This window comes from Dermacentor silvarum, chromosome 10 (genome assembly GCF_013339745.2).
Source record: "Dermacentor silvarum isolate Dsil-2018 chromosome 10, BIME_Dsil_1.4, whole genome shotgun sequence".
Lineage (NCBI taxonomy): Eukaryota > Metazoa > Arthropoda > Arachnida > Ixodida > Ixodidae > Dermacentor > Dermacentor silvarum.
Genome location: NC_051163.1, coordinates 68,241,532 through 68,308,784, shown reverse-complemented (window position 1 = coordinate 68,308,784; position 67,253 = coordinate 68,241,532). Strand labels below are relative to the sequence as shown.

General features: G+C 46.9%; 2 protein-coding genes and 1 long non-coding RNA gene across 4 annotated transcripts; 2 read left to right on the top strand and 1 right to left on the bottom strand.

Moving 5' to 3' along the window:
• Positions 1 to 10,267: 10,267 nt before the first annotated feature.
• On the top strand, positions 10,268 to 12,460 carry LOC119465966 (uncharacterized). Its single transcript, XR_005194966.2, has 3 exons — positions 10,268 to 10,396; positions 11,303 to 11,474; positions 12,271 to 12,460. It is a non-coding gene; the product is annotated as an uncharacterized LOC119465966 (long non-coding RNA).
• A 26,153-nt stretch (positions 12,461 to 38,613) lies between these two features.
• LOC119431048 (keratin-associated protein 19-2-like) lies at positions 38,614 to 43,849 on the top strand. The gene is made up of 2 exons (XM_037698513.2): positions 38,614 to 38,699; positions 43,499 to 43,849. Exons 1-2 carry the CDS (start codon positions 38,685 to 38,687, stop codon positions 43,847 to 43,849), a joined length of 366 nt encoding a protein of 121 aa, XP_037554441.1. The 5' UTR covers positions 38,614 to 38,684.
• A 5,223-nt stretch (positions 43,850 to 49,072) lies between these two features.
• On the bottom strand, positions 49,073 to 67,014 carry LOC119465964 (putative RNA-binding protein Luc7-like 2). Of its 2 annotated transcripts, XM_049656858.1 has the most exons (4): positions 66,574 to 67,014; positions 63,555 to 63,793; positions 53,238 to 55,227; positions 49,073 to 50,102 (listed from the first exon to the last, which is right to left on the bottom strand). In XM_049656858.1, the coding sequence occupies exons 1-3, from the start codon at positions 66,859 to 66,861 to the stop codon at positions 54,345 to 54,347; spliced, it is 1,410 nt and encodes a 469-aa protein (XP_049512815.1). In that variant the 5' UTR covers positions 66,862 to 67,014; the 3' UTR covers positions 49,073 to 50,102; positions 53,238 to 54,344. The 2 variants fall into 2 exon arrangements, with proteins under 2 accessions (XP_049512815.1, XP_037582379.2); XM_037726451.2 differs by lacking the exons at positions 63,555 to 63,793; positions 66,574 to 67,014 and having other exon boundaries at positions 53,238 to 54,330.
• Between the last annotated feature and the right edge of the window lie 239 nt (positions 67,015 to 67,253).

Genomic DNA, 67,253 nt, shown 5'->3' with positions numbered 1-67,253 from the left:
ACACTCAATGCCATAAGGCGTTAGAGAGAGGAGTGGGAGTGTGAACAAAAGCAAGGTAATGAGCAGGTACGCTTCGTTACAATAATTCTTCAATTGGAGACTTGAAGGATGCAGGCGCTGCGAGGGAGACGAGGGAGGTAGCAGGTGTTTGCAGTCGACGCTGGTATTTGGGGCAAAGGATTCAGCACGCCAACATTGAAATGATGGTTAAAGCTCAATGATACGTAATGAAGGACGGAGAAAAGAGAGTGAAGTTTGCATTGAAGTAATGAATTTTCTGAAATCCGCACAGTTGGGCTAAGCGGCATCGCGCAGAAAGTTCAGGAAGGTCCAAAGTTCTTTTTTTTTTCATTTGCGAAACGCTGGATTGGTGCGATAAATTAGATAGAATGAAGTGTACAGAACAATTTTGAAGTGATTCCAGGGACGTGATAAGGGATCTGGTTTACGGATCCCACACAGACGAGGCATATTCTACTGTGGATCGGACTAAGGTCTTGTATAGACGCAGTCTCAGGGTTACTGGGGCTTGTGAAAAGTTGTGGCGCAGTAAAGAAGCCAAGCATGCGATTGGCGCTGCTAATAATGTATTCGACATGCAAATTCCAGGAAAGATCATTAGTGATGTGAATGCCTGTACGAAGTCACCGAAGTTAGAAGGGAACCATTACTAATATAGGAACTCTTGCAGCAGGCGCCGCCATATTAGACAACTTCATTGCGACGCACACATCGTCCTTGTCCGCTACATAATTGCCTGTTGTGACACCCCCCCCCCCCCCCCCCCCCACCCCAAAAAAAAAATGCAAAAGAAGTTCGCAGTTTCGCCCGAAAGGCGAAACATTGATTGCGATAGCATATTAGCAGAGAGCCATACGAAGTAATGACAGTACTTTTATCGGCCGTATTGACTTGTACGCATTCGCTTGCTAACTAAATTAACAAGCATAGTGTCAGCGCGCACAGAAAACATGAACACATCACACTGCAGACACTCGCTGTCAAAACGCCGGCGTGAGGAAACATGGCGGCAGCTGCGGCACCAGCGAGTGAAGTGACCTTCGTGCTGTTGGTATCACTGCAACGCAAACTAAGCGCCGAGAACACACAGCACGCACAAAACTACGAGTCGCCGACGCACCTATAGACTCTGCCCCCAACGCAGATCGCTCTCAAGATACGGCCGCGCGACCGCGCACCATTGCGCGCAGCCGTCACATATGTAGTGGCAGCCGGAGTAAAATGTCCCCCCCCCCAAAAAAAAAAAAAAAAAAAAAACCTCCCCTCCCCCCGATGCCTTTTAACGTTGGGTGCCTCGCGTGCGACGAAAGACAGCGCACTTCCGGCCTGCTTTCTTCACTTTCGTGCGGACGAGATTGAGCCGCTCTCGTCGGCTCCCCTCGCACGCATTCAATCGCACCTTCAGTGTAAGGCGCGCGGTGACGGTGTTATACGGAACCTCACGACGACGGCGACGGCAGAATTTTGCCTAGAAAGTCCATATAATTGCTATCGCAATAAAATACATGCACAGACACCGCCGTTCTCAGAGTCTGAGTGGCGCGCAAACCCCCACTGGAAATACCGAGATCCAAATCAGCGCGACAGCGCGTCTCTGGCCAGTTCCCTTCACGTGCGATATGCATGTGGTATGTGAGGGGAATTAGTCAAAGTCACGCTCTACATGACGCATGAAATATGCATGTGGCAGTGAGGGGAACTAGCCAAAGCCACTCTTGACATGTCACATGCAATATGCATGTGGCATGGGGGGGGGGGGGGGGGGGAACCGACCGAGTTCACTCTCTGCATGCCACATGCAATGTGCGGCATGTACAAAAAGAAGAACATACAGCGCGGCTAGAAGAGATGGCGAAGTCCGCGAGTAATCGTTGCAGTTTTACCTATAATTAAAGTGGCCTGCACAGTTTTCACACTTTCTGCTGTTTGTGCATCGCGACAGAATGACGAGGGTAAAGCTGATAGCGAGGAGACAGCCTCACGGCAACGACGACGCAATAAACTATAATGGCTTCACTATTACCACGATGGTCGTCGTCATAACGAAAATGACGGAAAGACTGACGCACGAGACGACGGTGCGCGTGGAGCTGATGGGGCCCTAGCACCCGAGACGCGCTTCGTCGTTTCCCCATTGCCCAGTGTTTTAGGACGACGAAAGAACGAGCAAATGAGCGATCGAACGAACAAATTAACGCGCAAGCGAGAGGGGGAATGAAAGAACGAACGCTTTCTGTGACCGAGCGCTCCACTACGGCATCTAAACCTTTAGACACATCGAAGCTCACGCCCAAGAGCAGGCGCCGCCGGAATACAATGCCGCCAGGGCAAAACTTGACGCTCGCTTTCCGCCGCGTATCAAAGCCGCGCGTCGACACCGCTCACAATCAACACGCTTGGCTAAAACCCCTATATATAAAAAGTAGCGCCATCCACTTCCCTCCTCCTCCGTTCCACTATCGCGCTCGGCGCGACCAGCGCGATCGAGGCGCGATATCGACAGTGGCGCCGCCTGCGTCGGGCCTGCCGTGGCAGACGACAGCTAACGCGCTACCAGAGGAAATCCGAGCAAAACTTCGATCGCGCCCTGCGGAGAAGTTTTTGAGGCGCGATTTTGCTTCGTCAGTCAGCAACTGGTCTTAATAATGCCGTTTTGGAAGTAGCAACGCGACGATGCGAGACGGCGCAAATATCAAGTGCGCAGCAAGCGTTTGCGCACGCCGGATGGTAAACAAAAAAAGCCTTTTGCCCTCGCCTTGTCGGTTGCGGCAACTTAAGGCGCAGCAGCATGCCATCACAACGAAGTTCTTGTCCGTAACACGTTTGATCCGTTTGTGCGTACAGCACTTTCGTCGCACAGGCCCGAGAATGGCAGTCGGAGCGCGCTGGAAAGAAAAAAATATTGACCCTTTTCGCGGAGCAGTTTGCTCTAGCGGAACGAGATGACGCTATCGGCGGCGCGCCATACGTTGCCTCAGCGAATGCGCCCGAATACGAAACCACTACTGCTTCTGCCCTGCTACTATGCGATCAGCTGTCGGAAATGCAAGTGGGTGTTCGCTCATGCACTGTGCCCAATTCATGCTGCAAAATGTGCAACGATAAAGGGAAGAAGTGTGCGGTAGTTAGCTGCAAAAATAGTGATTCGCATATTAAGGAATGGAATCAACCTGTGTCGTCGCTGCTACATAAGGACTGCCTGTGTTGTCGGCCCTTCGCGATGCACGGCTTTCCTTGAGGATAAAAAAGGATAATTCATCCGCCAGCGCTGTATAGCTAACCTCCAAAGAAAGGACTTCAACTCCACAACGTCAGCACTTAAGAGTTAGTACCGCTCGTTACAAAAGGAAGTAACGCCACTTACTGGCATAGTAAGTTTCTCGCACGTTATTTACACACATCTACCCCTACTCGCACGCAAACTTACACGCACCCTATCGCCAACGTATCAATAATAAGTGAATGTGCGCACACTTGAATCAATGTGCTGAAGCGTGAGTGACGGCGACTACACCAAGACACGAATGTTGGAAGCTGAACGTTTCGTGACGGTCCACAGAGTAAGCGATGGACTAGCGATAATACGTCTTTGCTACAAGCTACCACAAAGTACAGAACATTTACATTCCAAGATTTGTGCGCAGCAAGAACAAATCTATCGCAGCAGAGCACACCCGCGAGCGATTCGGCTGAAAATAAACAATGAGATGGCCGCACCGAGGAACTTTACTGAGTCAGAAACATGACAAGCCACTGCTTCAAAATGTTTGCCAAATAAAGAACGAAGAGCACACAGATCCCGATTTAATTCATAAGCGGAAAGTTTGGGCAGCTTGGAATACATTTCTGGCCCCGCTTTTAATACAAGCGCTGTATATGCTGCTAGCGCCGTTTGGACAAGTCGTAATGAGCTCTGAAAGCACTTACATGTCCCCTCAAGCTGTGGTCAAAGCGTCATGTCGTGCGCAAAGCCACCGTCGAAGATATGCGTCGAAACAGAGGTTTGCTGCGCTGCACCGGCATCGCGCGCTTGCATTGTAAACGCGGAGGCAACGGCGGCAGCTGAGGCAAGCAATGGACGCATCACCACGTGATCAAACATGGCAGCGCCCACGGGAGTGCCGGGAAAAGGGTCAATACAAAAGCGCAACGCGTGCTTCCACGTGACACGGATTGGCCAATGGGGAAGCGGAGGAAGCTGGGGCGACAGGCGGCGGCAAGGAGGAAACGCCGGGGTGAGCGCGGTGGCGGCAAGATCTAAGAATGGCGCTACTTTTTATATATAGGGGCTTTACGCTTGGCTGGTTCTTACCCATCATCCCGAGAGCGGCCGCTAACCGAAGCGTCAGCTACTTCCCCTTCTGGACTGCAGATGGCGGTAGTTGTCTGCTCGTTGACCCGCGAAAACGATGAGACACAAAAGACTGGCTCGACTCCGAAAAAAAAATTACTTCGAATTTACAATCGAGCAGTGAAACAGAAAGTTAGAAACTACCCATATAATCATAGTACCATAGAAATTCGAATGAACTTTACAGCACCCATGAGAAAGCTAGGTTGCCGCCTTTATAGACAAGCACAGACAAAACTATTTACTATAATGGAAAACTAAGAGGTTGGCTTGAACCATTTCGTTCTAGACAGCTACCCAGTACTGGTGTAACGGGACACGAAATAAAAAAAACATGGGGAGAATTACCATGATAGATGTAGTTACGCAAAAGACGTGAAAGTGTGGAGTATAACTATGGGTCAAGTTTCATGGACTTAGCGAGATTTGTGCAGGGGCAAATTTGCAGGAGACGATTATATAAAAGTGCACAGGACAAAACAGGGCAAGAATACTGCACTTGAGAATTTTAATTCTTGCCAGTGTTCTTGTGTTCCTAGTACGCAGTCCGTTTTCCTCCGTCGTGCGATTAAAGACTTTAGAGATACATGACGACGTATGCACTTTTAATTCATTTTTATATTACTGCAGTGTTTATTTACTAGTGAATTTGTTTCATATTGCTCGCTCAAGCTGTTCTTTTACAGCGAAGCTGTTAAGGGCTAGTTACCCCAGGATCGTGTCCACGTGTAGAAAAAAACTATCATCATCAGCACTGGCTCGAGTGTCGTCGTCTTCTTCCGCAGCTGGCTCGTTGGCGCGCCTCGGTTCGTGCTCGTGCCGTTGGATGCCGTGCCGAGCCCACGCTCGCGCTCGTGCTCGGGACGGCATCCAACGACACATAGAACAACAACAAAACGACACGTAAGACAACAATTTCGGCTTCATGTTCGTGGTGTTTTCGCTTCATGTGCCGAGTGGATTCTCGCCAGTTGTGCCTTAGCTCAGGTGCCAAAACGGATGATGGATGACCCATGGTTATACCCCTCGTCGCCACCGATGACTATTGCACAAGTGTCACGATACTCGGCGGCGGCGCGTCCCACCAATCGTTGTGCTCCTTTGTCTCGTGACGTAGAGGTCGCGCTAGCACTGTTATCAGCAGTTGCCCTTTGGACTCACTAAGCGACGGACGGTCGTTTAATCACATCTTCCAGGATCATGACGTCAGGATCCTGACGATACCGTGCGATGTGCCGCGGCTATGAATGCGGTGTCTCGTACGCTAGTCTATGACGATGCGGCGTACTTGGCGCAGCACACGAACTACTTGGCTATCGCTTCGGGCGAAAACAAAACACCGATGTCATTCCTCTTTGACGAAAATGCCGATGACGCTCAATATAGTCACAGAATAATACCAAGAGAAGGAAAGCGCAGTCGAGGACGGCAGAAAACTAGATGGGGTAATGAAGTTAGGAAATTCTTCTTCTTCTTCTTCTTCTTTCTGGGGTTTTACGTGCCAAAACCAGTTCTGATTATGAGGCACGCCGTAGTGGAGGGCTCCGGAATAATTTCGACCACCTGGGGTTCTTTAACGTGCACTACAACGCAAGCACACGGGCGTTTTTGCATTTCGCCTCCATCGAAATGCAGTTAGGAAATTTGCAGGCGCTAATTGGAATCATCTAGCGCAAGACAGGGGTAAGTGGAGATCACAGGGAGAGGCCTTCATATTGCAGTGGACATGAATAGGCTGATGATTATCATCATTATCATGATCATGATTATGTTAAATTCAATACAGCGATATTCACTAAAGCAGACCCACCATAGTCGCAGCTTCGCTGGCTTCCATCTTCACAGATGTGAAAGGGCTCTGAAAGTTTTTACAGCGAAAGCTGTATATGTCTAGGCGAAGCGAAAAACCGTTTGTCCCATGTTTCGCTAAACGTCTCCATTGGCTGCGCCGCCAGTTACATCGTTCTCTACGTCGCACCCAAGCGCGCGCGCCATTGGCAGCGCCGTTAGTGACGTCGTTCTCTGCGTCTTACCTGCTCTGCCCGCAACGCCGGCTCCTCGGTTCGCCGTTGTCGCATGCCTTCGATATCTCGAGTTAGCTCTGCGTCGTGGTTAGCAGCATTCGCCCGCTATTGGCGCTTGCGTTCCACTAAAAACTAGAAACACAAACGTGTAACCAGTAACTGAGAAACGCTTCAATAGAGCGTCGGGATTAACCCACTGCTAAACACTGGGGCCGCACATTTCAGCTTCGCTGGTTAACCATCTGTACGGAGTGCTTGGGCGGTGTTTTTTTTTTTTATTACGTACACATTGTAAAGGACGATCCATTAAATTTTAATACGTTATAATTACGGGTGTCAATGTGGAAATAAAGTGTATGTGTGTGAAGTGCTTGAAGATTTTTCCGATACACTAAACTCTGCGTTTCAGCACAATCAGATTGCTTGTGCACTGTTTCTCGACGCCTGAAAAGCGTTTGACAGCGTCTGCCATAGTATACTATTTATTAACCAAACTTTCATTACTAGGCTTTCGGGGTGCGTTTTTGCGGCTCCTGAAAAACTTATCTCATAGGCACCAACTTGTGTCTATTGGAAAATGTCGTAGCAACTTGACCGAAATTAAAGCTGGCGTCCCCCAAGGTTCAATTTTAAGTCCGGTATTATTTAACTTATATTTCAATGATTTATCCAATGTTGTGAACGTCAAATTAAATCAGTATGCTGATGACACTGTCCTTGTTTCATACGCTCGAAGTTACGCTGACGCCATCTCTTCTTTACAAATGGCAACAACTAAAGTCATGGACTGTTTTAGGAATAATGTAGCCGGTATCAATGCGTCCAAAACTCGACTAATCTGTTTCCAAAACCCTGCCAAGCAAGTTACCCTATCGTCCCCATTATATCTGCACACATCACATTGCAATCCCTGTTCGTGTGACCCTGTGCAATACGCTCGTTCAATTAAATACCTTGGTGTTTTTTTTTGTTTTTTTTTGACAGTGATTTATCCTGAAATTCTCATTTCGAAGATATTTGTCAAAAACCTCGGGCAGTGCCTTGTGTTTTGTATAATATTAAATTTTACTTGCCATTGTCTGTCCGAAAGCTTGTAGTACATTCCTTATGCTACAGTGTAATCCGGTATGGGATATTTACATATGGTCATGGCAATCAACATTTGGTATACTGGGTCAATTCCGTCCTTCGTGGTATTCTGAAGCATGTTGCATATGATGTCTCCCCCAAATATGATGTGTTCAAAACTTTGTCTTCAGCTGATTTCAATTCTTTGCTGCTAGAAACTGTAGTCTTAAAGCATTTTTGGATAAGCCAGTATAAAATTTCTTATGTTCATGTTCGTTGCCTGAGCCCAAAGAATCCTTATGTTACAACCCGCTGTAAGACGAGATACGGTCGAAGACTCCATAACTATTACGCCCCCGCAATGCTTAATTTACTTCCCCAAAGCATACAAGACGTGAAGACGAAATGTGGTCTCAGAAATGCTCTTATACACATTAATGCGTGATCAGAGGCCTGTCGTGTCTTTTTTTGCTTGTTTGTTTTTGTTTTTAGTTCTTTTTTTTTTCACTGTTGTCTACAAGCTAATAACGTGTTATTGATGGCTCTGTCGCTGTCTGCCAGGCACTGCCGTCCAAGTCCACTGCGGCTTGATTGTATTCTTGCATGGTAGTATGCTCAAGTCATCAATAAAGTATTCTTCTTCTTCTTCTTCTTCTTCTTCTTCTTCTTCTTCTTCTTCTTCTTCTTCTTCTTCTTATTATTATTATTATTATTATTATTATTATTATTATTATTATTATTATTATTATTATTATTATTATTATTGCCGCCACTTTGCAGGGGCACAAAAGTTTCTACGATGCGGCGTCCCTGGTACTGCGCAGGGGCCGGGAACTCTCCATACCCGATTTTCGACTGCGTGTACCATGCGCAACCTCCTGCTTGCCTCTGATATAACATATAGCATATAACGTTGGTCACTTAGTATTTGTCCGAACAGACAACTCGCTGCTGGCTGCTGGCTGGCCTATAGTATAGATAACTTGCGTCACTGGGTCAGTTGGGCCCGAACAGGCAAGTTCGGCACCGCGTACGTAATGTTGGTATGCGATCATTTATGACCAATTTCCCGCATTGGGTGTTCCAAGGTGACACAATGGGCATGCAGCCTTAATATATATCAAAGCGATAGCTTTTAAGCCAGGATACTACGGACATTGGGTTGGAGTGCATACGGCAGGCATTACCAAATCCTGACTGGGAGCTTACCACTGTCGTTGAAAAGAAAAGTGTACAATCATTGCATTATACCGGTGCTAACATATGGGGCAGAAACTTGGAGGTTAACAAAGAAGCTCGAGAACAAGTTAAGGACCGCACAAAGAGCGATGGAACGAAAAATCTTAGGACTAACGTTAAGAGACAGGAAGAGAGCGGTGTGGATCAGAGAACAAACGGGGATAGCCGATATTCTAGTTGACATTAAGCGGAAGAAATGGAGCTGGGCAGGCCATGTAATGCGTAGGATGGATAACCGGTGGACCATTAGGGTTACAGAATGGATACCAAGAGAAGGGAAGCGCAGTCGAGGTCGGCAGAAAACCAGATGGGATGATGAAGTTAGGAAATTTGTAGGCGCAAGTTGGAATACGCTAGCGCAAGACAGGGGTAATTGGAGATCGCAGGGAGAGGCCTTCGTCCTGCAGTGGACATAAAATATAGGCTGATGATGATGATGATGATGATGATGATGATGATGATGATGATGATGATGATGACTACGGACAGGGGCGGTTACTACGAAATTTCGACTGGGGTGCAGTGATTACAACTAGATTTAATTTGTCCTGGTATCACTAGGCATTGTGTCAGGCAGCGAGATTGCCACTTCGTGTGTCAGCTAATGTGTCTGTAAGGTTTCGTGATTCACGGATGGTATGTGATATAAGCTATCGCTGACTGTGACAATCATCTTTGACGGTTTATGTCTACCTGCCGCGGTGGATTAGTCAGCTAAGGCGTTGCGCTGCGGAGCACGAGATCGCGGGATCGAATCCCGGCCGCGGCGGCCGTATTTCGATGGAGGCGAAATGCAAAAACGCCCGTGTGCGTGTGTTGTAGTGCACGTTAAAGAACCCCAGGGGGAGAAAATTAATCTGGAGCCCTCCACTACGGCGTGCCTCATAATCAGAACTGGTTTTGGCACGTAAAACCCCAGAAAGAAGAAGACGGTTTCTGTCCCAATTGTTTGACATTCTTAATGGGAACACCCTTTTCTCGCCCGAGAAGTCACACTACGGCCCACAGGAGCCACGTGCTTGGTGCGTGCGTTGGCACGTGACTTGAGCTTGAAGGTAAATCAATATGTCAGCGCCTGTATCTTTCTCAATCCTTTCTTTAGCCCACCTTATTCCTAGAGCTAGCGCCACCTTTTCTCCTCAAGGTCTTTCTATCATATAGGTCAATGGGCGGAAGCAAAACACTGTCTGATTTACCAGCTTCGCGTCTCTCGCATGACAAGCTCCGCATTTCGCAGTTTTGCACCCGAATTTCAGAGACGAAAGGCGCGACAGGCTGGATGCGTGGATGCGGGGGAGGAGCGGAGACTTGTGTCAACGTGAGTGTACTGTATTTGCATTTTTCTCCGCTTCTGGTGCTAGCGACACGTTCGCTACTTATGCGAGAAAGTGAGGCTAGCCGAGTCCGCTCGCAAGCGAATCCTATTTTCTGCGTCCTTGTGGTTTCTTTTTCGTGTCACATGCAAGCGCCGGAGCTTACGAGCGATTCCCTTGTGCAACCACGGTTCTAGGGCCGGGCCAGAGTGGAGCGCGAGCGAGGAGGGACTTCGCCTTGACGGGCACGCGTATATAAGGGCGCTCCGTGCCGAAGACCAGACACACACACCGATCCTTGCACCGAGATTCTCCTTACGAGCAGCAGCAGCAGCAGCAGTCGGAGCATCAGCAATCCAGCCATCATGATCAAGCTCCTGGTCAGTATTCGGAAACACATCCTCGGCCTTGTCGTTGTTTGTGTGAGGTTCACCTTTTGAAAGCGGCAAAGTTTCGACCCCGCAATCCCTATAGACAGCGAACCTAGACCCGAGCTCCATTGGTCCTACTCGCCCAGGCGACTTGCCGCTCCGCGGACCAATGGCAATGGCGCTCTGTACTACAGGGCATGAGGTCGTGATTTCGATTGCCAGCAAGCAGCTGCCGCGTTCCGACGGACGTGAGATGAACTAAATTACGCTGACGTCATAAAAGCACACCCAGTTCTGAACGTGTCCCATTGCAGCCCGCCGGTAGCTACGTGCCACTTCGTGAAGTCCATTGCTTACCATACTTAGGAAAATCACATTACTTAGTACTTGCGAAAGGATTGCTCAGGATGAGTCCAAAGCGTCAGATTATCGCTGTTTGTCACAAAAATATGTTTAATGTTACACTGGTCGAACTTCTCGAAACGGGGGTGCTATCGCGACAAAAAGTATTCGAACAAATTTGATTGTTCTCGCTCGACCACTAGGAAAACACCATTAAGCACCAAAACTACGACAGAATCGCTTACTACTACTCGAGCCGCACACCGTGTATTAACTTCAGATGCTAGCCGAGGATGATTGCACGTCATGGCCTCGTGTAGCGTTGACGATCGTTTGCTGTCGTGTTCGCAGGAGTATGAAGATATTCTAGTTGTGCAAACCGATCATTAGTGCGCTTTAACACGGCATTGTAGCGCGCCCGAATGTGACCATGGCGCGCTAAGTGGTGCCCGTAATATGACTATCGTTAACGGAAGATTTTCAAAGAAACCAATCGGCGGTGGAATACCGCTCGCACTTATGCCACGTAATGTGACTCGGTGATTTCGGCAAACCATCTCATTCTCCTTGCAGATCCTCCTTGCCGTACTGGCCCTCTTCGCCGTCTCGTACACTATTGCAGCACCACAGTACGTTGTACCGTACGGCTACCCGTACCACTATGGCTACTACGGCGCATACTACCCGCACGCCTACTACTACGGGCGCTGAACCAGCACCGAAGCCAGGGCAGCGACAGTTCGTGGTAAGCGAAGATGGAACCTTATTATCAGACTGCTCGTGGAGACCAATAAGGGCACATTAAACTCAAGAGCCAGAGCAGCCAGCAATGACTGTAGATAATGAAAGTATGAGGGAATTCAAGGTGTTTTAGTTGTCGAGGTAAGCAGTGTTATCGTTTGTTCATATTTGCGACAATGGCTTACGGTAACTGGCAACAAGTGAAGGCTGCATGAGTGTTCGTCGGTGACTATAGAAGCGAAATTTTGTAGAATGAAAGATGCACGTATGTTTCTTCTTCGTGGGACTTGTTTAGTGCAGGATAACATGTATAAATCATCTGTTAAGGTTCAGTACTTAGCCCCGCTATTAACATGATTTGTGGCTTAGTTTTGTTCTTTGTTACGCAAAGCTTTATTGTATCGAGGAAATGAAGTAGCAGAATAGTGTAGACACGGCGTTCAAAGAATATTCGTGTGGAACGAAATAGCCAATGACTGACTGCCCTGAAGCCATGCATGTGACGCACCATATGCTGGCTTACGGTGTCGTGAAGCAAAGTTAGAGTTTCATTTCGTAGTTAACGAAGACAAGAACAAAATCATGATTAATAACACCGTATCCCAGCGGAAGGATCGTAGAGAACACAACAGGCACTCACAATGGTACGAACTTCAATGTGAGTGATCTATCGTAGGGACAGTATACAATGTACGACTTTCCGAATAGCAAAAAGTGCTATTCTTCGGAGACGTACTGCATGGGATACTTTTGATACCTTGCCTTGAACTTTGCTTTGTTGCTGTTTTCAAATGTTGCAGGCGATTTCTTCGAAAGCAACTGAAATTTCTTAACAAACTCCTTCAAGGCCATGGGCACTTCTCATGGTCACAACCAAGCCGCCCTAAGTCACTTCTGCTGTCCAGCGGAGCCCAATGAAGTCCACTGTTCTAACGTCGACTCTTCTTCAATCTTGGATCTTGGTTCGGAATTAAAACCATTCTAACCAGACTGAACAGACTCCTACCTTTGATTATTGCATTTTCAAACGAAAATGCCGGTGGGATGCTAAATTACACTTCGTCCTGGCAAACACAAAAACAGTGAGGAGTTCAGGCGACACACTTACAAGAAGAGAGTTGCGCTGCGAGATTTCCGTTTCTTGTCGCACACCTCCCACACACTATAAGACATATCAGTGGCCTGTCATTAAGCCATTTCTATACTTGCAATGATTCATTTCCTTTTCGTAATGTGTACAACGCTGTACCAGCACAAGCGCATTTGCCAGCCGTTTGTTGGCAGCCTGCGTAAAGCTCATCCTCTCGTAACCTCTAAAAAACTTGAGTAATGAGAGAGCTCCAGTTTGTGGTTGTTGACTGTATAACGTGGATTGCTGCGCTCAGCCGTGGGTCGATAACTCCTAGAATCGGCGCTTTTTGCGCCCTTTCGTTCTCGTATTTCATCTCTTTCTTGTTTTAATAATTTTGTAGACTACCCCAAAGCCATATTTTCTTTTATCGAGTTCTTAAGCGCGACAGGCTAGTTCGTGCTGATATTGCAATCAATCTGAGTTACGATAAAGTGTAAAGAAATGTCCGTTCTACCGTTTCATTACCTATAGGCTGACATTGCGAATATACGTATTTGCGGCGTTACACAGATAATTTTCGGCGTGCAAGCAACCAAGCACAACATTATTAGAGACTTGAATATCGCAGGCCTTGTTGTTAAACGCAGACGTTACTGTTAAAGCAGTGAAGTTAAACTTCACTGCTTTAGTCACCTTTTCAAACTATTACCTCTACCATATCCCTTCATGCTTAAACTGCCGCTGTTGTGACTGCAGCAGAACAGTGCTCAATACAACAGTAACTACGGAGCATTGATTACTAATTTGAACTGGTTCATTTAGCACTCGCAATTCTGGGCGGCAGAAGTCGTCGGTAATGCTGTGACAGTGCTGTTCCAGGGGCCTGCCTGTCCGGTTCGAAACTGTACATATTCATATACGAAAAAGGCATGTTTACTTGCTTACGTATCGGCCGTGGCACGGCCTTCGTTTTCTTTAACCACGGCTGACACGTAAGCAAGTAAAGACGCCGTTTTTGTATGTGTGCTCCTCTCTAAGCTACCTACATGCATACCGGACCTAGACAACATTGTGTTTAAAATTATATATATATATATATATATATATATATATATATACAATGTTTCACCGCATGATATGCTCGTATCCTCATTTAGCATTTGTATACTAGTGGGCACAGAACCTCTTTTGGTCTGTTAACGTGTACTGTCCTTTTTTTAATGACGTCTTTTTTCTCATATGTCAATTAAAAAAACAGTTCCGCAGCAGGAAATGTACGCGTTCCGTGCAATATCTCTTCTGCGCCGAATATTTTCGCCATCTTGAGACTCTGTGCATTGTAAGTTTACATGCGGCTGGCGGGGACGTACTCGTGCTACGTCGGTGAGCGCTCACACCAGTTACCTCCTGTAAATCTGCAGTATCTGTATGTTGACAATTTCATCTCCAATACTTCCTCTGCAGAGCAGCAAAGCGATCGTGCTTCCGCATTTGCTCACGTCATTCACATCAATAACACGGAGCTGTTCTACATCAGTAATTATGATATACAATGTATGTTTCACGGCGTTTTGCAGTCACCGATTTCGGTCTATATAAACGTTAATTTTCTACGCGCAAAGGTTGAAATGGATGTTTAGGCTTAGGGGCCTTCGGCCTTTGCGACCGATAGCGCCATCTAACCTCCAACGTCATCATCGTCCTGGTTATCATCATAACTTCTATGTTCTGCTTTTTTCTTCAGCGTTTATCGTTTACAGTTAGGTTGTCAAACTCTAGGATATAAGTGCTGCCCTCAGAGCGCTGTAACGGTTCAAGCTTCCACGTTGATGGAAAGCCCCCGTTTCCTAACTTACGAGATGGCAACGCTGAATTCATCCATCATTTCGCGCCTTTGCGCTGTACGCTCGTACTAGACTGTCGAGGCATTCCTTTGCGGAAGAGACGTCGAGCCGCGTGATATCACCGTCGTACACCGCTGGCTATGTATACGACACACGGGGATCAGGTTTTTCCCTCCAGCATTGCTCCGCATGCATAAAGCGTCGCAAAAGAGCGTCTGTTTGCGCAAGCTGGTATGTGAACAGAGAAAGCTGTAGAAGCAGAGGAAAAAAAAAAACGCGTTGACGACAGAAAAGGTGTTGCAGCAGAAGTGCACCTGCGGGTAAAAGGGGTTGACGCAAATATTTTTCAGGCGCCACGCACGCTGCTATGTTCGTGCACTATCTCTCTGTTTTTCCCCTTCTTCTTTATCTTTCCTTACCTTGAACTTGTGATTACGGCGAGTTGTGGCTTTCGTTTTTTTTTTCTATGGGTGTGTGTGTGTGTGTGTGACGAGCCTGACTTGAATACGTTTGCGATCTTTCCCAGCGCTCCAAGATTAAGTGCAGTGAAACGTGCTTTCCAGAAAGCAGGGAATGCGCTTTGCGGATGTGGACATACAGCGCCGATTATACGAGCGTGGACTATGCGCTTCTGCGCTTGGAAATACCAAGTGGCTGCTGGTCTGTGTTGTCGGAGGAAGACGGAAGTAAACTGTAAACAAGATCCTGAGAGTGGAAATAAAAGAAAGTACATTTTATGCCCCACCATGGCAACTTTATTGTGACATTGAGCATGCAAGAGAAAGCAGACAGAGGATAGTCACGTACACGACGGTGCCAATGCGGTGTCGAAACTGAAGAGAGCCGTGAAGCAATTCGGCAGGTACAAACATGAAGTGAAAAAAAATGTGGTTGATCCCTCTTATATAGGAATCGGTATAGAACACGAAAGTGAAACGTGTCTTCACAGAAGTAGTGTAATGTTTATTGCACATTGATATATAATGTCTATTGGTGTTTTGTGGCTAAAGCGCCCTTAGGCGTTGATGCACCCACGCTGACGCCTGGTGGCACGTCTCCTCCATCACGACTACCAACGTCGATGACCATGAGCAACCGTCGTGCATATGGAAGCTGCACTACGCTGCACACGCTAGCACAACGCGAAAGACGAAGCACGTAACTGACACACTAATACAACGCGCAAGACAAAGCACGTAACTGAATCGTCACCGAGTCAAATCAGCGCGTACAGCGCGTCGTAATTGCAGCCTCCGCGATCAACTTCAGAAACATTTTCAGAGCTAATTGCGGAGGCCACGCTCCGCTGTGCTGAGTACGGTGAACGCCACCTAGGTGGCGTTGGTAGTGCTTCTTGATGCCAGCGTCCCTTCGAATGCTGGCATCGAGGCGTCGTAGTGCTGAGACCACCGAAGCGTTCACTGTCGGTGCGCGTTAGTGTCATAATGCAGTACTTCTCTTTTCTGCTCGTAGGCGGCGGCACCGCCCCGAGCAAGAGCGCGGGTACACGGAGGAGTGTTAGATATATAAGGCGCGTCTGTGTAGCTCTCTGCAAATGCGTTTGTGGCGCAATGGGTTAAACGCTCGGCGATCTGTCGTCGCGGACCGAGAGGTCGTGGGTTCGATTTCCAAATTTTGCATGTTTGTGGAACTTTTTCTTCTGTTTTCTTTCTTTGTATTATGTTCGTGTACATTGTAAGAACGTCATATCCGTGACGGAAATACGTCAGTGAAGTCTTGGTGGACCCCGGCTAAAACACTTTCGTGTTAAAATGTAAAGATGGAGTAGAGAACGGTGGCAAAGGGACTCTCCGCCATTATTCCGTGGCAATGGCTTCCCGCTGCTTGGCACGAGGTCGTGGGTTCGATTACCTGCCACAGGCGGCCGCATTCAGATGGGGATGGAATGCAAGAACGCTGGGGCACCATGTTCCTGGTGCACGTTCAGCGCCCTACCTTCGTCTTGATCCTTTCCTCCTGTCGGTTCCCTTTCCTGTTTCCTTTCTGTTCGCTGGTGCCCCCAGTGTTCGGAACCAAGTGCCAGTTCGCCCGACAAAAGGCTACCCTTATTGATCACCACCATCAGTGGCTCTTCTTCATTGCTGTACCCTACTTTAAACAATGGTAATCGGTACGAAGCTTTTGAGGCCTTGCACCACATAATATTTATTTATTCATTCATTCATTCATTCCAGTACCTTCGATGCTCAAGACGTTGCAGATGGGAGTGGTGACCAAATATCAAGAAGTACGCAGTCACGAGATGAGATTGTCACAGCATACAATAGTCACAGATGGCAGCTTTAAATCCAGGAATATTAATGACGCTGACGGTGGGGAGGTGGTTCCAATCAACCGATGTATTTGGAATGGGCGAGACAAAAGACAAGTTTTACAAAAAAAAAGAACGCCTACTTAGTGTGATCTGTACGTGATAATTTGATTATGCTATAAAACTCGCGGCCCTGCATATTGTCACAAGCTCACAACTGCGCTAAACAAAACCGCTAGCTCATTAACACACGGCGCGTCGCCGAAATGACAGGTTCTTTTGTGTCGTCATGTTCTGCAGCGTACCTGCTAGTTTCTAGGCTCAAAAGATAAGAACAATACCAAAACGACGAAACGTGTGCAAACAGCGTTTCAATCATAGCTACGACTTGTCTCTAGCGTTGAATAATAACCGCAAACATTAGACGGGACAGTTGGGCAGACAACGGACAGGCGCTAACTCGCAACCGAATTTATTGGAAGTCACCTGCGAGTATTTGTAGACACAAGGCAGGTGCGCAGACCGCACCGTGCGTAAGCGGTCACACATATCGTGCCCATCTTGATAAGCACGCAATGAAAAATAAAATCACAGCAGACTTTCTAAAAAGGTTTCTTCTTTGCTACGAGGTATCATCTTCTACATGTCTCCCCTTTCATCCTGGTATGATACGATTCCTTTAGCTCTCGAGCGAGCGTATCTCCGCTCTTGCGCAGAATTCGGATGCTAGATAGTAACGGCTCATAGGAACACGACGAACAATGTGCCGGCAAGTGCCATTTGGCATTATTCTTGATAGACAGATCGTGTTACTTGTCTTCAATTGCTGACACTCTGGCAATACCGTTAAAACACGTTGGCGGGCTAGTTGGTTAGAATCCGCGCTGTCTCTGTGTGTCTGTTTCTTTCTACGTCCTTGTTCAGTGGCGTTTACAGATTCTATCATGGCACTACCATCCTGTTCGGATGATAAAATAAGCGTCACAATGCAGCTTGGATGCAGCCGGCTTGGCCGCTTGAGGCGCAGGAAACTGCCAGCGCGGAATCTGTCACGTGGCACCGTCTGGCACATATTGTTCACGTCAAATTCGTGCGCAACACTTCCGGTACCTGTTCAAGTGCCTTGTCGGTGTTGTTGTGTTAGAGGTTCCAAGTACTACGCAGGAACATTAAGTGTGTTGCAGCCGAACGCCCGGAATATGAATTGCACCTATAGCGAAACGCCGGTGAAGTGCAACGTACACTGCAGCAAACAAATTTTTTGGAGCCAGTGCTGATAGAAGTGCTGACGCCTCGTTTCCATCAAGGTAAAGTGTTCACGTCGCCTTCGATGATCCTCTCGCACGCCGAAGCAGGCGAAGTGGCTTTGCACGTTACTTATCGAAAGCGGGAGATCGTTGCCTACTGCCACAGAAGGTAAGTTTATTTTTCGCATCTATTTCCGCTATAGGCGCCAGCGAGTACTTAAGCATAGCACTGTGAAATTCAGAGAGCGATAAGACCTAGTAGCCATATCTTCAACCGAAGCCCATGACAGCGATGCCATCTGGTTACACCCTTAGCAGCGGCTCAACAGTTGTTTGTACACCGAGGATGAAAGCAGTTGACAAAATTGTCGAGTGTCGAAAAAAAAACGACAAGAAGTAATGGAACGCGAAAAAACATGGTTCTCGCTAATTCGATTCGCTTTTCGATTGGAAACATTCCAATGGCATGCAAATAGCGAAATTTTAAAATCATGTCATGGGGAGAGATAACTTTAAACGACAAAGGTTGTACAGATAATTTCTCAAGTTGGCTGCACGGTACTGGAACAGAGGAAAAACCTACAGAAGGTGAGTGTGCGGAGAGAAAAAAAAAGAAAAGAACGAACAATAACAGACTGTGTCGGCACAGTCACGCAGGCTATCAAGCTGCCACATTGTCACACTCGTTGTTATAGGGTCCGACACAGAGAAACAATGTCCGACAGTGCCTAGTGTCGCGCAAGCATATTTTGTTGTCCATTCGGTAAGTGGGGTGATAAAATCTTTATTCGTATGCGGTATATCGTTGCCATTTGGCGAGCATACATCGAAAGTTTGAGGAAAAATAGTCAAAAAAATATGATTTACACCCCATGAGTTACACGCAGTATCGATTGCAATTTAATTCATGCTTCGGAATCTTCAAAATGAGCAAAAGAAATATGGTCGATCAGTACAATTTGTCTGCTTATGAAAGAGAGCAATATTTAAAATATTCGCAGGCAGTGATAGACTCACGCAAAGTGCCAAGCTTATTACATTACTACGTGGTGAATAACGCAGGCGACTGCACACGCGATAAATAGAAGACGCAAGGGAATCATTGTACCGTCGTGGGCGCTGTCCGCAATTAAAAGTAACTAACCCAGTTTAGCAGGGTGTTTTACTGAGCTAGTTGGTTGATTTCTTTGACACTGTCTGTGTTGCACAATTTTCTGCTGCTACAAACCAGTTCAAAACTTTTGCGATTAAATATGGGATGAAAATCCACTGCGGTCTTTCATATCGTCAAGCCGAGATGTCAAATGTAATTTTGTGACACCATTCGTTACTTGAGGGACACAATTACATCGTGAGCTGCTGCAAATGAAGGAAGGATTCCGCGGCAACGATTTACGTCGGTCAAACCTAAAGAAGACTGGACTGAGATAGTAAAATTGATGCCGGTGACACTGATACTGGAAAGCACAAATACGCATTTTCGGTCCTCGCACTCTCGGTGCACTTGCTGATCATTGAAAAAATTAGGCTGACAAAACCACTCTTGCTCAGATGCGGACGTCACACAGAAAAAGATAACTATTTGAAGCGTTGTGCATGCACTATAGGGAACGGTTGGCGTATATACACCGGCCTAATGTCTGTGGTTTGGCTCGTGAATGACCTTCTGTGCGTTAAAGTTCAAGCGTTCTTGGTTGCTGTCATGAATGTTTCTGCTTCCCCGCTCGCAAGACGTCTATAGTCTCTGAGCGAATTGTGTTATCTATTCTGCATATCACTGCTTACAGATAATTTGCGTTGACATCCTCGTGGCCGCATTCTTAGGGTAATAGCGCGTCGACAAGCTGCGTAAGCAAGAGACGTGACAGCATGACTGCGCGACAGGCACGTCTTGCGCCGTGTGGCATATCGATAACAGTGATAACCCAGTGAAAAACTGTCACCGTCAGAAAGCAATATATATATATATATATATATATATATATAATCATAAGGTTCACTGACGTAATTGTGGCCGCCACGTTTTGGTACTAGCACCATGAGAAGCTGCGTCCGTGACGTCACGCGAAACGAAATATATAGCTACAAGCAGCTGTACCGCTACACGGAGAACAGGAACAAGAGTGAGTGAGCTAGCAGTTAGCGCTGTAAAACCAGTGCGTTCGTGCTCGCCGAAAAATTGTGTGCGGACTGATATTGACAAATATTCCTAGTCGATAAACTGCATATTTCTCGTTGGGTGGCCCCAAAGGTCTTGGTTTTTATAAAGCGAGCGCTATACTGAGCCTCTAAGTGAATAACGATGTGGCTTCTGTGATACTCCGCGTTATTTTGACGACCTGGAAGACATGGCATTTCCTTACGTTGGGCGGGAAGTACAGGCCCCATAGAGGAACCACTAAGCGTGCGACGCCCGTGGTTTCTTTTAGCGTATCCCGCACAGAATGTAACACTGGATACACACAGCTCGCGCTTCCTAGATGTCGCACACCGCTGCCTTCGAAAGGACGGCCCTTCATTTATCACCAACCTGTCAAGTTAGACGTCCGCAATTGCAGACGCGATGCGCGAACGTGCAACTTGAACTTCGTTCTTGTTTGGTTTCCGCGCGGAAAGAGCTAGCGAAAAGAACGTTATAGTTTTGTATTTGGTGCGGGAAGTGACACGACCGTGTTGGGCTTTCGAAAGGAGGCAGCCGCGTTACGTCTAAACCAGGTCATGTACTTTTCTAGAGGGCCTAGCGCAGTAGGCCCAAGGCTAAGGGCTTGGGCCCCCACGAGCGTGACCACAAATATGCGCACGTACAAACCATCATGCATGCGCAAGAACGTCGGGAGGGACACATAAGGGTAGACGTGCCACGCTCACCTACGCGCAGACACGCTCGCGTGCGCTGCTGCTACAAATACGGGTCATTAAATTAAACGAACTGGTTAGGACCTGCGTCGCTTTTCAGTTTATGCAAAGAAAGCACCGATTCGGAACGAAGTGGGATTGAAATCGAGAGGACGGATCCTGGTACTATACAGAAGGTATACTCGTACCTTTCACTCGTATTGATGCAGTATGACTGGTCATGACTTTTGAGTTTATAGCGCTAGACACATAACTGAATGAACTTTGTAAACCAACTAAACGAGATCCGCCGTGGTGGTTTAGGGGCTATGGCGTTGCGCTGCTAACCACGAGGGGACGAGAACAAATTCAGGCCATGGCGACCGCATTTCGATGGTGGGCGAAATGCAAAAAAAAAAGCCTGTTTGCCGTCCACTGGGTGCACGTTAAAGAACCCCAGGTGGCTCAAAGTTCATCCGGAGTCCCTCACTACAGCGTGCGCCTCATAACGAGATTGTGGTTTTTGCTCGGAAAACACGTGGATTTAATTTTTAGTTAACCTAATGAGGAAGTGGCAGGTGCCAAGACAGTTGCCCACACATATGTCATCGCTGTTGGTTTCGATCAATTGAGAGAATTTTTTTTCCTCCACGCTTCTTACAAAAGCAATACTTCGTAACTATTACCCGCCTTTTTTTTTTCGCGTGCAAGTGAGGTCACCAGAACAAAGCACAGTGGAACGCCACTACAACGAACGCTTCTACTACGAAATCACCTGTATAACGAATGATTATGTCCCGGCCGAATTCCATCCTTTTAAATGTATTGTGCACTCCTCTACGGCGAAAACCACTGCAACGAATTTGCCTATACAACCAAGGCATTTGCGCATACCCGAGGGCTGATTTTTTGCTCTACAGGGAACTGTGCCACTGAGCTGTGCTCCGCACTAGCCAACGGCAATAAGCTATAGCGACGCACTTGAAGAGGAGCGTGCCGATGTCGGCGAGTGTTAGTCCTGCTGCATGCAGTGCTCCATTAGTTGTTCAACACGTGCGCTGTTTGCTGTAACACATTAGCCGACGCGACGGCTCAGAAATACGTCACAGTTGATTGATAATGTGATAATGTGATAGGAACTGGCTGACTGACAACGTCTTCAAAGGACGAGAAGGTCGACGAAGTCAACAGTGATGAAACGCAATAACTTTCACTCTAACGGTACTGATAGCGGTGTTCCACAAGCTGGAGCTGTGCTTTGCGTATAGCTACTGCTTTTCGCCGCGGAGCGTGTCGTGTGTATTTCGGTGCAATAAATCACACATTCCGTTAAATAAAGTGTACACACAAAAAAAATGTTCTACTTATCTCATTAGGTCTCCTTTGAATTTATGTTTAAGTAATGGTTTTCCCTTGTTGAATGTGCTTGGGCGAGCTCTAGTGTGGGCGGTACGGTGCGCAATCTTTACAACGAAGTTACCTGTAACGAAGGGTGTTGAAGGTACCTAGAACTTTGTCATAATGGCGTTTGACTGTGGAAGCATGTAGAGGAACACAGATGGGTATGGAATGCCTACGAGGGTATGCTTAGCTTGAAGCGGCGCTAAATAGTTAAATAGTACGCCGAGTAAAAGTGTGAAGGTCGGATGCATATGGGGAAGTTAGATAAATATTGTATGCTAAACAAAATGCAAATAAAGAACAGTTGAAGTTCAGCTTGCGCTTTCAGGGGTCTTACATAACTTGCCGTAACTGCGATTGTTCCCGAAGACGTGCCCTGTCCCCTTCTTGCAGAAAAAGGAAAATAACTTGATCAGAGCGGTGGCACTCATTCGCGAACGTGCGCTAGATTTCCTGGAACGATAGCTCCTTGCGCTTTCTGCGTTAGGCTTTCGTTTAAAAAGACCAGGCTTCCGTACAAAATAGAAACGCCCTCGACTTTTGCCTGATCTTGGTTAGTGTCATGCTCCCCGTTGTAAAAGAATTTCCACGCACGATCAGACAAACATGTTCAGCTAGGCGAAGAGTTTGACGAGTCACAAGCAAGTCAATGAGACGTGTGCTGGGAAACAAAATGTGCCCTGAACTACCTTAATCTTTACCCCCAGTCCCACGTAATTAAATTATGCGATATTGCTTTCCACTGCTATGACTGTTAGGGATCCTGCACTCAAGCGGTGCTCAACTAATTTCGGCAACCTATAGCGTTCCGTGGTACGCTTACGAAGTTTGGAACGTGAGCCTTTTTTTGCATTCACCACCATCGCCAACTTGGTAGTCGCAGCCGGGAATTGAGCCGACGGCCTTCTCTTTATAGCAGATAGCCATAATCACTGATCCACCGCAGTGGGTATAGATGGCGTGCAATGACGTCATTGTATCCGCCATGTTGGTGCACCGACACGATGATAAGCTGGGTCCGTAACGTCACGGGAAAGCTTTTAATAAGATGGATTGGACTGAAGTGCTCGTAGTCGCCATGTTGGTGCCCAAAAACGGTGATAAGGTAGGTGCGTGACGTCACGTGAAAGCTATCAATACACCTGCAACATGTAGAAAATGAAGAGAAATCAACCTGCTGCAGGCGCTGTGTGGCCGCGACTTTCTGCTGATGAGAAAGATCTCTCGGAAAGCAATGCCGCCCACGTGGGCCGCATATCGATAGAGCAAAATGCGGAAACACCCGTGTACTTCGACTTGAGTGCGTGCGTTATAAAGAAAAACAGGGTGGTCGCGATTCGTGCGGAATTCTCCATGTAATGTAAGAGTGCTCATGACGAGAGGAACGTAACGTAGAAGCGACATATACAGTGCTGCGTATGTCTCCTCTATGTTGCGTCCCTCTCTTTTTACACGCTGTTGTTAATTAGGTAGTCATGAATAACCAATTAGCCCGGATTTCCGAAAAACCTCGGCGGGGTAGTCTACTCGACCACCTCTCGTATAACGAAGTGGAGATGGAAGTTTGCATCGTTCAACGCCAGCAGTTAAGCAGCGAGAATCACAAGGAAACAGCAGTATAAGAGTTGAAGAACAACATATGTAACCTCCACTAAACATTTCATTAGAAAGTGTGAACTGACTAGTCGGATTGCGCCTTCGAGTAATCATGCAGCATTGACAGACACGTATTAAGGTTTCAAGGGTCTAAAACAAGAAATACGTATTTATTTTAGTTGTAATAAACAGTAACTGTTCCTTACGCAATCTTTATTCATTGCATAGGAAAGTTAGCACCGCACGGCTGGCAGACCACTTCTATTCAAATCTGCAACGACGTACGCAGCGATTCTAGGCAGCGACTTCAAGGATTCCAGGAAACGTAAAGGCTAGATAAAACAGTGGAGAAAGGCTCGAGCCGTCATAACGCTTTGGGACAGCTATATCGTAATGCACGCCGCTGCACAAACACTTAAAGAACGTGTAATACGCTTTAACGAATAGCATTTACAACTGGTCGTTTCGCAGCATTCTGGTAGCGCTACGAAGCTAGCGCGAGATAACGTGTAATCTGTGCCGTAAGAATACCGAGATTCATTGTGGGCATAGGAGGGAGCTTGTGGCTAAGCAAATATCTTAACTGCTGATTCGCGCGACGTTAGAAGTGGTGCCAGAACACTCACATGCTTAAGAAAAAAAAAAAAAGAAAGTGCTGCGCGGGCGCATTTTAGCCACTCTGGCTTGATTGTAGGTAAGTTTCTTTCCAGGATTATTTGTTGTCATTGCAGTTTTTGTTGCTATCGTCGTATTAGTTGTTGACTTAAGGTCACCAGAATATATCCTTTAATACGCACTATAATTTAGGCAAGGCAATTCTCCGTCGGCTGCCTCTGGCTGTCGTTCTCCACACCTTAAGCAGTGGATTGGATACTCTAATTTATAAACTCCGGCAGATTCAGGCAGCGCAGTTACGTCGCAGTTTAAATATTTTATATATTCCTTCAAGTCATTATCCTCCTCTTATTTTCGCCTTTCAGTGTCGCGATCAAGCGATTTCAACAATACAGCAACCAATCTCGGCTGCACTCTTCGATCGTCTGTACGCAGCTTGGGCTCTGCTGACACCCGTTTTTTTTTTTTTTTTCCGTCTTCCGCCGCGCGCACACAAGCGACCGCAAGATTGTGTTGCGTTAGCACGCACGGTTGCCGGAGCGCGACGACCCACCCGCGCCAAGTATGCCCCCTGGCGGGTTCCTGGTCGTCCCCCCGGTCGCTCGTTCGAATCGCCAAGCAGACGACGCCCACCGCCTCCGCTTCAGAAAAGTTCGCGAGCGGAGGTTAGGGGAGGGTGTTCCGCTCCAGTGTACACACACCGCAGTATAGTGAGCATTGGTGAAACGGTGGGGGGAGGGTGAGGGGCTCCCCCGAACTTCTTGCTGCCGGGAGCGTAGCGTATACTGTGCTTCTCGTCTTATTTGCTCTGTATACCTCCTTCCTGCATTGCAAAGACTTTTTTTTCCGGAAGCTGAAGGCAGTATTTGACGCTGACTGAAGTCGACGTTGCTCACAGCCGATAGACTTACCTAAGCGCGCTGCATAAGCATCGGCGACTTACCTAAGCACCGTTTTGGCCCGCGATGGTTCGCTTTATCGCATCGCCGCATGAATGTGCGCGCAACACGGTGAAGGTGGTTAGACGTCACGAAAGGTGTGCTGAAAAGTAAGTGCTTCCGGTGATCAAAGAGAACAGAGCAAACACGTGATGTGCGTGAGCCCGTTGATAAGGTTTATGAGCGCACTCGTTTGCAGATGCGTGTGTACCCCTACACAAGACACGTAGATAGAGACGGATGAATGCACGTTATTGAGTAATTTTATTCCCACCTACAGTCCAACATATCCTTCTGAAACCGAAAGAGGCCTCGGTAGCCTTTGGTTTTTCAAGTCGCTTTTTGTTACCGACTGGTACGTTGTGAACATGGAAAATATTTTCTTTAAACAACGCGGTTAAATACTGATGACTGCATCTCCGTGTACGTGTGCACACTAAACATCTCTTCTTGTTTGTTGTCTTAAAAACGACTTTTCTTTTCTCAACACTGAAACAAAGATGTAACGTCGTGTTACCGGTTGAAATGTTGACGCTGCATCCCGGATTTTGATGTCATCACTCGGCATTCTAAAAACGTTTCGGTGACACAATATCTGTGATGACAGAAAGAAGTGACACAATGACCTAGATCAAATTGGCGTTAATGGTCTTGTAAGCTGAGGGCATAAGGCATTTTGAGAGAGTTTGAAGTCAATGTAAAATGCAATGCGAAAGAAGACTCGGAGGAATATGGAAAACGCCATCCACGATGCCACTCATTAACAACATTTACACTCAGTGACAAGTCAAGAATGTAGCGGCAAGTTCCTCTGAAAAGAAACATGCGCCGCATTTGCAAAACACTTTCTGCAAGACATTTAAAAAGCTTATAGTCCGGAATGCACTTGTGGCCACGCGGATGAGGATACGCAGCATCTTCTGCTAGAATGTCCCCTACACGACACGCAGAAACAACGTTTAGCACCTGAGTTAATGACATTGGACCACAGGCCCTTCAGCTGCAGGTAGATCTTAGGTCCATGGCGGTATACATACAGGTCCATTGCGTAATACAAGACGAGCGTTACTGACCCTCCAAAGATTTCTAGAAGCGAACAATATTCTAGGAAACTATCGAGTAGAGTCTGTATCTGTGATAAGTTAACTCTGTGCTTAATTTGACCCGACTTTGGCCCATTAAGCACGTGAATGCCTGGATTCACGTGCTTTCCTGTGAATCTAATCCATGTTTTCTTATGCGCCCTAATTTTAGTGCAGTTATGTGACCAGACATTGTGTTTACTTTAGTGTACTTATGTCGCTGGACTTTGTGTTGCTGCGTTTCCGAGTTGACTTTCAGGTTTAGCGTGCCATTAGTTAACTTATGTGACTGGACTTTGTGTTACTGTGGTTTGGAAGTGACTTTTAGTTTATATGCTTTTAAGGAATTTTTTATATATCTATATGAAAAAGAGTAGCCGGCTCCAATTAAAAGCGACAAACATTCCCTAAGCTCTCTATTATAAAAAAAATCATGCATACTTGAGTCAGTGATTCACCTCGTCCTTATCTTGCTATCGTTTTTTCATTTTTGTATCGATGTAAACACCTTCGGCGTTGCTTATGCACTTAGTCAATACGGAAATTGTCACCCAGGTGAAGAATCTTTCATCTCGTCGAAAGTCAGTGATAATAATTATTATTGTGAACAACCCAACCGGGCTCACTTAGTTTTCTCGGTGCATGTTCTCGACATCAGTGAGCACCGTAGGAAGAGCTTCCTGATCTCGTTCATTTTCTGCTTCCTTTTTTTCGTATATCCCCCATAGTTGCTGGATAGGACAGGAATAAACTTCATTTGTCCAACGATTATTGCTGTTGGTGCCCGTGGCTAGGTTTTTTTTTTTTTTGATGATTGCAACAGCCGGCCCTTCTGTGGGCTATTTTTGCACATGCTGAGCTCATCAGTAAACTAAACAACCACAAACATCGTCAGCGCAGCCACAAACTGACGGTAGGAGGTGGTGACGAGAAAGTACAAGAGGTCAGGCATATCCCCCTATATAGTAATCCCATTTCAAACTACTCGTTTATGCTGGGCTGTCTTCTTGCTCACACGTGAATATTTGCCAGTTTAATAAACGTAAAGAACCGCAAGTTTGTCCAAATAAAATGCCGGAGCGCTCCATTGGCATCCATCATAACACACTGCGTTGTTTCAAAACGCTAAATGCCCCAATTTGAATGTTTCACGCAGACGCGCGAATGCGACGCACACAATGACACGTGTAGCTGGGTAGTCAATACAAATTAAGTAAGCCATAATTTTTTCGTAGAACCATTCCAGGTGCACTCAATGCCTTGTGATGCACAGTTTTTGCCGACGACGCGTGCGCAATGCAATGGTCGAGCCTAAAAAGCCGATCTCCTGGGCCCGTCTTTGCGTGTGCCTTCACACCATTTCATGCGAACAGTCAGAAGGGTTGGCACGTTTTACTTCCGAGCAAAATGTATAAATAACCTCTTATACATACGCAAAGCAAAATTACAGTGCCCCCCCACCTCTCTCTCTCTCTATCTTTCTATATCTCTATAAAGTGCGCACCCCGAGTCCTCATTGTTACGCAAAATGCAAATACTTTCGCGCCCCAGTAAGCGCGTCATTACGAATTCAGCGGCACGGGACGACGTGGTCCTTCGACTTTCCTTTCGCGTGCATTGTCTTTCCGCCAGAACTTCCGCCCCAACCATCCAGCGAAAGCCAGCAAACACCGATGGGAGTCACGCAATTTTTTTTTTCGATAGCGCGCACTACCGGGCTATGTAGGAGATGACTGACCCACTGACGACGCGGGCGCCATACGCGTTCAGACGATCTCATTACTGCGTTCTCTTCCACCGAGCTATATCGCTTTCATTCTCGAATCGCGGTCGCGGTGCATTTTGAAGTTCAAGACGTTTGCGCAATACGGGATCTCTGCTGCGCAATTTGCGGGACCCCGCACGCATGCGGGCGCACACTCGTATACAAACGCAGCGCATAAGGAAACAAAGAAACGTCACTCCTTCGTCTTTGGCCCCTGCTTCACCGCAAAGCAATTTCAGTTGTCCGAGAGGGTTAAGTATAACCCCGCGTGTGCAGTTGATTTCTCTATTTCCATGTCAAGCGCCGCTCCGGTAGCGTCGCAATGCGGCAACTAAGCCAGGTCATAAAGTCTCGCTGACATAGACTCAGACTTTCCGCGTGAGTTTGCATATCACGGGTGGCCGGAAGCTCTCCTTGACATGTAAGATTGCTACTGAAGGAGCAGTGTGTGTCTTGCGGGTAGGTTGTTTACAACTGGAAATGACCACGAATAGTCCATTGTTTTTCTTCCTTTGGAGCCATACACACCGAGTGCTTGTTGCCAGAGTCTCGCTGCGCTTAGCCCGAGGAATGGTTACGGTTATCCCTATCGCCGGCGCAGTGTTCCGTCTCGGTTTACGGGTTCTGCGTTCTAATTCGCCTGACATGGCCATCCTCCCAGTGGCCCAGAGGCACACACTGATTACTCGGTTGCGGGGGAAATGGGACACACGTGAGGGTTGAGCGTAAAGAGAGCTGCAAACGAGGGTGAAATGGAGCAGAGCTTAATGCACCACGCATAAGAAGTCACGTGATGCGTCAAGGATAACTTCAGTGAAAGTATAACGTTGAATTATATCAGAAGTTGTGCCAATCAAGAGCAGAGCCATAGTGCTTGTCAAGTGTGGAGGTACTTCAGAGCCGCATCAAATGGGTTAGGACACAAATGTGAAACATAAAATGTTCTGCGACGCAGGCTCCAGCGACATCCCTGGTTCGATCACTGTTCATTCGATTCTCAACCAAGTATCGTTCCTGCGAGATACAAGAGACTGTCAGTTAGCTTGGTATGACCGAATATCTTACTATAAGCGCGCCGTTCATACAAAATCAACACATTTCAAAGTGGCTGATGAACGAGTTTAACATTTAGCTGTGGCTATGAATGACGCAGTATGTTGCGGGATGCGTATTTACTTTGATCGCATGGCGTTTAAAATTTTGTCATTTGGTGAAGTCGAACTAAATGACACTGGCGGATCCGGAGTCGGAGCTCTGCAACTGTCTTTCAGTGTACTAACATACTCAGCTGGATAAAATAATTTCTAGCAGGTCGTTCTCAGTCTTTCGTCATAATAACCAGGCTTCTAAACATCTTCCAGTTACGTCAGGCGTTCGCCAAGGTAGCAATCTTGGCCCCCTTTCACTTGCTTATCGACACGAACGGCTCACCACTTTCAGTTTCCTGTCACCTGTGTTTGTTCGTCGCTGGCTGACTCATATACCGTCCCCATGAACGACTGAGAACAACCCGCCCTCCAAGATGGCCTCATCTGCATGCAGGAATGGTGTGATAAATGGCTAATGATCGTTAACCTTAATAAATGGCAAAGTCATGTCGTGTACACCTTGACGTAAGCTTCACGTACACAATTGCGAACGTCCCTGGTGTACAAGTACCGTTTCTTGACGTCAGCCTCTCTAACGAACTGTCTCAGCGTACGCATGTTGATAACATTATCTCCTCAGCTATCTTGAGTCTAGGCTATCTAAGCCGACACTTGCGTCACTGGCTTATACTGTCCTTATAAATTACTTGCCAAATGGAATGATTTCCTTCAAAGGTGAAATGTATTATCACCCTATCAACATGGTTTTAGAAAGCACATGTCCACAGGTAAACAACTTGTACAGTCGACAGTACATGGTTTTGCACATATCTTTGATATGGCGGGTCAGCTGGACAACTTGTTCTTAAATTTTTCGAAGGCATTTGATTAAACGCCAGATGGGAAGTTATTACAAAAGTTGGAATGTTAGGGTCTTCCGGTAAATATTCTTTAATGAATTAGTGCTTACCTTCGGGAGAGGCAGCAACTTCTTTTGGATGACTCTTTAGAACAGTTGCATGTTACCTCTGGCGGGGCTCAAAAAGGTGTATCGGGGCCACCATTGTTTTTTTATTTATTCATATTTATTTTTCTTGCTTGTGTGGCTGCTGCTTGGTTGTTATGGCTCTGGCTTGTTAAGTGTGGAGCCCATTCTGCATGGGCCCCATGCTGTTTGTTTTGGAGCCCATTATGCATGGGCCCCTCAGTGTTGATAAGTAAATAAACGAAAGTAGAGTACGCATCTACAATATGGGGTCAACCCCGAGCGTACCTCAAAAATGAAATTGAATCAGCTCAGAGTCTTGCTATCAGGGTCTTTCATTCCGCGAACTGATATCTTGGTATCGGCATTTCATCTCTCAAAGCGCAATCTTATCTACCTCCTCTCAGCTTAGGCAGCCACACTGCAAGCATGTCCCTATTCCTCAAGTTCTATTATTATTCTCTCATTCGCGCACATTATATTTCAGCATCTGCACGTAATGTGGCCGCACCGGCCATCTTTACCAAATTTACGCGACCTCACAATGACATTTTTCTGATCATTATTTTCTCGATCAGCCACTACATGGAACGACCTTACCCCTCCCCGTTGCCACCATCACCTGCCAATCGTTGGCTTTTAATGTCGTAAATGATCACTTTTCCATTTGAAGAATTCTGGTGAGTTTTTATTCATTCTCTGTATACCCAACCTCGTATGCAATACCCCATCTTTAGGTGGCCTGAAAGGTAATAAAATGAAATGAAATCAACTAGTGCAACCCTAAAGAATCACAGCCCAATTTCCAAAGCAGTTTCTTTGAACAGTTACATTAAATCATTCCAGTTCAGTTACCTGAAATAAACCGCATACCTTAATATGTTTCTCACATATGACTCGCCCGTTTGAAACCTTGCCTGCTTGAAAAGCTTCCGGGTGCTTTCTTATTTTTTTACAAATTCTGATATTGATGTACCCGCGTTTTACGTAACGAGCACACTGGTGATAATGTTCACCCTCTTCTCTAAATTTTATCTCGACGGAATTTATAGCTCTCCCAGTGCAGCAGGCTAAATTCTGCGCCGTTCGCAAAACACACTGATAATGCTCTGGAGCATTTGCATTGGTAGTTTACTGCTGAGGCCATAATTGATCGACACGCTTTGAACTTTACCTACGACCGGCACCCATAACCAGCTCCAAATTTTAACCTAATATAAACAAGGTGCGTTGTTTAGTTCACCGCGAACACCGCGGAAACCTACTGTTAATCTCGTATAACGCATGAAAATCGGGGGAAGAAATTGGATTCAGTACATATTTGCAAAGTTGTTTAGTAAGCCGGGAACGTTGTAGTTTAACTAGGCATCACTTAGTATACTCTCCCATTTTCGCCAAATTTAAACGTGGTGTACCCTACAGTTTCCTCGGGACCCTGGGAAACAGCGCAAAATGGCCGTATAACGCTTTGGAGCATTTGCTAAAGGAAGTTTTTTACAAAGCATGTATTTGAACCACGCGCGTGTTGCTTCGTATATGTCTTTGCCGTTGTGGTCGTCCCGATCCCTAAGTATGATTTCTGTATCATTTGTTGTTATGCCACAGCAGAGAGCTATGTTTCGAGCCGCTCGTAAAACACAAATAGCGCTCAAATGCTCCCATGCGTAATTCATTGCCAAAGCTGCACTGATCACTCATAACATCACCCATAATTATCACCCATAACGTGCCTCTTATTTTCGCCAATATAAACGAATTGCTTTGTTTATTTCACCATGCACACTGGGGCAGCCAATTACGAACTTCGTATAACCGACAAAAATAGGGGGAATAAAAACTAAAGTTCAGTAATTATTCGCAACGTTCTTAATAAGCCAGAAATGTAAGCGTTTAGCCGCGCATTATGCTTAACATATAGCTCATTTTCGCCATACCTAAACTCGGTGTGACGTGCATTTCCGCAGGACATTAGGAAACATAACTGATAACGGTAGTATAATGCTTCTGAGCACTTAAGGACTCTTTTAATGAACTGTCCCTCTTTACACTTTATGAACGCATCACGCATACGATTCTTCCCATTCTCTCAAAACTAGAACTGTGTGGAACGTTCTGTACATATTGGCAAACTTCCCGCATGCATTGTAATATACGAAGGTAAAGATGTCGAATGCTTCCTTAAGTCATTTTCTAACAAAAAAAAGGAAGTTCATGTCATTGGAACGAACCTACACACTTCAAACTTTCGTGACATATCGTTCATAGCAAGGCCCCCGTTCTCTGCAATAGAGGATTGCTACCACCTTTGGTTGTCCCATGGCAGAGGGGAAGCTTTATAAGTGCTGCACATAACGGCTCCAAACAGGCTGAAACCAGTGGTTCAGCAATTTGCATTTAACCGCTAATGGGCCCATACACTTCAAAATGTGATTGCCTATTGTCACTGGAATACCCTCTGTTCACTTTTATACAGGACTCTCAGGAGGCCGTTAAAACTGGCTTATAACATTTTCGAGCGCTCCGGTAGTCCCACTAGCAGCTTCTCTGTAAATTTAATACGGCGGCGGATCTCTGGCGTAATTCTTTTCTTTCAATTTTGAGTAGGTGTGGCCCATTGCGGATGTAGTTTATCTGTAGTGTTTAGAAAAGAATGCTTAAAGTTATGCGCAAAAGAGGAAATACGTTGTCGATGCAGCAAGTTCTCTGTTTTTTTTCTAATTTCTTTCAGATAATGGTTGTCAAAAATTCTGAAATAACTTGAGCAACAAGTATGGTCACGCAGCTTGACAAGTGGAAATGACTCGCATCAAAGCTGTAGGCTCACAAGCAATAGTCTCTTCGTCCATTTAGGTCAAAACGTTAGTGGTGGCAACCTCCAAGAAAGCAGTACCTCTGCCTCCCTGACCTATATATGGAATAGGTTTGATTTTCCCACTACATCATGGAAATGGGTTAACATATTTGCCCGTCAGAATAGTATTTCACTGAGCTAGTTGGTTCATAGCTAAGACGAGTTATGAGCAGCTGAACTGAGAAACAAAGGACTAAGGAAGACGTCCTGTCTGCCTTCCTTATTCCTTTGTTTTAGGGGCGAAGCTCCTTATAGCGGCACCCGTTCGTCCCCGTCGTAGTAGGTAGCCACGTCGTTTTATGAATTGCTCAATAGATGGCGTTGTGTGTCCGTATATGTATGTATACCCATATATACATATATATGTATACGTATAGTATAACCGGAAGCCGACTTCCGCTTCCGGTTCCACTTCCGGTTCCGCTTCCGGTTCCGCTTCTGGCTTCCGGCTTCCGGAGAACGCTTCCGGCGTTTTATGAAAAAAAATTCCGAAAGTTGTGTCCGTAGCGCGGAATCGAACCAGGGACCCCTCGCTTCCGAACGCGCGGCGCTAACCACTACGCCACGAAGCGCACATAGACACACGCACCACGATGGCAATAAATACCCAACATTAACGAAAGGCCGCGTTTCTAGCGCGTTTCTAACGCGTTTGTGCTAGCGCGTTACGGCACGTGTAAGAAGCTGGTGTAAGACGCTGTGGCCTCTCCGCCTTACCTTCAACGCGTTTCGAACGCGCTGCCCAAGGCGGTGGCAAGTCAAGTTCAAGTCGAGGAGCGTTTATGAATACGGGGGGTATACTCTCTCAGCAGTCATGTGATGGCGTCGGCAAACGTGGTGCACGTTCCGGCATGAGTAAATGGCTGCAGTAAGACGCTGTGGCCGCTCCCCCTTATTAGAGAGTACTGCACGTTTCTAACGCGTTTGTGCTAGCGTCCCCTTAAGCGGGAGATCCGATGATTCCCTCCGGAGCTTCGCCCACTCATCATCATTCACCCCGTGGATATGCTGTGATTTTTTTCAGTTCGGCTGTACAAAACTCTTCTTAGATAATAGGCCGGCTCACCAACACAGCTTCTTTCTGATAGTTGTGTAAGATGAAGAAGAGAAGTGTTAATTCCCGGAAAGGCAAGTGAAAAATTTCACTTTTCAACAACCCACGGCGGCCGCATTTCGATGGGGGCGAAATGGGAAAACACCCATGTACTTAGGTTTTTAAGGTGCACGTTAAAGAACCCCAAGTGGTCCAAATTTTCCTGAGTCCCCCACTACGGCGTGTCTCATAATCAAATCGTTGTTTTGGAACGGAAAACTCTATAATTATTATTACTTTTCAACAGACCTTACTCTATAGCAGTCCTGAATGTTTATTTCAGATTACAACTTCGAATAATCCTCCCATTTCTTCGCCAGTCTCCCGTAGTTTGTATATGAGCAGCATATTCAATGAACAACACTCTGTTGTTCATGGAGAACAACAGAGTAAGCCTTAGTTGCGGCTCCCTGGCCTGCTACTAGCTCTGCACTAGAGAGGGTATCAATAGTATAGTGATGGAAACTGGGAACTGCGTCTCTGGTCATCTTGGCATTCATTCCAGAGACCATCATTGCATACCTATATTCGAAGGCAGACAAAATATTAGTAGCCAGAAAAGCAAAAAAAAAATAAATCTGCAGATATTATGCGAGCGCATGCTATTCACAAGTAGGTGAACGCACAGGGGTCACCTATCTGTACTTTCTGTTGTGCCATAGCGCGGTATTTAAGCCTCTTTTATGCTCACAATAAGAATTGTTGTAAGTGAGTGCTTTTTCGTGTCACTTCTCTTACTTCCCATGTAGATCGTCTCACTGATAACTACGGATCTGGTGATGAATTAATGGTAAGAAGGACAGTGTTGTATTTGCCACTACGTTCTCAGACTGTCGACGAGTACGGCTTACTTTCACAGCGAAGCAGTTAAGGGAAGTTCCGCAACGCTTTTCCGTGCGATGGAGCACAGTCTGACGAAGGCTGTGTGCATATACCACGGCGCGGTCGTTACCAAATGTCGTTAAGAAAATGAAGTTGTGTGGTTTGGCCAGATTTGACGTCCAGAAACTGCACACTGGGTTATGAGGTACGTTGTAGAACAAGGCTCGCGCATTGATTTCAAACCTCCTGGGGATTATTCAACGTGCACCCCCGACAACTCCCTGATAAGCTAGTTTCAGTTGCGAGATCATTTCCTTCGCGTGTTTGTGTGCGTGCTTTACCCCTCACCGTCTCAGGGCTACGTTACTGAAGCTTCGTGTAGGGTGTGTCATGGTGCCTGAACGGCTGCACAAACAAGGAAGGGCACTCGGTGCATCCTGTGCTCACTGCGGTGCAACAGAATCACTTAGTCATTTAATATTGAACTGTGCCTTCGACTGCCCGCAGCGGACTGCACTTTATAGACCATTCACTTGGCTTACCATGTGAGGCGGTAGTTGGCATTTTACTTCTCGCTGGTCCTGTGTCCCCTGCGTGATCAAGCGCACACAGCCCTTCTATCACTTTTTGAAGAGCACAAGCCTAGAATCCCGATTATAGCTTAACATTTTACTCTAATTTTGTGCTAATTTGTGGACCAATTGAAGGACGCTATAAGTGCCGTCCATTGTGTGCGTGACACACATGCATGTTTAAACCCTGTGTTGTTCTCCACTATTTTTATTCTCTCTTTCTTCACTCGCCATGCCCCTTTCTCTTATTTTCTCTGGTTGTTAACGTGATATCTTTTTCTCTGGACCTTTAAAAAAAAAAACCGGCAAGCGTTAGGTTCCTACTGATGGCAGTTCTCAGCTAGCCAGCTGAGATCAAGCATATGTTTATTATAGTGCCCAATCAGGGCTACGGAGCCTTCGAACTGGGGCACTTAAGAAGTAATGCGCTAGACAAAATGTACAGAGACGACAAATGAGGCCGACAGAACAGTGTGAGAATGAGAAACAAACAGCGAAACAGAAAACGAGGGGGGAAGCCTATAAGGGGAGTTACTCATGCACCATGATTATCTACGTACATACAAAACACAGGAACTAAATAATAATAAAAATATTAATAATAATAATGTTCCGACGCTGCTCCTGAATTTGAATCGCCCGCACAAAACGGACGAGCTAACGCAATTCCCTCGTGACCTCGTTCTGCTGCTCACTGTTAATCAGCCATATGAGAGGTACCGTACTCTAAGATATGTGTAGCCACTCCGTTTTTTAATTTTCGTCATTTTTTTCGCTTGCAAAAGCTGTTCTCGCCACGGAGGACGAATTAGTTATTACAGAAACTTAATCTTTCGTGGTAAAATAGTTTGAATAGCGCAAGGACGTGGGGAAGAAAACAACGAAACACAGAGCGTTAGCTTCCAACAAACTTTATTCGTGAATACAGCAGCTCATATACATTTCAGCGACAGCACGTGACAGCAACTATTCACCTTTTTAGCAAGGCGGTCTCTCTATCAGTCAAAATAACTGAAGGAGCACTTACACAATCTGGCCCGGGTTCTAAGATCAGATTGGCCTTTATAATTTCGCGATCTGGCCCGGGTTCTAAGATCAGATTGGCCTTTATAATTTCGCGAGTCAGCCGGTCACGAACCATACCGACGACAGTACAGGCATCAAAAGAAGGCTTGCATCCGCAACTTGTACAGTGAAGCGCCGGCCAACCATCACGTGCATTTTTTTTTTATATTTCACGCGAAATTATGAAAGCTAATCTTATCTTAGAACTCGGGCCAGATTGTTTAAGTATTCCTTCAGTACTTTTGACTGCTTAATTAACAGATCGACTTCCTAAAAACGTGAATAGCTGCTGCCACGAGCTGTCGCTGAAATTATATAAGCTGCTGTTTTCAGGAATAATGTTCCTTGGAAGTTAGCACTGTCTTTCGTCGTTTTCCTCCCACGTCCTTGCTCTATTCAACATATTTTACCATGCTATACCAACAGGCCCAAATTGCTGCGGTTATTAATCTTTCAATGTAGCTCGACTTAATATATTAATTTAATTTCCCTTTAATATATGTGCATTACAATGCATTTTTTTGCATTTTATAAAAAATTGAAGTGTCCGCTTAATATGTATCAATTCTTGCATAATGTTGCCATCTATGTACTTATGCAGAGTAACCTTTCATGTGTTGTTCCTCATAAGAGTGTCTCCTGAGTGTTCAACTCTGGATACTCTTCCTGTGTTATGCTGCTAATAAACTTCATAAAGTTCAAAGATGTGTTTCCTTTATTGTAAGTGTTTAACGCACTTTTGGGCGAATGATCCTCCAGCCATCCCAATTACTCTTAGCTCTATACAGCAGACCCATTCATGAACATTTTCATTGCCCGCTTTAATCACCATTACCTGGGTCAGAATGTTCAGGCCAGGCAACGTCTGCACGTACACCTCTTGATGGATTGCGCGACATTTTAACAACATATGTTCAAATCTTACACAGCGGTGTCTGCGGTACTCTTAGACGCTTCACTAGTCTCTATACAGCAAATTTCTTCACAGTTCCACCACCGTCTTAAACCTCCGAGACCTCGGTCATACTCTTCAGATCAAGTCACGTCCACATGTACCTTCTACGTTCAAACAACACATTTTCAAAGCTCAGCACAGACTCGTCCTAGGTAATCTAGACCGCACTGCCCGTGGAAACGAAGGAATGTACTTGGGACCTCTTCAGAGCGCCAAATTATTCATGACCCAGATGAGACCGTTCGAGGTTGGAGCGGACAACTCCGCAGCTAGAATGAAAATATCAAGTCTTCCTCCACTCTCGCTTGGCCCTTTCTCCTTCCCACTCGACGATAGCGGACGGGTGCTTGCCCCCCGGAGAACAACAGCGACCTGCCAGCGGGAGGGCGAAAGATAAATGACTTGGTTCCGCACGATGCGGAAAGAGAGAGAGACAGAAATAAAAGTAAAGCCACGCCTAATGGAAACGACGAACGGCAGAGCAGAAACGCGCATGCGTACGCACGAACACTAAAGCGCGTGCACATACGAACGAGAACATTTACCTGCTTACCCTTTTCTGTTTCCACCTTGCTACGTCAGTGGCAGGAAGAAAGAAAAAAAAAAAAACTCGCATCGGTGGTCACCAAAAGCACACAGAAACCTCAAACACGCCCGCTTGCTGTACCGTACATGTTCGCGCTGATATTGTCGTGTGTGCATGCGCGTGTATATTTGTGCCTCTGCGCCCTTTCTCCCCGGAATTAAGCTTCCGTGGCTGTCGCCACCTCACCGACATCGCTGGTTTGGCAACGCTTTCTTGGGTGCCACGCCGACAAAAAAAAAAAAAAAAAAGTAAACTAAAGGCTGAGAGTGGCCGAAAATCATGGAGGTCCAGCTAGGCCCCACCTGCGGACATTGGTTGGCACCAGCGGCCCCGATTCGTTCGACATTCGTAGCGGAGGGGAGGCAAGAAAGAAAACTTTCCGAACCGCGGGGCTGTGGGAGCGTGGCGCGCATTTCTGAGCTCCTCGAGTCAGACAGACTGGAGTCCGGTGCCTGGAGCGTAAGGACCTCCGCGGTGGTTCGGGAACCATATAAGGACCACGGCGAGCCCGACGCGGAGTCACCTGTATCATGAAGCTTATTCCGGTAAGTGCGCAAACTGAATCTTTGCAAGCGTTCTTAAGTTCGCATGTGCAGGTAGAATTTTCATTGGCTGTCGACGCAAAGTTGGGCATTCTTAGTGGTCAGCGTAAAGTTATTGCTGTGAGTGAGCCGATAACCATAGGGCAAGCGATTCTTTTGTTATCGCCTCAGTATACTTTATTGACGTTCAGTACAAAGATGGGACCGACCTTATACGGTTCGCTCTTCGCTTATTGCTGTGAATGGGCTGTTAAATATCGTGTTTCTTTTGCTAGCATGTCGGTAGACTTTTTATTGGCCGTCAATACAAAGTTCACAAATCTTAGTGGTCAGTGTAACTTCATCGCTGTGAGTTACCCTTTAATCGTCGCAAGGTATTCACAGCGAACCTTTATTTGCCTCTTCCACCGACTTTCCAGCTGTTGATGCTGCTGGGTATACTGTCGGCTGCTGTCTTGCCGAATGCGTGGGTAATACTGCAAGTAATTCCATCACGCCATCCGTGTCGTATTATTGTCACCCTTTCTGGATCCTGGCTACATTCTTGCATGATTGGCCGGTGCCGGACACAGTGCAAGCAAACTCCGGATATAGTGCAAATCGAAGCAGCTCTTGGCGAATGCGTGGGTAATACTGAAAGTAATGTCATCCCGCCCGTCGTCCTCATATCATTGTTATCCCCGCTGGCTCCTCGCCAACAGACTCGGGCTGTTGGTCGGTATCGGATATAGTGTATACAAACACCGCATATAGTGAAAATTGAGGCGACCAGTGGCGCTATAGGTGATCTACGTGGGCGCGGACGTGGGCTTCAACACCAACACGCTGTCGTCGTCATTCGATCGAGTTCGCGTCGTCAAATTTGTTGCATCGTCGTCCTCTCGCTGTAGTGCTTCCCCTGTCGTCACCCCACTACAGTCATGCATTTGTGTTCACGCCATCGTCTTCATTGCGTGGACACTATTTCACCTTCGTCATCCCATTGTCGTCGTCCATCGGTCGTCGTCATGATATTGTCATGTTTGCATCGCCATCGAGTCGCCATCATGCCGTCAAGCCTGTTCCATCGTCTTCATTTCGCCGTAGTCGTTCTGGAGTCGTCAGGCCACTGTCTTCGTGCCGTAAGTTGCCACCATTCCAGCGTTGCCGTCGCGTCATCGTCAGACAGCCATCTTCATGTCGTTCGTCGTGGCTTCTCAGTCACGTGTACGATGGAAAGGCACGTGCATGATGGAAAGTAACGAGCTCACGTTGAGCTGGGTGGTTCCCAGCGCAAATGCGTTTCGTTATGTTGTAAAGGGAATTCAGAAACGACCGATCCAGTTTTTTTTTTTATATAGCAACGCACATGCTGCATGGTGATTCTTTAAATGCCGAAAGACAAGCCCGCCGAATGTGAAATGTACGTTGTCACCAGAAATTGGATTAGTCGTTTCGGAACCCCCTCTACAACTTAACGAAACGCACTTGGCCCTAAAGTGAATATTACAAATTGTGAATAATTGATCTAAGTTATTTAACTAATTAGGCGGAATGTAAAAAATTTTTTTTGAGGAGCGCCACTTGACGGCAAACCATATATCGTTGGTTTCACCCACCTGTGGTTAACCACTTTTTTTTTTTAATCCTTGGTTGATGTTGCGTGAAACACCCTGTATATAACCTCAGTGAGTGATCTAGTTCTCCAAGGACACCATGAATGACTAAAATGTCCGGTACATTTTTGGTGCTTTACCGACAATCCCAGGGAATAAAGTTATTAATCACCCTTAGCAGGTCTCGCTAATTCAGCTTTGTGCTGTGGTGATCGGGTGCCAATCTTTGGATAAAACTTATAACGGCAGCCGCTAATAGTTTTGGGATACATATATATGGCCCAGGAATTTCTTCTTGCAGAGGCCAGAAAGTTGAATTAAAACATGCAAGATGCAAATAAAATGCACTAATTTTGTTGCAGTGGTCGAAACAGCAAAATATTGTAAGTAAATTGCCATAGCGCACGCTGAGGTCACTAAGGGCAGTACAAGAATGTTTAATGAACCCAAAGTGATCACAAAGCCTAGGACTCACCTAACTTGTGGAATTTTAAGACTGAAATGATGAATCACCTTGACAAAACGTAGGTGTGCTAGTGCGCTTATACCGTTGCACTGTTGAAATAGGAATTTTAATATCTTTCCGGGTTTTGAGGCAATTACGGCACATTACAGTTGCTGTATTTCAGTTTCTTCCCCTTGCTTTGTTTTTCTTTTCCATCACTGTATATGTTCGATTCTTCATGGAACTAAAATTAGTTGGAATTCGGAATTTTTTCACTCTGCCTGTCCTTTCTTGGCACGCGTGCGTTATAGACACCATCAAAATTCACCGTTACTAACTCGCCCAAGCTTCAATCCTTGTATTCTACCATTCTACACTCATCATCAGCTTATTTTGTGCCCACTGCAGGACCCACGCCACTCCCAGCAGTATCCAGTTGTCTTTTATTATATTAGCTGACACCGTCCTATACCTGCAAATTTTCTCATTTCATCCCAGCACCTAGTTACCTGCAGTCCCCGACTACGCTTCCCTTCTCTCGGCAATCATTGCGTAACCGTAATAAACAACGGGTTACCTGTCCTACGCATTACATCTCCTCATCAACTCCATTTCCTCCTTTTAAGCTCAACTAGGACATCAGATAACTCCGTTTGCTCTCTAATCCACACCGCTGTCTTACTGTCTCTTAGCGTTACGCCTAACATTTTTCATTCCATTGCGCGTTGCGTAGTCCTTAACTTCTTCTCAAGCTCTTTCGTTAACCTCCAAGTTTCTTCCCCTTATGTTTGTACCCGTGGAACACGATGATTGTACATTGTTTTTTCTAGGATAGGCGGTAAGGTGCCAGTCATGGCTTGTTCATGTCTGCGTATGCACTCCAACCCATTTTTATTCTTCAGTAGATTTTCTTCTCGCGATCCGGATCCCCTGTGACCAATAGGCCTATATAAACGTACTCTTACACAAATTCCAGAAGCTGAGTGCCAATCACGAGTTTTCGTTCCCTTGCTACGTTATCGAATATTAACCCAGTCTTCTGCATGTTCATCCGCAGACTCACCCACACACTTTGTCGGTTAAGACCCTCGACAGCTTGTTGCAAGTCATCTCCAGCGTTGCTGAACAGGACAGTGTCATTTGCGAACCGAAGGTTGCTGAGATGTTGCCCGTCGATCCTCGCACCTAATCGTTCGCAGCTTAACAGCATGAATACTTTTTGTAAGCATGCAATGACCAACGTTGGAGAGATTGTGTCTCCTTGTCTTAGCTTGCACACTCATGTTGGTTTCTGCAAGATAACTGCTGCTGTTGCTGGTGAGAAGTGTAGATTTACGTACAGGGCATGGCACATGTGGTCATGTGAAGCTCTCGAAGAGGAAAATGCAAATGAGGAGACAAATACGAAGCGAATAAGACGGAGGAACCGCATAAACCAAATTTTGCTGATAAATGCATGCGACATAAGTATGCACTAGGAAAAAAAGATCATTTGTACAAAGAACTTGACAGTACGAAACAAGGTCCTATGTAACGCCAGGTCCAGATGATCTCAGTTTGCCTATTAATCACATAAGAAACAAGAATTATTCTTGTGCGACGCATGTTGGCTCGAGGAATCTCTTCTTCGTGAGAGAAAAGTATTGAAATGTATTGATCATTCTCAAAGAGAAACCAGATAAAAATACAGTACAAACATGTGAACGATAAGTTAATACTGTATTACATGTTTTCACACTGTATGTCACTACATTTTGTTTTTTCTTATCCGTGTCTCTTGGCTTTACATTAGGCTTAACTCAAACGCCATGCTTATCCTAATCAACAGTTATCGAACGATAGATGAGTCGCTGGCGCCAACGTTCGACAAGTGGACAGCTCTTCATCAGGGCCTAGCTGACGAAGACGAGCCCTCTTGTCGAAAGGTTGGCACCAGCGACGCCCCTCTCACCCGCCGCAGTGGCTCAGCAGCTAATAAGGCGTTGCGCTGCTGAGCACGAGGTCGCGGGATCGAATCCCAGCCGCGGCGGCTGCATTTAGATGGAGGCAAAATGCAAGACACCCGTGTGCTTGCGTTGTAGTGCATGTTAAAGAACCCCAGGTGGACAAAATTAATCCGGAGCCCTCCACTTCAGAGTGCCTCATAATCAGAACTGGTTTCGGCACGTAAAACCCCAGAAAGCAGACGCATCTCTCGTTCACCAACTGCTGATTTGTTCTTCTATTAGCTATTGGAGGAACAGCGCACAAATTTACACGCATTCCCACGGAAGGACAGACAAGACAAGCGACACTACCAACTGTTTTAGTAGGCCTTCAGTGGTCGCCTGTATATTGCATCCAATACCTTCAGAACATGCGCAAGACCGCTAGACAACTTGTAAAAAACAGAAAGCAAGAACACAAAATTGTTCTCTCAGTTTAACGTCATGAATTCCTACTAGCCACTTTCTGACCTTAACATGAGTACGTACATATCACTGATGCAAATTGCGGCGTGCCACCGAAAACCCGTATATCTGTTTCGTTTGTATTTTTCATTTGCGTGAATTTGCGCCCTTCTGGTAGCTATGTTTCACCAACTAGCCCTCAAAGAAACACTCGAAGTACTACGTATTACTGGGATACTCTGTCCAGTTTGGCCTAATACTTATTGTAATACTTTGCATGTTGTGTTGTTCAGTGTGGTATAATACACTGGTTATGTAGTTTTTATCCCCGCAGGATTTGTATATTCTCGTTTTTTTGTCTGGTTACCATAGACGCTGTCCGGACTTCTGCTGTTGCTGGTTGCGAGCACCGTAGCGTTCAAGACCAAGAAGCTTCTGGCTCTGGCCGCGCTGAGTCATGCGGGTTTGGGTGGCATTGGAGGGCTCGGCCTTCTTGGGCTGGCCGGTCTGCATCACCACCACGGACACCACGGCGGATACCACGGCGGCGGATACCAAGGCGGATACTATGGCCACGGATATGGCCATGGTTACGGCCATGGTTACGGTCACGGCTATGGGTGGCCTTCTTATGGATACGGCTACGGATACGGGTGGCCCTCGTTCGGCGGTTACGGAGGCTACGGCGGTTACGGAGGCTATGGTGGTTACGGATGGTGGTGAAAAACGGTGCGTTTCAAGTCAGTGCCGTCAGCTGACAAGCGCGACACATTTTCTGCAGCAGTGCGCAGGTTTCGAGATGGAGTGTATTTTGCAATAGGATCACATCTAAGTGGACTGCCTCTGGCTTCGAACCTTTCTTTTCTTATGCGCCTGCCTGCTACTGACTCTATTACCATGAACTTTCCTTTTGTAAATATTGGATGCTGAAAAAGGAAACTAGTATGCGTACAATCGCAGTTTGTGCATTAGAACTGTTTAAATCACTTTTCTTGGCCTTATTTTGCCACGCAAGGCAGCTGTTGTGTACATGCGCAGACGCACATGCGCAAAGCAGAAATGTCTAGAAACAACTCACGAGTTTCTATCTGTGAGCAACTTTCCAGTAACGTTTGCTTAATGTCGGCGATATTATTTTGCTTCATCTGGGAGCTGTGCAAGAAGCGATTGTTATTATGAAGTGCGTACTCCGACGAATAATCGCCGTTTCGTAGATTTCGTTATAAAGGCGTCGCATTAAGGTGCTTTGCTGTGTCAAGGTGCTAGATACTTCATTCCTCCCATATCTTTTTGGCGTAGCAAAACTACTTTCTGGCCCCATGGAGTGTTCGCAGCCCGGCACAGTAAGACGCCCTGTATCTGTAATGGTACTCTTACGCAAGCGAAATGTATTAGATCACAGAGGAAAGGTGTCGATACCTTTTTGTTTCCACATTATGTCTATGTCTTGCTATCTTGTTGTTTTGACTCGTATATATTAGTTCTGCATGCTTGTTATTTATACACTACTTAAGTAGGAAGCACTGAGGGTCTTCACTTTACAAACTCATATGCAGAGCTCACCTGTACTCTACTCAAACCGGAAGCCGTTTTTGTTTAGAAAAATAACGGCCATCTTTTCTTGACACCCTTAGACGATTCGCCACCTCTGCCAAATCAGCCTTAAACTTTCCAGCGAAATGAAAAGAAACCGACGATGCGAACGCACACGCATATGCTCCAACATCAAGCGACTTCATTCGAGACAGGGCAGCAATATATAAGCGCACTGATAGACTTCCAGAAGAAGCAAACATGCCACGTACTTACGAATTCATATTCAGGGACGATCATTACAATTAATAAAGGGGTAAACATGGCGTGGTGTGTTAAAGAGAACACGGTCTTGTTTTGTGGTTGCTTGAATTGTCACCATGTGTTCCGACAATAAAGCTAAATGCGATTTCACGCTTGGCCGTGACATCCCCAATGCATTGCCTCGTACTGATGAAAAAGGGTGTTGTATGTTTCTATCCAACTAAGCAACTACAATTCTTTCTTTTACAGCGCACTGTGAATGCTCGACGGCTGTGGAATTTCGAAGAATCGGAGTCGTCTGTAAATAGTAAAAGCTCTATAGCTTAATAAAACAAGAAAACAAAGCCGACGAGCTGTGGAATGTTTGACTGTTATAGGCTCTTCCCAAGTTCTATGAATCATTTTAAGGTAATTCACTATACAAGCGCGGTCACTATAATCCCACCCGAAACATTGTGTCACATTCACACGCACTTTTGCCGGCGTCGCATCGCGCCGAGCCCTCACCTCTCACTATGCTGTTGTCGCTTGACCATGACATCTAATACCGGCGGACATCACAGAAAAAGCTTCGATTTAAATGTTACACAAATAACTCAAAGATATATCGTCTGCAGTAACTCACTCCAGCACTAACCATATTATCAAAACCCGTCTAAACGGACAAAAAAGCCTCGCAATAAAAACAGCGAGGGCTGTTTAAAAATTAATGAACCACCTTTTCTATGTCTCTCAGAAACTTATCTTCATATGTAGGTACACGTTGTATCACTAATGCATTTGTGCTTGTCCAACCTCGCTGGACGCAGGGCTCTGGTGCTACAGCATCATGTGAGGGTGGTATCGCTGTTTGACAGTGACCGAACACAACCATGCTTGCGAGTGAATTCGTGTTGACGCTATAAAAACCAGAAAGCCTTCACATGAGTCTCTGCGGAGAGAGCAAATGCCATACCAAGACGTTAAGAAACGGAAGAAAGCTTTACCCATATTCTAGGAAACATCGCAATCCGGAAATAACCTTGCTTTAAGTAGAGTAAATGGGTCACGCTCGTTTCATCATTCTGCTGCAAACTACACGATGATACGGAATAAAGTATGACTCCTCCCTTTACAAAGTCCAGTCTTACTACGCCAAGTCTTGATACGTCGCGACCACGGAGGACTTGGTCTTCCTACATGGGCACTGGAGTTTGAAAAGGGAGGCGTTTAACTTTTGCCTCCTGGTGATGTTTCTCAGAGACCGATTCACCCAGCGGCTTGTGGCGTTTAGCAATTTTTTCTTTGGCACGTAGTCCGGTGCGTTATGGCTACAGGAAGGCCCTGTTACGGGATATCAGAGTTTCTTGGACGATTAGGGCAGGACAGACAGTGCACCAACAACACAGTGATGGGGAGGTAAAGCTTCTAGATATCCGCTACAGCGAAGGTTCGAGGGACGTTTCAATGCGATTAGCATTCTTAGGGTACATTAGACACTATCCGGGGTCTGCCTGACTGTTTGTCTATCTCTGTCTGTAGCAGTTTTCCACCAATTTGGGTCACTTGTTAGTCCGTAGTCTCTTAGGTAGGGCGTCCGGTTGCCGTTCTGAGGGTCCGAAAAAAAAAAGCCAATGCTTCAACTTGCGCTGGTGTGTATTCGACACTGGGTATGTCCCACACCACAATGAACCTCTTTGACCCCCAACTTGGATCATTGGGCATGTTGCCACAGGAAATGTATCGATCCGGATTGAGAAAGAAATAATTTTAAAAGTTTTCGGTGCTGGGCGGTATCGAACTCTTACATGCGTATAAGGTGCGCACTTCGGTGCGGCAACGCTATATGTCGCAGCGTGTCTAGTGACAAAGCCTGGCTGCATACATGCCTCATCAATGACGCGCCTCTCCGGCGGCAATACAGCGTGTCTCTAAATTGCTTGAATGCTAATCGCATTAACGCCGACATTCACGGCGATGTGAATTCGGCTGGAATTTTAATTAGAGGCAGTCACGGCAGATATGAGCTGCGAAAGGGTGCGACGTCGGGCCAGTTGGTTCATTATTAGCGGGGAAACGGCGCAAAAGACGAAGACGCACCAGACGAGCGCTCATGCGATGCCTGTTCGGGGCCTCGTTTCTCGCACTTTTTTCGCGTGGTGATATGAGAGTTGTCGGGATAATCCAGGAGGACAGAAACGCAGACAAGAAAGGCTATTCTCACATTTCTCGGAAGCCCTACCCAACCAAGCCTTTGCAAACGATTTGCTGTATTTGGCTTAATTCCTTCACTATCCCCAAGTCTTTTTAAACACTTCCGAGCTCAGCAATGCCAAAGTCACCGCCACACCAATGCCGGCTGCGTGTTCCGCCGTCATGGATCGGTGCTTTCGATGTACGTAGGCTGCGTTGCTGACTTCTCGTGGAATGACATTCTATGCCGGCTTCCCCGACCGTCTCCTCCACACAAAGCTTTTGTGGAAGAACCCTTAACAGCTTCACTCCAAGAGCGCCGTGAGCGTATCACGGGTCCCTGACATCACCATCGTTTATCGAGTCATGGCGTATGGCGTGGTATTCACCATACAGCGGAAATATTTGTTGGCGCCATCTAGGAATGGAATTACAAACAGCGCAACGTAGCTTACAGAAGTATCCAACAAAAGTCTGCAGACTGCTTTAGCCTTTTTCTTTATCACACTTTCACACTTTCATTCATGGTGCCTGCTTCTGTTTCTTTCACTTGTTTGCTGGCTCAACACTAGGTACCTTCGATTCACCTGCACCACCTGAACCACATCACGAGGTGCTCCACCCTGCAATTCGTTTCAGCGGTGCAGCAATGGCGCCTTCTAAACGCCGCCGTTCATTTCAAAAGGTGCAGGAAAGTTGCAGAGCTGGTTCACGATTTTTCTGGAACCTCTCTACTGTTGATTCCAACTTAGTGCAGACGTGCAGGTGTGAAGAAGTACCGCAGCAGACCCAGCACACATGCGAAAGTGCCTTTAAAAGCTCGCTTACGTGCATCTACCGTGACTACGCAAGCGCGAGTGTATTAAATAGTCAGATGCCGATCATGCCAGCAGTTCAGGACCTCTAACACTTATGCACTCCGTGCACATTAGTCGGATAAAACGTAACGCCTGCACCTTGTTATTCGTTTCGAGTGTCGCGCTGTGCCTGTACCGCATAAATCGAGCTGCACAATTTCTGAACTTCTCATGAACCAATGGGAACTGTTTGACAGTGGTGCAGGCAAATCAAAAGCACCTACTGTCTCGCCGTGTCGCGCATCATGGCACGTGAAGTGCTGCATCGCGAGCCACTCTCAGCGCTCGCATTTGGGCGATGCACTGGGTGGGGAGGGGTGGGCGGTGGAGGGATGCTCTGCAAGAGTCAGCCTAGTAGACTGTCTATATCAGCCAGCGCTGATTGGCTGGAGCTGTACCAGCGAAGAGGCGACTGGCTGGGTGTGCCAGTCGCTTCTTCGCTGGCACAGCTCCAGCCGATCAACGCTGGCCGATAATGGACAGTCCACTTAGTGAATTCTTACAGAATATCCTCCCTTCCGCCCCTCTTTGGTGGCGTAGTCAGTTGGTGTGACGACTTTTTTTTGCTAAATAACTTTGCAAAGTTGTTTTGAAAATAGTTTAAGTATGCGCTTAACGAAACTAAATAAAGTATCATTACAAAACATGTTGTCCTATATCTGAATGAGGGGATGGCAGCCTCCACGGCCCTAAAACGAACACAAATGCAATGCCGCTCGAACGCGCATTGTATGTGTGTGCATGCTAAACACTATCACGCCCATTGGTGTAGCATGCCTAACAATGGGAGACAACTGCAGAAGCTTTATGCACTTTTTAACTCTTCAGCACAGGCAAATGACACCCAGCAGTTGCCAGAAGTTTCAACCCATGCCTAATAATCGGAGACAACTACAGAAGCTTTATGCACTTTTTAACTCTTCAACACGGGCAAATGACGCCAAGCAGTTGCCAGAACTTGCCTTGTAAAATTACTTTAGTGATAAAATACAAAAAGCTGTACAGAAAGTCATGCAAGTTCATTTTAAAAGTGCGGAAGGTTCCCCTTTTCATGGTGCAGTTCCAACAGCTCCAGCACTTTATCACACACACACACAGAAACACGACGACCTAGGCGTTTGTGCGGAAGTTTGTTGCATCTGTAGCTGGCCTTCACCGAAAAAAGTTGCTGTACGGACTACAAAACAGCGGCTGGCCGAGTCATGCGACCTCCCTGCCATCTCCGCTTTGGTGCCGTTATCCTAGAAAGTTGTATCGGCCTCGGTATTTCGGCTGTATGTACAAATCGTTGGTCAGACTAAGCACGGCCAAGGTCTGGAGCGGCAACGAGTGCTTAACATGGCAGGTGACATCACTGTCGCGACACTGTGCTACCTATAGCGGCTTCTTTCCTACTGCATGGTACACTACGATGTCAAGTTCGTTCCAAAGTTCTGACGTCACATGTGTGTCACCATTCGTCCCCTCACACACCCGCAACGAACACACATTTCTCGCATCTACAGCTCCGTGCTGTATCAGACATGTGGGTACCATCCCATTCGTATTCCCGAGGCGTTAAAACATTCACCATTCACCTCGCGTTCGGTGCACATTCACTCGTCAAAACTTCAAACACCTAGAGCGTGCACAACGAACCCATATTTCCGTCCAACCACTCCGCTAGTAGTTCTGCCTTCGGCAATGCCACAAACTGCGTCAGTCCCTTACGCCACACTCATAAAGCTACATCGATCATCCTTCACTAGCACTTCTTTCGCTTCACCTTCTTCGTTTTCTTCACCGGCTTCACCTTGCGCCTGGTCCTGCGTTCTGGTGAACCGCTCGTCGAGGAAGTGGAAGAAGACGTGTCACTAGGCGACTTTCTCTTCGACCTCGTTTTCGTTGAAGACTTGGCACCGGCCGACCCCTTCCGTCCCTTCTTGCTGTCCGTAGCGCGTTTCTTCTTCGAAGGCTTCCTTGACGCAGCTGAGCCTGCGCTGCGTTTACTGGAGCGGTCTCTGTTCGCGGCTGTGCTCTGGCGCGTCCTTTTTTTCTTCTTGGCTCTGGTGCGCTTCGCTGGCGGGGAGTCGCTTGACGTGGACGACTCGCTGTCCTCCTCCTCGGTGGCTGATTCGACGCGACGTCTCGACGACTTGCGGGCGTCTGTCCTGTGTACGACGAGCACGCTTTGTGTATCCACAGAATGTTGTAGTACACGTACTGCGAGCTAATATCTTCTAAATTGAGGCGTGCTGCGCCTACGCTATAGGGAAATGTTGACTTGTGATCGTTTTTACACCGATCGATAAGTAACACCGGAGTTATTAAAGGTAGCATTCAATGCCTATAGCACAAAGATAAAGTGCGCACAGGTACACAACGAACACTGCTTAGTAAGGTTAGTCAAGTTGTCAGTTAGTCAAGGAAACTAATAGTTACCTTGACTAAGGCCGTATAAGCCGCGGATACCATCATCATCAGTCTATTTTTATGTACGCTGCAGGACGAAGGCCTCTTACAATTGCCCTTTCTGGCGCTGATTCCAACTTGCACCTGCAAATTTCCGAACTTCATCACCCCACCTAGTTCTCTGCCGTCCTCTATTGCGCTTACATTCTCTTGGTACTCATTCTATAGCTCTAATGGTCACAACGGTTATCCATCCTACGCATTACATGGCCTGCCCAGCTCCGTTTTTCTCTTAATGTCAATTAGAATATCGGCGATCCCCGTTTGTTCTTTGATCCACACCGTTCTCTTCCTGTCTCTTAACGTTAGGCCTAACATTTTCCGTTCCATCGCTCTTTGTGCGGTCCTCAACTTGTTCTCGCGCTTCTTTGTTAACCTCCAAGTTTCTGCCTCATATGTTAGCACCGGTAGAATGCAATGATTGTACACTGTTCTTTTCAGCGACAGTGGTAAGCTCCCAGGATTTTGCAGCGCCTGCCGTATGCCCTCCTACTCAATTTTACTCTTCTGTAAGTTTCCTTCTCATGATCAGGGTCCGTTGTGAGTAACTGATATAGATAATAGCCGCGGATATAGTATGTACATATTATGGAGTCAGCTACCGCGAGGCGGGCAATTGGAGATCGCTCGGAGAGGCTCGGAGTGGACATAAAATGTGGTGACGATGATGACGCCTGGGATGATTGCGATGATTTTGTGCTTGTTCTATTCCCACGCACACTTTCATCTTTGTGCTTTACTGAAAAGGCTCGATTCAAATAGGCGCCATCCTCCCCGTCCTGTCACCCTGTCAGGACAAAGCGTTTCATCGCCGATTTCTTTTTACAAAAAAGCCACGCCAGCGACGCTGGACGATGCTCTGAACGTATAGCCGACGTCACGTTTTTGAAGATAAACCGGCGAGGATAGACAGACGTCGGGGCCGTAATGATGACGGAATGGGGTGGCTGATGGCTCTGTGATTCAAGCCTTTGATCTGATTTAGAAAGCCATCAAACGCCCAGTTTCGTCGCCATCACGACACCGGGTGTCTGCCATCGGTCAGCGTTTCCTCACCGGCTTATCTTAAGAAATGGGACGCCAGCGCGTTAAGTCGATGCATTGGTTAAGTTCATCGGTCAACGTTGCCGGCGTGCCATTTTTGATGATTTACCGGTGAGGAAACGCTGCCTTGACGGACGCCGGTGCTGTGATGGTGACGGGGCGGGGACGGCGTTGTGAATGGAGCCTTACACAGCACAGCTATGATGCCGTAGCCACTAGCGTCGTTAGTACGCTAACCGGCAATTTCCTAAGACCCGTATTCTGAATAACGTGGATTGGGAGTGAATCACGTGAATAACGTGCTTGAGCCTGTTGGTAATCCATAGTAACAAGTTCTTTTAGTGCAGAAATTAAAACACAGGACTGAAAGGACTGTGCCTGGATCATTCCTTTCAGTTTTCAGTCATGTGCTTTGCTTTGTGCGCTAAAAGAAGTTACTGTGGACTGGGAGGTCGCGTGAGGAAATGTTACGAGCGTTCGTGTCTTATGCCCGCTTGTAGTGAGGTCTGGTATCATGCGTAGCGTCGTTCGAAGCAAGCGTCTGCGCAAAATTTCCGACTTGGCGGAAACGAGCCTCACATTACCAGAATTTGTTATCAAATTCTTATTAGTCCTTCAGGGTTATAGAAACTTTCAACTGCAGTTAGGAATCATCATTTCCATTCAGTACTTGCTCCCAACATATAAAAAGGAAGCTTTTGTAATATTTTGCGATCACTAATGAGTGTTAGGTAACATTTTAGCACGCTTTCTACTTATTCCCCATGGAGGTATACTAAACATGAAGTCACCGCTCTTCATTATGCAGGCCACTGAATCCCCGCGAACTCCAGATGCTATCCTTGACCCGTTATTTATATTGGTCATGCGTGACACCCTTCACTGTACAGACTCTTAGAATTCAGCTTAAATTCAGCTTGGCGAACAAGAGTCTTGGCGTTTCCTAGTGTTTGTCTAAAATTAGTGCTGCATTGATAAAAAAACTGTCACGTTCAAATTAATTCATTATAGAAGGCACTGGACGAAGCAAGTTCCGATTGTCCCGTCATACTGACAAAAGCAAATGGTCGCCAACTAAAATAGACTTGTCCAACCTAGAAAGCAGAGAGCTCCCGTCCTCATTTACAAGCGGACCTTCCTTACACTGCCATATAGAGCTGTGAACACTCGTTATAAGTAACGTACCCGAAAATGGCCCTCAAATTCAAACTCAACACGCCCTTTGTAGCGTATGTATAAAACATTGTGCCCAGCGCGCGGGTGAGGCCTGGGCGCGATTGACAGCAGCCGCCGCCGACGGACCTCCCAGACGACGCGCGCAACTCTGGCGCCATCTCACAGCCGCCGCACTACGCTGTTCTTTTCACGCTTTAGCCAAACCCTCCTCCGCTTTCCGCCTCGTGGTTCCGCTGCACCCTCCTCTCCGCTTTCCTCCTCGCGTCTTTCATCCCCTGCTGCGCTCCGCGTTCGCTTTCGCTACAAGTGACAACGCCAACGCCGACGTTCGCCTAAGGAACGGGCGCCTAAGAACTGCACTCTAAAAACTTGGCTTTTAGGAGTAGTAGTTCGTAAGGACCCATTGCTAATGGCCCGCTGCCTCCGCTAATACGTGTAGGATTCAAATTTGCTGGAATTTTCTCGCCCGAACAATTCTAGCATTAGGAGTCTTTTGTGAATACCGGCCGTGCACTTTTGGTACTGGGCCATGCATTTACAAATTGACCTTAGTTCATGACATCTAATCTAATCGGGAATATAGCTGAAAGCAATAAAAAATCGGCACCACTTACTTTCGTGACATCCTAGCATCTTCCAATTTCGTCTTCTTGTGAAGTGACCGCTTTCGATTCTTCACAAGCTTTTTCTTGGGCTTCTTTACTATCTCGTAGTAGGTGCTTGACTCAGTACAACAAGATTCCTCACCAGAGTCTTCTGTTTGCGTTGACTCTCTTTGCGGCGATTCCCGTTTCTTCCTTATTTGCATACCCCTGCGTGGTTTCCTTGTTACAAACTTCTCTGACTCTTCATGATTGATACAGGGGCTGTTAGAACTTGGATGCTCTTGCTCTGCACATTGTTCGCAAGATTTTTCGCCGTCAGAACTCTCAGTTGTGCAGCTCTCTTTATCAGTGGTGGATCTCGATGGTTGCTGATTCGCGTCTGTCCCCATGTTTCGGGATTCTTCGCTCCGAACTGGTGCCGAGGAGCCTGTCGTGTCGTTTTCAGAGGCTTCAGTTTCAACTATCGTCGAGGTTGAACCGACGTCAGCAGGCGCCTTGCTTTCCGGTTCTTGTGTGGCAGCCTGTCCCACAGTACGATTTTCGTCAACCTGTTCTTTATGCGGCGCTTTCTTGCTTCCGTGAGACAATCTAAAAAACCGAAGGTTGGCAAAGTTTATTACAGGCTTCTTTATAGTCTTCCAGTCCTTGACAGCTACAACCCTGGCCTTCCCTTTCCCCGCTTTGTGTTCCAAAGGTTGTGGGTCTTCTGTTAGGCCACATATCGTTTCTTTAGTGGAAGGGGAGTGGATGGCTTTAGGCGAGGACGAGAACTTATTTTCTTTAGCCCTTATCTCTCCTGCAGGAGCATATTCCGCCTCCACTGGCCTTAGATTTAGGTTCTCAAATGCGGGATCTTGTGGTTCATCCAGAACTTCAGAATTCGCGTCGATTGCATTGCGGCCTTTTGTGAAGGTACGACCATACACTTCTAAAGCTGACAAGCAGTCAGCCTTGGCAGAATTCTGCGCCGAAGACAGTGGTTTCGAAACTTCTGTCCCGCTGTCATCTGTTGCCGTGAAAGCGTGCTCGGTAGACTCTCTTTCTTTCATCTCCGGAGTTGAACTATCTTTCCGTGTCGGTGTTCCTTCGGCTTCGATCTCTAGTAAACGAGACCATTTAGAGTCGTCCCTTCATGACATTTTGTTCGGGTTCACCTTCTGAGGCCTGCGAAGGCTTCGGCGCTTTCTTTTCTTCCTCGTTGTTTTGGGCTTTCTTCGAAGCCTCTGAGTCGCGCGTACTGCCCGACCGGTGCCCACGGTCCCCGCTATGTTGGCTGCGGCCACGGCTGTGCCTCGACGGAGAGTGACTCCGGGACCTGGATACACTTCGGTGCTTTGCGGCACCTTGTGACCTGTCAGTGTCACTGTCACTGCTGCACGAGCAGCTACGCGACCGGCTGCACGACCGGCTGCACGACCGGCTGTAGGACCTGCTACAAGACCGCGAGCAGCTGCGGCTGTAGCGGCTTCTCGACCGTGACCTGGACGCCCTCCGTCGAGGTGACCTGGAACGCGACCTGCTGAGTGACTCCGAGCGGTACCTTCGAGAGTGCTGCCGAGACGTCGAGCGTGACCGTGAACGTGACCTATAGTGGGAAGTCGAGCATTGGCTGCTGCTGCTACAGGAGTCGGAGCTGTAGGACCTCCTGCGGCTGCGGCTGCGACTTCGGCTACGGCCACTGCTGCTGCTAGACCTCGACGACCTTGGAGAGTAGCTGTGCGCCCTGGTCGAGGCCAGGTCGAGGCGCGAAGTCGACTGCTTCGACTGCTGCTGTGAAGCTTCGAGGCGCGACCAGTCGCCCGGTACCTGCGACTTCTCCAGGCTGGCAGCGAGCTCGGCGATTTTTCGGCGCATGTCCAGTATGGCGTTGTGTAGCCGGCCACTCGAGTGGTTGGCGATGCGCTGCTCGTTGTCGTCGAGGCCGATGCAGAGCTGGCACTCCTCGCAGATGTTCTGCTTCTGCTCCTTGACTGGTTCGTTGGGTTTGCGGTCCAGCATCCTGGGTGGTAAAAAGGGGGTGCGCCGAGGGCAGGACCGAGGGGTACCGCTTATTTACTGAACATGTTTGGCATGATGGTGCGCTTGCGTTTCATTTTTCGATCCCTACACACAATTTGGATGGAAAAGGGTGGCTGTTCAGAGCCTGTCTACTCATAGGTTTAGTGTTTTCAGTGGAAAATTGGCTTGAGCTGTTTGAGTAAATTATCCTGCCGCGATACCTAGAATGCTATTGCACAGGAACACTCCACCAAGAAATTCCCTCACCAGCTCACCACGACGCCATGGATTTTGACGCCGTTTGTTCGGACTTGGTTAAATTTGAACGGTAATGGTGGACCGTATTGTATTCTAAAAGAGCCTAAGGCTGAACTCGGGAAGTTTACAAAAATTTTCACTCAACCACAACGGCCAATATGCGATAGAATACTTTGCAAACCGTGACGTCACACTGTCTTACTGGCCCAGGGGCTCCAACGCAAAATTTGAAAACGAAGATTATTCTTTGCATTGTTCTTTAACAAGTAACCTGTCGTTGAGTTCTTATAGAAAAATTTATCACTATGAACTGATTCAGTGTTTCTCTATAGTGTTACATTAAAGACGATGTTAAAGATGCTTGTGGCCGGTGTCACTGGATGACGACGAGGGAAATGAATTTACTCTAACAAGGTATAAACGCATCATGCGCCGTGTTAAGGTCGACTTTCTGGAACAAGTCTGAGATTCGGGACGTGAGCCATGTCTAAGAAGGAGTAACGTATTATTATTTGGGAAGGTCGAAGCACTTTATTCTCCTAGTAAGGTATGCTGCAATGCTCTCTGATGGGTACACTGGCTTGTGATCAGATCAATGCAATACAATGCCATGGGTCTTTGCACAGGAACAAAGGTTGGCATTTGCTGGAAGCCCTTATCGTCACTGGTTCGTATACCTTTACTCCTACCCTATTACTTTAGCCCTACAACGGCAATCTTGATAGTACATATTTCTAAACTCTTTTTGCAAGTCCTCTAGAATGTCCTAGTTTTTATTCAGTAGATGTTATCCGCATTACATACTTGACTCATATGCTTCGATCTCACTATCGCTGTCATCGGTAAGCTATTGCTTTCTAACAATGAAGCGAGCTCCGAGTAACCAAAAGGACACCTTTGTCCTTCAATTTGCCCAAGGCGTTGTCAGGGCGTTAGACCTCTGCATGCCACTAAACTAGCAGCCAGTAGCTAACAGCGTCTGGCAACATTGACTAGCATCTAGCGGCGTCTGTGATATGTATGCTGCCCTGACAAAGACGAGTCTCCTTTCAGAACTTTGTCAGAAACGTTAGCTCCAACGACATTCCTTGTTCAACTAATACTCACAACTTCAAGCCTAATTTTCCTGTGTACATCTGTCTAGTTTGCATTAGCCTCTAACTAGGTATTGATAGCTTTGGGCGCAGCCGTTTCATTTGGTACATTGCAGCAGGCATTCATTAAAAGGACAAAGAGCAAGGACAGGCTATCCCGTGTGGTTAATTTCACCGCAAACACCTCCATGCAATTTTAGAACGCACACACACACAAGGTGGTCAGTGACGAGGAATGGAGAAGTGAAGGAGGAAACAACCACTGCAAACAAACCCCATAAAACTGCCTCTACTTACAGTCTTCGGCAAGAAATGGGTATCATGCAACGCTGAGAGATGTACTTACTCAGTAATTCAAGTTTTCTCGGTAAAAGAAACCTGAGATTAATTCTTGCAGTGAGATCGCTTTATAAGAAGCAGTCACTTAGTGGCATCAACAGAAAATTAAGGTTCTCAGACAAACCCCGAAGCGCACAGGGGATATTTCGTGAAATGTACTTACCGAGGTCCTCAGCAGTGGCCTATACGTGACAAGACCAATGCGTTTTTTACAGTCATGCAATCGTAAGCAAGTTCCTCAGAAGGTATACAGTGAACAAAGAGCTAAATATAACTTGTGGAATGTCACCGATGCCGATACTCTGGCCAGAGGCTGGCTTTTCTTTCACTGCTGCTCTCAGTCACTCGATACAAACAGTAAACGCAAATCCTGCAGTCATCTTCAAATGCATCACACTTGAAATTGGGTAATGTTCTTTGGCATGTTTTATTCGTCCTGACGTGTCATCTATCGAGCAACTCTTGCGTGCCTTGCTGCTTAAATTAAAGGAGGTCTAGGAATTTATAGGCACCTTGAGCACCTTATCCATCATTCGCCATGCTCTGTACATCACAATAATCAAAACGTGTCTAATTGCACCGAATACGAACAAAGCTAAAAGGTAACATTTGATTGTAATACACTTTTCTGTCAAACGGGGAAAAGTATGACAATTGCATGTCTTTTGTTCCCAAGCCAATTTTTATAGGACTGACAAATGAAAAGAACTTTACTTATCCTAACGAGGCATAACGTATTGGGTTCGCAGGCGCGCTTTTAATTACAGATGAAAGTGTGAAAGCATAATGGGGGGGGGGGGGGAGAGGGGGAGGTGGTGTCTTCAAGAGTAGCAGTCACCAGTCCTCAAATTGGATATGCCATCATATATGCCGCCATATCATATATGCCGACATATCCTCATATGTGGATATGCCGCATTTGATGGCGTGCCATCAGTCAAATGCCATCACAGTTACACTTCGTGACTTTCTTGTGAATCACTTGCGAACATATGGACGAACACAACTGGCTCTAGCTACAAGATGAAGGTGAAATCAATATGATGTGGCAACCATAGACTATAAGCGCAGCAACTTCTTTACGACCACATATTTTCACATTTTATACGTGCACCAGCGCTTGTCGCTTCAAATAATGGCCATAGCTGCATGTTTTCGGATATATTGCCTATTTTTAATGCTGAACGTTGTCATGAATCGGAGTAAACATTTTGCAAGGGAAAACCACATTTAACAGTGACACCTTGCGTCAAAATTGACTGCCAGCGTTATAGGCGCACTGCCATTGCCCCATCAAATAACACCATTGCAATACTTCACAAGAGACGATAAATAACAAAAACATCCAAGCCCTCGCGGAAGTCACCAATTTTGAGGGTTAAAAACGTAATTAACCCATACAGCGTTAACTTTTTTTTCACCTTTATAAAAATTGCAGTGATTAACGATTCACTGAATACTCTGATTTTAGGCGTGTCATTGGCCGCCGCGGCCGTATTTCGTCAAAGCCACTATACGGCACCACGGCGGGTTCCGCATTGCGTGCGTCCATTTCACGTCGCTTGATTTCCCTTGCTGCGCAACCAGGTCTTCACAGGGTCACACATGTCTGCTTATACGTAAAGCCCACACTCCAGGGAACGTAAATCAACCACTATTTCAGCGTGAACACCGCGAAAGTTAAAATTTGGAGGACGCTTAAGCTTCGCCTTTAAGAGTGGAACGCGATAGCATTTAAAGATCCCTGGCTGCTTATCAGGCTTCCCGGCAACTGCAGCTTTCTTTTATCTCCAACTTCGCCTCCGCATGCGGATGCCGAGGAGGCGAGCGCCATCTGGATGGTGTTTTTGCAGGGAACAAACCGCGGCGCGCCGCTGTATGAATGGTAGAAACGCTGGAAAAGGGGCTTGTGCTTGAGTTTCCGCTGAGAGAGTTACGTTTTCTCGCATATTAAAATTACAGACCGACGCTATCCCGTCTGTAGGTTGGGGTGACGTCGCACGTTACGATTATTCTGACGCATTTTACCCTGAGAAATTTGATTAGTTAACCCGCGCCTTTGCGCCACGTGGAGGGCCTGCGTGGCCGGGGTGGTTCGTGATGATTTTCCTGGCCACTGACGCCGACGCCGAGACTGACACCGACGCCGGATTTTCTGCGACCCGGGGCGTTTAACGCTGTCGCTTTAAAACAAGCGCGCTGACGCTGCGCGGAGAAAAGAAAACTTCTGGGGTTTTGCGCGGCGCAGAGTGCAAGTTCGAAATACGCTTCATGTGATTGCGCGACACTGTGGCCCAGTGGCTGTGGCTACGGCTATGGATTTGTGCTAAAGAGCACTAGGTCGAACGGGCAGATTAGTCCCGACATCAACGGCTGCAGTCCAATGTAGCCGGAACACAAAGCCATTGGAATGCGTAGGTTTAGGTGCATGATAAGGACGCGCAAGGAGTCAGTTACTCCGAAGCTGTCGCCAGTGGCGTCCCTGTGCGGCTTTGAGAGTAAGCTCTGGCTCGCGGCCAACTGTGATTTCCCAATCCAAATGTATCCAAAATGCCGAAATGCTTTTATTGGACCACCGCTGGACTGACTTGAATGAAATTCATTGCTTTGAGAAAGGCAAATTCTAGTTACTGTAGAAACATGATTGTTTAGAGATCAGCGTTTTTTTTTTTTTACAGAAGTTGCCTAAATTTGGTACGTTTAAGAAAAATCTTAAAGCGCGAAGTTCACAAATCCGTAACTCTGCTTGAAAAAAAAAAACACCTATCGTAGTCCTGTATTATCACCATCATCATCACTTCATCAGCCTATATTTAAGTCCACTGCAGGACGTCAGAAAACTAGGAGGGGTGATGAAGTTAGGAAATTTGCAGGCGCAAGCTGGAATCCGCTAGCGCAAGACATGGGTATAATTAGAAATTGCAGGGAGAGGCCTTCGTCCTGCAGCCAGTTTCACAGCTCCGCATATTGGCCAGCGCAAGCATGCGGCGCACGCGGTGGTCGCGCGAACTAACGGCGCTGCGGTCGAGTCCGGCTACCGGTTGGCCGCGTCGGCTGCTGCTGCTGTAGCGGCGTGGCAGCTTGGCATTGCACGCATGTTCACTCGTCTACGTCGATTTATTGCTACACTGAAAAGTTATGCTGCTTTCGTAATTAGAGTTCATGATTTTCACTATGAGTGACAGCTTCGCAAGCGCAGTACGTAATCCTAAGGGCGACGTGCACGCTTCAATTTCAACGGCTATATGCTATACTACGAAGCTACTCCGACATCGATTGTGACTGGATGTGCCCGCCAGATAAGGTAGTGCATAATCGATAATATGGGAGCGGGAAAAAATAGGATAGCTAATGTAGGAAGCAGCAAAAAAAAAAGAGAACTACCGGACAGCACGAAAAAGCTTTAAAAATTTTTTATTTCGCTATCTGCAAATAGATAGTTCCCTTACATCCTATACAGAGTGTCCCAACTATCATGCACGAATATGTAAATATATGCAAATGCCTACATAAAGTGTTTTTCCCAGCGTTAAAGAAGCCCGAGAATAGACGCAAAATTGCCGCGCGACTGGCAGCTCGCGGCTATTTCGTGTATTCGCGGGCTTCTTTCACGCTCGGAAAAACACTTTTATGCAGCACGTATTGAGCAAAAGAAAGGTGTATCGTGAGTTTTTCGTGTTTCTCTACAACTTTATAATTTAAACATTTTATCCAATTAAATTTGAGAAGTTGAATAAAGTTCGGTGAAATTGCAGAAAATAAAGGCTACGGCGTCGCCGCTTCTAAAAAACAATGTACTGACTGAAGATAAGAAACCCAAAAAAGAATACTCTAGGGACTGAATTACAACCCATGCTACATACTTTTCAGGTGTCCATATAGTCATCACTATTCACTGATCAAAGAGGTAAAGAAAGAAGACACCACGAGGTCTGTCGTGACGACCATAACTACTCCATCATAGACCGATACTCGTTTTTCGACGATTGACAATGTTGCAAACAACCCGGCTTTTCAAACATGTCTTTCACCTTTTTTGCAGGTGGAGAAATATGCGGTGTAATTTGCACCGTGCACTCTTTCTTGATTTGTGTTTTGAGAGCTGTCCTGTTTCCTATACGAATAGCAACCAACTATAGCCCAACTGTCGACTCTGCCTGAATGTCCCGGAAAGCACTAGACCTAAAGAATCAACAAAACGGTTCAGGTTCAAGGGCCACAGACATTGACCTACGGACACAGCCAGGATACAGACTTTTCTATAGCTGGGAAAAACACATGTTGCAGAGGCAACACATGTGTCTCTATAGTTACTGGACAATCCTCGTAACATGGCTTAAAGTTAGCTGGGCTATTTAAGTGTCCGCAAACGAAGCCCGTATCATTGGTTAGAGATAATCGAGGAGTCACTAAAGATAAGAAAAGACGGGGAGGATTTATAACTGTGGAGGCTATTGATATATAGATATATATTTTTTATTACAAGTTACTATTTATTTACACCCAGTTCAGCTAAAACGAAATAAACGAATAAATACGGAACAATTCACTGTCGCTGAGCTGCGTAACCACATCCGTCCCTATAGTTCTTAGTGGCTCGTATTGTGGTGCTTGCACGTACAAATGTCGGACTACAATTCGGTGCGTTGCACATAGTTTTCTTAGCTTATGTACTTCATCGAGCAACTTGAAAAGAATCACGCAATGTGCTTTTAAATGGCTGCAGTGGCTAAACACGTACCACGCAAAATATGTTTTATGAGACTAATGGCATATTCAGGTGGTCTTTATAAGCGTCCATGCAGTGCTACAAAGGAAATTGAAAATAGCAACGAAGTAGTACTGTTAGCATAAGTAGGCTCCAATAGTGATAAAAAGGCAGGATAATCACTTGAATAGTCACTTATTGTCGTATTATATAGTTTAAAGTTGTGTTTCACCGCCTTTGTAGCACTTCCTGATCACTCTCGAACGAACACCCGAATATGTCGTTGATGTACGGCGGAAAAGCTGTTAGTTGCATATTAACTATGAACATGTCTAGTTCAACTCTACATATTAGGAGTATACATCGCTTAAAGAGGAGCTTGGTTTTCATTTTCAGATTTCTCACGACTGTAAAAATACGAGTACATGCACGTTCTCCATGCTGATATAAAGAACAGAATTTCGAGTGTAGTGCTTTCATTTGTGTGACTATGATCGATATATTGTATGTTCAACGCGTACGTTCTACTGATACGACTTGTACCAAGTTCATCGGCCGATTTGTTCTGAATGCCCGGGTTCTCGTCAGGTCAATGAAGCCGGACGGGTACCTTCGTGTTCCCTGCTCGTTTTCCCAGTTGACCAATCTGGCACAAAAAAGTCGCAGTTTCGGCCGAAAGGCGAATCATTCATTGCGACATAGCCAATTATTAGACAGCTATAAGTAGGTATAGTAGTTTTCCTCGGTCATGTAAACTTGTAAACATTCTCCAACTTAATTTACAAGCATGGTGTTACGCTTGCATAAGCAAACATGAACGCATCTCACTCGATGACCGCGGAAACTCGCTGTCAAAGCGCTGGAGTGAGTAAGCGCGACAGCAGCAGCGAGCGCATTGACGTTCGTGCTGCCTCTCACTTCAATGCGAACTAAGCGGCGAGAACACAGAGCACACGAAGCTATCAGCCCTCGGCGCACCTATACTCTTTCCCCATTGCATTTCGTTTTCAAGATAGCGGCCGCGCGGCCGCAATCAGCTGCGCCCTATACGCAGCCGCCGCCAAAGTTGAACGCTTGTTCCCCACGGTGCCATGCGCGCGATTGAAGACTGAGCGCATTATCCCTCCCTTGCGCGCGCGAGATTGAGCCACCATCCTCGGCCCACCTTCGCACGCATTCACTCGCACACACAGCATATGGGGCGCGGCCACGATGTTATCGCACCTGGACTTTATACGGAACATCACGGCAATGCTGACGCAAAAATGCGCCTGGTGTGACCATATGATTCCTATCGCACTAAAACGGCGGAATGTCTCGATGTGAACAGCAGAAAACATTCATAATCATACGCTGCGCGTGAGGAACCAACAAGAGTGACCGGCAATCGGCCTCCATCGGAAAGTATTGGCTGCGGCATGAGAGTACTGCATCTTACTGAGAACGATGCTTTAAGAAAAGACAGACTAACTGAAGGGTGCTATATCGCATCCTATACCAAGCCACTGCAACATGTGTCCCTAATGGGTGGTGTCCAAATCGCACCCCGCCCAACTGCTTTCTCGGAGTAACGGATGCCAATCTGAGAGGCCAAGCTTTTGTGTGCCGCAAGTGCCAGAAGCGATGGCAGGAGCCCGAAATACGTCATGGTCGCCATGTTTTAGACACCACCTTTGCAGACACGTAGACGGGTAGGCTTTTGCGCTTTATGATTTTGCGGTTTTGCGCGTCTGAAAACGAACTCTCGTCGATTGTGTTTACTTTCAGATGCTTTCAAGCTGCTTGACAAGCGGAGAGGTAGGAAATTTTGGGATGGGTGGTGGTTAGGGACGTTACAGTGATTTTACTGCAGAACCTGTTCGATGCTTGAAGCGGGCAACGCGTGACCCAACGTGACGAAAGCAGTCAACCCAACTCCGCATTTCTCACCTCTCGAGTCGGTTCCGGCGCCGCTTGAGCCGCTCGACCTCCTTGATGACAGCGAGTGCCTCTTGCACTTTACCCTTGTTCCCGAGTTCTTCGGCCTCGACGAGTTTCTTGTCCATCATGTCGCCATAGGACTTCAGCGTGGCCTCCTTGTCCCCATTGCGATTGCTGCGCGCGGTCGACTGGCACCGCGTCAGACGGCCCTTCTTGGCCCGGTCCAGGATTTCGCACGAGCGAATCACCTGCCACAATAAGTTTTTAAAAAAGTCTCAGTTTCGCCCGAAAGGCGAAGCTTCGATTGCGATAGAAAAGTTATTAGACAGCTATACATTGTAAGTATAATAAGCTTTATCAACGGTATTAACTTGTGAACATTCGCTTACTAACTAAAATAACAAGCATGGTGTCACGCGCGCACAGGCAATCGTGAACACATCTCACTCGATGACCGCAGACCCTCGCTGTCAAAACGCTGGCGGGAGGAAGGGCGCCTGCAGCAGCGAGTGAATTGACCTTCGTGCTGCGTCTCGCTTAAACGTGAACTAAGCGGCGAAAACACAGCGCACATGAAACCTTCAGCCCTCATGGCGCACCTAGGCTCTGTACCGACCGCAGATCGCTTTCAAGATAGGGCCTGCGCAGCCACGCTGAGCCGCGCCTTCGCAGCCGCCGCCGGGGTAGAACGACCATATAATTGGCCATTTAATGTTCATATAATTGTGATCGGAATAAAAGAACGATGACCCTGGGAAAGCAGAAGCCCTTCTGCAATGTAAACCTGGTACGAACGCCGGCATGAACCATAGGCCTGTAAAATAAGCAACACTCACTCAGACTTCAGTCACAAAGTATTGTTTTAGGTCTACGGCTCGCTTTAAATCGGCCAGTCGAAAACCAGGCGGAGCCAGGCCCGCTAATTCACCAAAAATCAGACTCAGGCAGTCTACTTGGACTTGCGGGCTCAAAATAGTCTAACTCAGCCTCACAAAAGTTCCGATACAGTACGTGGGACTCACTCAGACAGCGTGGTATTGTCCGAATCCACCGAGAGACTCACGCACTCTAAGAGTAGCTTTGGAACTACTCGACATTTACTCACACAGAGCAGCTATGATGGACTAGCGCCAAGCTCTGGAACCTATCTATAAGCCAGCACATAGCTGAAATAATTTAAATGAAAGCAATAAGCGAGCAGTCGGATAGAAAAGAGAAAGAAGAAACTTCGTTTCTCCGCTTGCGTGCAACCGGAAAGCGCAACCCACCAATAAATGAAGGTGAAGTGAACTGAAGAAGAAATCGAAGTAATTCTCCTCCTCGAATTCGAGCGCCTGCAGCGAGCGCCTGCAGCAGCGATCGGAGATCGTTGTTCGCAGCTCTCGTTCGGTTACGCCGCGCGCGACTGGCCTAGGCCGCGCCGACGTTGTCTTCCATGAGGCGTGGTCACAATTTTGGTGACGTCAGAATGACAACCGTCAGTCATTTTGATTACAAGCACATCGTCATCCGCTCGCTACGAGACCGGCTTCGCATGGCACGTCTGGTGGATTGTGTTGGATGCAAACGGCGGCTGCGACTACCTAATGGCACGTTCTGATCCAATCCGTAATCCAATTCGAGAAAATGGTGTTTGCAATGAGAGCTCCGGTTGTTGCTTTGGCGTTGCTCGAACAGGAAGCAGAGCGGCTGGAGGTGCGAAATGCGTTTGAAGAGATGGGAGAAGGCGAATTTCGGTGCCGCTTTCGTTTCTCGAAACGAACCGTGCGTTGGTTGTGCGGCGAACTCGGCCCCATCGTCGGATGTCAGCGAGCCAGTTGCTGTTGCCTATTGAAAAGCGCGCCACTGCTGCCGCTTTCTTTTTTTTCTCTCTCTCTCTCTTTTCCCCTGTGCGCGAGACCACCTAGCGACCACCCAGAGAAATCAATACTAATAAATTGTAGTAGTCATACTCATTACTACTTGAGAACGTTTTCAAGTTTGAGAATGAAAAAAATATTTGTATATTTAAGCCTTTTATTTATTAAACGGCGAGAAACATTTTGTTTCGTAGTATGTGGTCTCCAAGCAGACGATAAACGAGGCAACACAACGTCCGGGGAGTTCACCGCTTGCAGATTGGCTGCTCGCCCCCTCCCGTTGTCAGATTTTGCATGCTGCCACTTTGTGACGTTGCAGCAACTGAACAGAACGCGAAGGGAACAAAGATCTCCGATCGGGGCCCTGCTGCGTAGAAGAAACATCACCCTGGTAGCTACAGACGTCTCACAGTGTTGGCGTGTTGAAAAGCGTTGCCAGTGATATTGCAAGCGCCGCACCTGGTTGGTGCACGAGGGATACCGACTAGAAACCGTGGCCATTAGCGCCCAGTGAAATATTTAATGTTAGCTTGACCTTTGTGGCCAGGCAAACGGACAAGCAGCAATAACAGCAAGGTAGTATTTTATGCGTTCCGGTCCCGACCAGCCTTGGGCCGCCGAGCGAAACTGCAGAAGCAATAATAACAAAACCGATGTCTTTCTCAATCAGCTGAGCTCCAGACTGCGACGAAGCACACTAAAATTTACGCACTGGCAAGTCCGTGACATCTCTTCACGCGCTTTCTGCGATGAAAACAAAGTTGAAGAAGTGTACCAGATGAAAAGGAAAAATAGCACGAATGCTTCCGTGCGCAATCTTTACGGCTGGCATCAACGTTAGCAATTGTTCTCTGCGCACAGCTACCGTTATCCAGCACACCGCTTCCTGGCCGCGCATCAGCTGCCAACAGCGAAGCAATTCATCATTCATGAATACAAAGTAAAAAACGAAGTTCTCATTTCAAGAACAAGTGCGCCTTTTTAAGCCTTTTTGACATGCGTATAACCGTTCTGCATTACACGTTTCACTTGACATGTGTCAGATGTTTCACATTTCCCTGTCCTAGACGTAAAGTAACGCCTCGAAACGCGAATTGAGCTCATCTCTTGTCCCAAACCGCCTGTACTTTCGGGCCCGTGCGCGGCCGTTGTGAAAAGAGGCAGCTCACCTTCTGCAGGTAGGTGAGCACCGTGAGCTCGTAGAAGCGGTGCTGTCCGGGTCGGTACATCCTCGAGCTGTTCTCAAAGTCGGCCTTGAGCGCGTAGTTGTGTATCTTGGAACACGCGCCCATGGCCATCTTGGTGCCTGCGAGCGCGTCATGCGGGCACAGGCCCAGCAGGAAACAGCGGCACACCTTAGGGTCCGAGTAGTGGAGCGAGTTCTTGACCCCGTCCCAGCCGGTGCCCATGAGCTCATCGAGCTTCTGGCGCATATGGTCCTTCGCGGTCATGGCCATTCCGTGGGCCCGCGATGACGTGGAGGCGATGCGGGACGGCCGACGGGAGCCGACAGACTCGCCGAGCGGACCGGCTAAGGGGGGTTCAGACTGGCAGCCACGGAGGATGGTCGGCACGGTGTTCCAAGAGCCTACTGCTCGCTGGCCGCGAGACAGCGGTCGTCTTAGTGCGTGCAGCACGTCAGCCGGTGGGCTCACGCGCTCGGCCGCGAGCTACGCTCTCTTCTTCTTCGTACTGTTGCCGGCTTCGCACCAAATGGATAGGGGGAGAAAGTATTGTTGACGAAGAAGTGTTCGCGCGCGATTTAAGTTTCGATGGGCAAGTACTGCTGTTCTGTTGTTAGCTCGTGAAGCTTGTTAATGAAGTTTCTTTGATATCTGCTTGTTACCAG

What these genes read in the sequence shown, in the direction of transcription:
- LOC119465964 (XM_037726451.2), bottom strand. Translation starts at nt 54,277, where the DNA reads ATGAAAGAAAGAGAGTCTACCGAGCACGCTTTCACGGCAACAGATGAC. An exon ending in GATGCTAGGATGTCACGAAA is followed by an intron (nt 50,103 to 53,237) that starts GTAAGTGGTGCC and finishes CGTCGTACACAG; the next exon opens with GACAGACGCCCGCAAGTCGT.